The 60,762-nt window shown below is 37.6% G+C and overlaps 1 pseudogene; it reads right to left on the bottom strand.

The window, feature by feature from the left end:
• Positions 1–27,944: 27,944 nt before the first annotated feature.
• Positions 27,945–47,985, bottom strand: LOC114084185 (C-type lectin domain family 4 member A-like; annotated as a pseudogene).
• Positions 47,986–60,762: the final 12,777 nt, after the last annotated feature.

Here is a 60,762-nt window from a genome sequence, read left to right on the forward strand (position 1 = left end):
TTTAAGTACACTTTTTGGGGAGGGCGGGACTTTACATACATCACAGTCTCCTTTAACAAATCATCATACACCGCGGGAAAGTCAAACAACAATTCTTAGACTTGATTAGTGCTGGGAGCCATTAGCCAAGTAGGTATGACAATTTCCTTGCCAGCGTACCCCATGTTGCTGACATGTTGCATCGACATTGAATGTAGGTGACCTTGCTCAAGGACCAAGGCAGATGAGGGTGTTCCCGGTTTTAAGATAATCGTGTTTAGGGCGTTCCCAGTTTAGGTTCCAGGTTTAAGGTTTAAGATTATTCCTCCTGGGAATAGGGCGTATCCTGCTGCCTGAGTTCCCCTTGAGTTCTCACGGGATTCAGAGTATTTTTTGGGAGATAGAAGCCCAGTGGAGGTGGATTTGGATTTGGGCAGAGAACGGGGATTTTGGGCAGAGAACGTGGATTTCCCCAGAACGTGATTGTAGACGGCTGGTGTGAGTTCGGGAATAAAGAGTTGCTGTTTGAATCTACAAGCTGTGTGGTGGCTCGTGATTGTGTGCCCAGCCAGACTGTGGCAGATTAGTACATACATTGGCAGGAACAGGTCGGGCAGGGGTGATAGGTCAGTTCTAAAGCGGGGTACACATTTAAACTGATTGTTTTAGGCCCTGCGATGCCTATGTGCAAGACCACACAGAGCCCTTAAGTTATTAAACAACCAGGAGGTCAGGGGAAATATTTACTGGGCGGTTCCAAGCATTGTCTTAATAGCTACAGGAATTTCAGGTTTTGCATGTAGCATAGGAACTTAACAATACCTAGTCCTTTACATTTTAACTCAGGCCTTGCAGCTTAGAAACTTTACAATGCCCGGTCTTTTACACTTTAACTTTTACACTTAACTTCAATTTCTTTTACCCTTACAATACAAGATTCTACAAAATATTTTTAAATGTTGTGCTAGAAATAAAAACTAGGAAAAACTCAAGAAATGTTGTACTAAGTCACTAAAACACCAAAAATGTCATGAGCAAGAAGGCTGTCCTTTACTATGAGCCTGTTGAATATAGGGCTCAAGAACCCCAACATTCCCAGGGAAGCTTTCAGTCCCTGAGTCATGGCAGAAGGAGAAACACAGCAGATGGAGCAGACCAGAATGGAAATCACACTGCAAACCCAATAGAAGATAATTATCCTGCCCTTGAGGTCAAGGTTTCTGAATAACAACAACCATTCTGTCCCCAATAGCTACAAGCAGGCCAATTCTGCAGTATCACCAGAGCTCAGTTAGCCCCAGAATCCTGTGTCAGCTCCCTGGAGCATAATCTGGTCTTTTTTATATGGTCTTGGAAACTTGATTGAGCCTGGGGCTTCTCAAGGGAATTTGCAGAGAATTTACACAGACTAAATGACCTTCAAAGCTATTCCTAATCCGTTCATCAGCTTGATTTAAATCACAAGCAAGGATAACTGTAGAGTGTGCCTCAACATAAGATATGTACAATTTATTAATGCATAGTTTAACAAAAAGATAAAGAAACCTATTTGGATTACCTCAAAGTCACAAATATTCAAAACACCCAATTGTAGAGCTGTCAGTGTTAAACCACAATGCAAAGAAAAGACTACCGACTCCAATTTAAATCAAATTAAAGCAAGCTTGTAATTCAGACCGGCTGGGGCTGTCTCCCAAAACCCATGGGAATAGAAGACAGCACCACAGATCTCTAGGAGTGCAGCTTTATTGCACATAAAGTTGCAAAAAAGGGGGGGGTGTCTTGAGAACTTACAGATAACAGGATGGATTTTTACAAGCATAACACAAAGAAAGGTAGTATGTTAATGGTCCAGCACTTAGGGAGTAAATTTAGGTCCAAACATCAGAATTTATGAGACACCATTAGAGTTTCAGAGAGGGTCCTCATCTGACCAGGAAAAGCCAGAATTTATGAGGTGCCACCAAAGTTTCAGAGAGGGCTGTTATCTGGTCAAGGAGACTCAAGCATGGGTGAGTTCAAGGCAAGGGCAGGCATTCCAAGCAGTTTAGAAATCACAGTAATTTATAGTAAAGCCAAAATTAACTTTTCATGCCTTGTCGTGGCTCCCAATCTTTAGAAGGAATTAGGCTAGGTTTATCAGTCAGATCTTGGAATATCTGACAAAATTTCTCTCTGCTTCACCTCAGCTGAACTGACATTGAGTTCCCAGTGGTATCTGGTCCCTCAAGTTCTGCAGATGACATCACTGTTGCTTTCTGGAAATCCACTTCAAATAATCACAAATGGCTATCTTAATTTTGAGTGGGCATATTTTCTGACCAAATTCTTTTCCAAAGCAATGTTACTACTGTTTACCAGTGATGAGTCTTTGATTCCCCAAATACTGAAGTATAACACCAGAGAAGAATGCTCAGGCAAATATAGAGTGGAAAGTAGAAGCTTTATTAAAGGACAGGAGAAAGACTTCTCCCCAGAGGAAGAAGAGGACCCAAAAGGTGGAATACGTGGAAGGGGGAGGTCTTAACTATTTTATAGCTAAAGGTCTTCTTTCAGCTTTCCCACTTTCATGTCCTTTGTTTCCATTTATCTTGCAATGATAGAATGCAGGTGGGAAGGCCAAAAGGTGAAAGATAGGTGGACTGAAGGAGTAATCTGGGAAGGAAGGTCCTGGGTGGTTTTTGATTATAACTTTCCTGTTTGCTGGGAGCTGTTTCATTAACTGTTCCTTAGGATAAGTTCTGGGCCTTGGGGACATTAACATTTCAATGCTGCTCTGGTTTCCTGGACTCCATTCTCAATAATGGCCTCCATTTCCTTAATCATACTCAATATTAGACCGGATTTATCCAACTACACAACAAATCTTGTTGAAGAAATTACAAAGAATTGTAATTACAAAAATCAAAGAATTGTTAAAACTTATAATTTGGCCACAAAAGTGCATGGAAAACTGAAAGAAAAAAATCTTGTTGAAGAAATTACAGCCCCTAAAGAAATTCTAATTACTTTACTAATTACTGGCTTCAGCTACATCTTCATGCTGGATATATGGTATTTTTCTCTCAACCAGAGTATTCAACTAACCAAAAGTCCCCATTTCTACATGTAACATAACAAAGTTTAGTACTTCAAATCAAAGAAAAATAAATTTGTTCTGAGTCAAAATTTCAATTTCATTCCCAATAATCAGATTTGCTGTTCACTAAATCATGAAGTGGATGAATGGGGGCAATCTCTGAAAGGGTGCTTTCTTCCTATGACTCCTCCCCCATCTCCCACTCTCTCTGTTCCTTGACCCTGCCAGGAGTTAAGCAACTTTCCTCTACTATGACCTTTGCTCATTTCTGCCTCACCTTAGGCCTGGAGGTATAGAGTAGGCCACCTGAGACCTTTGAAACCTAGAGCCCCAAACAACTCTAGGCTGTTCTTTTCAGATATTTTGGTCTCAGTTACACAAACTCCCAATGGTAACTAGAAGTGGGTTTGCTGCTGTGACTAATTTGACCATGTGATTCAAAAGTTTGGGAGCTGATTTGTGGAAGAAATTTTGAAAAGTATAGATATGTGAACTGGAAAAACTTTAGAATATTGTAGGCAGAACTTAATGTGCAATTCTGGTGAGACCTCAGAAGACCAGAATGCCAGTAAAAATGTGGACTGCACTCATGAGTTTTCAGAGAAAAATGAGATTATATTTGGAATTGGACTAGAGGCCACTCTTGTTATATTCTGGCAAAGAACCTGACTACATTTTGCCAGTATCCTGAGATTCTGTGTGAAGCTGAATTTTAATGATAGACTGATTAATCTGGCAGAGTAAATTTCAAGGGAGCATACATTCAGTCAGTGGCATGGATATTGCTGGTGGCTTTTAGGTTTACCATGAGAATAGGAAACAAAAATCAAGGAATTGTTAAAACTTATAGTTTGGCCACAAAAGTGCTTGGAAAACTGAAAGAAAAAAAATCTTGTTGAAGGAATTACAGCCCCTAAAGAAATTCTAATTACTTTACATAGAGACACCAGGAAAGATGCCTTGAGGCATCTCAGGAATTTTTAAGACCATACCCACTGGTTGCAGAATGTAGTAGGAAAAAATCATTTGAGATGAGATTATGTGAGTATCCCTTTCATTTGGGGTGGCCTAGGGAATTGTTTCACCATGCTGAGCTGTGCAGGCTCTCAGAGGCCATTGCAGCCATGATTCCAGGTGTTGGTAAAGATGGCGCCCAGAGTGCTTCTCTTCCAGAAGCTCAAGAGTGTTGGTAAATATGGAACCCAGAGTGCTTCTCTTCCCAGAGCTCAGGTCCATGATGCACTGAATGGTGTGTGAACCATCACGTCCAATCCCTGTGAATGGTGCGAACTTTGAATGGCGCACCTACAATCCCTGAAGTGGTGTGAACTATCGGCCAATGAAGAAGTAACAGCCCACTCGCCCTGCTCCTCCTCATCCTGTGTTAAACCCATAAATATCAGCGTCCTGTTTGTGCTCTCTCTCTCAGTCTCCCCCTCTCCTCCCTCTCTTTCCCCTCTCCTCTCTCTCTTTCCCCTCTCCTCTCTCTCTTTCCCCTCTCCTCTCTCTTCTCTCTCTTACTTTACCTCTCTTACTCTCCCCCTCTTTTCCTCTCTCTTTCCTTCTCTCTCTCTCTCTCTCTCTCTCTCTCTCTCTCTCTCCCCTGCTTCTCTTCTGTGACTGGCCGCTATGGTCCTGCTAATAAAATCTCAGATAGGTAAACGGTTGTTTTGCCTTGTTGAGTTTATGGAGCTTTTCCACCGTTCTTTACATTGGTGCCAAAACCAGGACAAGGATCCCTGTCACTCAAGGCAGAACCCCGTTCCCAAACTCCAAGCCCAACCATGCCTGTCATAGTCAACTCCTTTGTTCGCCTGCCTGACATCCACCACCACTGAAGATTGGTGAGTTCCCCCATCCCATGAGCTTCTGAACCCTAACTCACCAGAATGAGGGAATTGGCCGTAGAGTGTCCGGCAATCCCTCTTGGTATTTTAGGGGGGGAATGCACCCCGACCCAGACCCATCAGGGTCGCAATGGACCGTGGGCGCTCTGCTAGGACACCCCTGGGAATCAAACACCTGGGACGTAGGATTAATTCTCTCTTTCTAACTCCTCCATCTGCCTTCACTCTTATCTCCTGTGGATAGGTTAGTGTAATTGCTACAGCCCGTCTCACCCGAGTCTGGAACTCCATTCCTCCTGGAACTCCGTTCCTCCAGGAACTCCGGAACTCTGTTCCTGACTCTTTCGTTCCAGTCGAAAAACTTTCCTGATGTCAGGGTGCCATGGCCCCGGCCCTATTTGGGTCTTACAGATTGCACTTCTCTGGTGATGACTGGGTAATGCCCTCTGTATTTCCTCGCAGTGGTCAGTCATTTTGGGGACATCCACTTGATCCTCTGTTTGCCCCATCACGGGTTTTCTCTCTGTCTCTCCCTCTCTCTTACTCTTTCTCTGACTCCCATCTTGCCCTTCCAGCATGGGAAATTCCTTGTCCCTCCTGGCCGATTCTCCCTTGCAGTACCTCTTAGATAATTTGAAAACCCTGAGCCTGGCCCCTGATATTAAACCGAAAAGGCTCATGAAATTCTGTACCCAGGACTGGCCTACATACCCCTTAGACAACCAAAAGCTTTTGCCCACGTGTGGGTCTCTGGATCCTAATTTACTCTGGGATCTTTTAATTACTGTGAGCAATCAAAGAAGTGGAACTAGATTCCCTATGTGGAGGCTTTTTCCTTGCTTCAATCTCATCCAAATCTCTGCACCCAATGCAAGCCTCAACAGCTACTCCTTCCTCTCAAACCTCCTTCCACCTCTTCTCCACTCTCTGCCTCCACACCTTCTCCTCCTCCTTCCTCTTCTTTGCTCTCCGCCTCCACTTTTGATCCAGCTGATGAACTGCCTCCATACCACTCTCCCCTGCCCTCAGCCCCGCTTTCCCCACTTTCACCTCCTCCCACTTCCCCATCTTCTACAACTGTGGCTTCTTCTTTGGACACTTCTCCTCCTCTTCCTCCCGACACTTCTTCACAAATTCCTCCCACTTCCGTTCCTTCCACCCAGGTCCCTCCACCTCAATTTAGTCCAACCGCCACCTGTTCAGCCACCCGTTCATGCACTAATACAGCACCTAACTCACAAATCACCACATCTCATCACCTGACTCAAACTTCACATGTTGTGGCCCCGCTTTGGGAGGTCACCAGGCCGGATGGGATTTTAAGGGTTTATGTTTCTTTTTCTATGCTTGAACTTTCTCAAGTAGAAAAAAAAATGGAATCTTAAACTGCAAACCCTGTCTCTTATATTAAAGAGTTTCAATACTTAACTCAAGCCTATAACCTCACCTTTCATGATCTCTAAATGATTCTGTCCAATACTCTCCTCCCTGAGGAGAGGAGAAGGGTCTTGGACTAGGCTAGGGCCTATGCAGACCAGGTTCATCAGACTAATGCACACCATCCCTTAGGGGCCCAGGTGGTTCCAGATAAGACAGCCATTGAAATTATAATGACCCCCAAGACCTGGGATGTAGGGACCACCTTATTACCTCTCTGATAGCTGGCCTAAAGGCAGCAGCAAAAAAGGACATTAACTTTGATAAACTCTAGGAAGTCATCCAGGAGAAAAATGAAAACCCCTCAGCCTTCCTAGACTGACTAACAAAGGCTCACTTTCAGTACACTAACTTGGGCCCTGAATCCCCAGATGAGAGGCAACTTCTTATGACCTATTTTTCTCACAAAGCTACTCCAACATCCAGGCAAAGCTAAAAAATTAGAGAGGGGATTCTTGACTCCTCAGACTGAGGTGTTGGCCATAGCCTTCAAGGTCTACCATAACAGAGATGAAAGAGCAAAACGCCAAAAATGCCAGATGTTGGCCCAGGTGTTACAGGGCCAACCTATGGAAAGGAGGAGACAACAACCCCCACAATGAGGACCCCCTGGGCCCTGCTTTAAGTGTGGTGATGAAGGACATTAGGCTAGGGCTTGCCCTAACCCCAGGGCACCACCCAGACTGTGCCCTATATGCCAATGTCCTGGCCACTGGGGATTGGACTGCCCCAGTTCCTGGAGGGTAGCTGAGGTCAGTCACCCCTCTAGTGACTTGCTGGGCCTAGCAGCTGAGGATTCACTAGGCCCTGGGTCTTCTGTCCTGACCTATTCAATCTCCGAGCAGGAACCCAGGGTGATTATCTGAGTGGATGGGTGTCCCATAAACTTTTTGGTAGACACCGGGGCCACATTCTCAGTTCTGAGAGAGTTTTGGGGAACTACCTTTCCCTCTGAATTTCCTATTGTCAGGGTAGAAGGTCAAACCATCATCCCACACAGAACTCCTCCCCTCACTTGCTCCTTATCTGAGTTTTCCTTTTCACACCATTTTTTTTGGTTATGCCTCAGTGTCCAGTCCCCTTGCTGGGAAGGGATATATTATCCATCTTGAAGGCCTCCATAAGCCTTGGCCCTTCCCCAACCAATATGCTCTTCCCCTCCCTCTTCCTTATACACTCTGAGCTATGGAAGCAACAAGATTTTTTGCTTCCGGATCCAGAGAATTCAGCTGCCTCCTTTCGGCTCAAACTAGGAGAATGGGTCTACTTTTCTTCCCCAGGGGAAAGATTCCTCCCAACCCCAAAATGGGAAGGGCCATTACAGGTAGTCCTGTGCACACCCAATGCTGCAAAACTCCAACAGGAAGGAAAGAAACTAACCCCCTGGATTCATATTTCTAGGTTAAAACCAGCAGCAAGCCCTCCAGAGGACAATACCACCACAGCTCTCAACCTTGCAGGACCTCCACAATCACCCAGATTTACTTGTGAGATATCCCCAGATAACCTTCTCAGGCTCCATTTTTCACAGTCATGCACCACCCTTCATCCCATTCCAGAGAAAAACATACATAAGAATGGGCCTCCTGATAGGATCTAGGAACCCACAGCAACACAGTACACCCACTCTCTTTTTAGAAAGCAGCAATTGGCACAACAATCCTATTGGGACCTCTTCACAAACCCCATCAGCCTCTGGATTCTCTCAATACTGGCATCTCTATTTGGGGTCTTTTTATTCTGTGCCTTCCTTTCTTGCATTTTAAAAATTCCTTCAAGGACAAATTAACAAAAATCTCTAACCAAACTTTTAATCAGCTCCTCTTCAGGGATTACCAGCAGCTTGCCAATAAACCGGACAACATGCACGTCCAGTCATCCCAAGAAACCTCCACCAAGTGCTGAAAGATGAAGATACTGAATGACAACTCCATCAAAGGGCCATCTCTACCCCACCATGTCAAAAAGAAATCTCTTGGTTTTCAGCTTTATATGTTCTAATCTGCCTTCTCCTAGGCATAGGCTTTTTCTACCAGCCCTACAGACTGGATGACATGCCAGAAATTAATGCTGTTTCTTTTCATAGTTGCAGGGCACATTCATGGACTTCACCCCGGAGGAAATCCATGCCTTCAGTGCATGGATATGGGGCTTCCTGGCCCTTCTTCTCCAACCAACTTACCTCCCTCCCTCCCTTTAAATGATTCCCCTACTTAGCAGGAAGTAGCCAGATCGAGTATGAAGCCCCCAAACCAAAACAAAAAAGGGAGGAATGTTAGTAAAGATGGTGACCAGAGTGCCTCTCTTCCAGGAGCTCAAGAGCGTTGGTAAAGATGGCACCCGGAGCACTTCTCTTCCAGGAGCTTAGGTCCATGATGCACTGAATGATGTGCGAACCATCACCTCCAATCCCTGTGAATGGCGCGAACTTTGAGTGGCGCACCTCCAATCCCTGAAGTGGTGTGAACTATTGGCCAATGAAGAAGTAACAGCCCATTCGCCTTGCTCCTCCTCATCCTGTGTTAAGCCCATAAATATCAACACCCTGTTCCTGCTCGCTCTCTTACTCTACCCTTCTTACTCTCGCTCCCTCTCCCCCCTCTCACTCTCCCCCTCTCCTCTCTCTCTTTCCCCTCTCTCTCTCCCCTCTCTCCTCTCTCTCCCCGGTCTCCTCTCTCCTCTCTCTCTCTCTATTACTTTACCTCTCTTACTCTCCCCCTCTCTTACTCTCTCTCTCTCTCCCTCTCTTATCTCTCTCTCTCTCTCTCTCTCTCTCTCTCTCTCTCCCCCCCCCCTTTCTCTTCTGTGACTGGCTACTATAATCCTGCTAATAAAATCTCAGACAGGTAAATGGTTATTTTGGCTTGTTGAGTTTATGTAGCTTTTCCACCACTCTTTACACCAGGGGACCCAGGTATTATGCAAGCTTGCTAGAACTTGGGAGCCACCCACATGTTGCTGCTTCTGCAAGAAGGCAGGGTGTTAAAGTTAAGGAGTCAAGAAGGCTTCCACTAAGATTTCAAAGGAAGGCCTGGGTGGCCATCCACAGTGTAGCAAGGTTGAAATATCTGTGGGCTGCCCCTGAGTGGGTGATAAATACAGCTATAAAGATGAACCCAAAGGGGAAATAGAGACTTTGGCCTTAAGTTATGCCTGTAGGACTCCTGACTGAGGAACACTGCTGGCTGTGGAGAAAGCAAGGTTAACAAAGATGCCATAATCCCTGCAACCAGAAAGACTCTAGGAATGAGGTTACTTTTGGTGGTCACATCTCACCAACATGTACCCCAGATGCTTCTCAATGTATCCTGCACAGTGAGGTATCAGGAAACTGAAGGGTGAACCAGCTGAGAAATTAAAAATCTGAAATAATAAGAAATAAAAGCAAAAGAAGCAGAAAAATAGTTTCAAAGGTGAAAGGGCTTATGGGTGGATCAGACCTGATGGGTCAGATCCCTAACAAAGGAAAAAATTTCAGGAATCCTTTATTAAATGGAAGCATATCAAAGAGATTTATTCTCCTGAAGTGTTCTTCAAGGTAAACAGAGTCAACAGGAACAGGCTAATTGAAACATCTATTTGCATGATATCTTCTTCTTGCTTGGGTAAGCTGCTGCCTTTAGGCTGTTTCCTTCACCCCAGGGCAGCAGGCATCTGAATTCAAAGCTATTGAATCCATAAATCCCACACGAGGCATGGAATCTGCCTCATTAATGGTGGCCACTGGCAAATGGGTGTGTCTTTCAGCACTTTTGTACTAAAAAAGCCCACAAGGGCAGTCTATCTGTCCAAGGCTATAGAGTTCAGAGTGGGAATTCATTTGTCACTCTTGACACATGCTGAAGATGAAGCCACAGGAAAGTTTTCCCAGGCTGGGTTTTGCTCTTTTTATTGTCCCATCTTTTCTGTCTATTCCCCTATCCCTCCCTAATGGAATGAGAATGTTTATTTTTTGCCATTGTATGCATATGTGTCTTACTTTTGATCATTAAAGGGACTCACAGCCAAAAGTTAGCCATGAGTCTCAGATAAGATTTTGTTCTTGGACTTTTAGGCAATGCTGGAACTATTAAGACTATAGGAACTCTTGAATACACATTACATGTGTTTTGCATTGTGAGATGGACATGACCTTTTGAGGGCCAGGAGTAGAATGTTATATTTTGGATATAATGTGTTGCACAAAAGGTCATGTGAGACAATGCAGAAATGTTCACAGGTGAAATTATTGAATTATGAGAGATTTAACATTATCAATGAATTTATTTGGTAGTGTTATGCTTGAATTCTGGACCCCCCCCCCCCCAAAGACCACCAGAGACCAAGATCCATGTAAGCAGAAAAGAGGTGTTTATTGCAAGCTAACTCAGTCCTCCACATGCACAGTGCAACTGATGACACTGAGAGACCCCGAGCCCAGGGTTGGCAGCAGTTTTATACACTCTTTGGGGAAGGTGGGGACTTCACACACATCATAGCATCTCTTAGCAAATCATCACACACCACAGGAAAATCATAAAAAAAAGTCTAAAACATGATTAGCACATTCACTGGTGGGAACAAGTTGGGTAAGGGTGATTGGTTAGTACAAGAGGGGGATTTGTTTTGAAAGACCCTCCGACTCCCTGTCCAAGGAAAAGCACACGAGACACTGGCTGCAAAGGCAAGAGGCGATTTATTGCTACACAGGCGCCTGCGGGTGCTCAGCGAAACCTCAGCCGGAGCTTCGGTGAACTGGCACACCGGGCTTTGGGGCACAGATCTTTTATAGGGAATAAGTGGGTTAGTTCTTAGCACAGCGACAGTCTTCCTGTTGGACCTTCTGAATCCAGTCAGTCGGGTCACCTAGGGGGTAAACTTGTTTTTCAACTTATTTTTCTCGGGAAAACCATAGAATTGCATCCTGTCTTTTTTAAACCTGCATCCTGTCTTTCTGGTTCCTGCTTTTAAACCTGCATCCTGTCTTTCTGGTTCCTGTTTTTAAACCTGCATCCTATCCTTTTAGTTCCTGTTTTTAAACCTGCATCCTATCCTTTTAGTTCCTGTTTTTAAACCTGCATCCTCAAGTTTGACCGTTAGGGTTATCTATATGGAACATCTTGTGGTAGCATTGTGCAGGACTTGAAATGCTACGTGCTGCTGGAGGGGTCTTGACATGGGGGTTGTGTAAGGGAGCATCTTGCAGCTTCAGGGCCCAGGGGTTAGATCTCCTAATGTTGGGCCTGGGGCCTTGAGGTCCTTCAGTTTGAACTGATTGGTTTAAGCCATAAGGGGAGTACTTGCTGAAATACATGGTTTCCCAACAAGTTATCAACCACCATAAAGTACTGGAAGAGTCAGCTGCCATCCCAGGTATTTTCCCTGTCTCATGCTGAATGGTGGTTGCTAGGGGGTTGCTATGGGTTCCAACCTAGCCTGACTGAGTCAGGGACACCTGACTGAGCAGATATCTTCTGTTATTTGTAGATAAACAAATCAGCAGGATGGGTATGTGCCTAGGAGTGCTCTGTGGGTCTTTTCAAGGACAAGGGTCAAGCCCCCTTCCTTGGACAGGCTTTGCTCTGAGGTAGAGGCTAGTTTTTCAGTAAATTAATAATTTGAAAGAACTACTGTGCTGGATGTGACTGTGAGCAGGCTCAGCATGGCTGGTGGAGGTAGGTTATTGGGGATGTGCCCTTGGGGGTTGTAGCTTGTCCCCCTGCTGTTTTTCTCTTTCTGTCCTTACATCCTGGCTGTCAAGGGGTGGGAAACTTCCCTCCTCTGCAGCTCTTTTGCAATGGTGTTCTACCTCATCTTGATTCCAAAGCAATGGAGTCAGGCAACCATGAACTGAACCTCTGAAACTTATGAGTGAAAATGAACTTTTATCCACAGAGTTGTTTTTGTCAGTTATTTTCATAAATGTGTCAAAAAGTTGATATTTAAAAAAGAAAAAAACCTGTTTATTGATTAGAACTCAGCTGGATAATTTTTCATTTTATATCACCTTTAAACTCAAATCTTCCATAAACCCTGCTACACACACATTATTTTAAAGATGTTGTTGAGAAAACTAAAGGAAAAGGTCCTGAAATGCACACAATGCAAGGTAGATGGAAGAAGAGAGTCCCAGAACTGATGTTATGGTTTAGATATGATGTCCCCCAAAAGCGCACTTGTGAGACAATGAAAGAAGTGTGGAAGAGAAATGACTAGGTATTAGCCTTAGCCTAATCAATGAATTAATCCCTGGTGGAATTAACTGAGTGCCAACTGAAGGCAGATGGGATGTGGCAGGAGGAAGTGGTTCATTGGGAATGTGACTATGGGTATATATTTTGTACCTGGAGAGTGGACTCTCTTTCTCACTTTCTCTCTCTCTCTCTCTCTCTCTCTCTCTCTCTCTCTCTCTCTCTCTCTCTCCCTCCCTCTCCCTCTCCCTCTCCCTCTCCCTCTCCCTCTCTCTCTTTGCTTTATGATCACCATGTGAGCTGCCTAGACCTCTTGAAATCATGAGCCTTCAAATGAACTTTTTCTCCTCTACAATTGTTCTGGTTGGATCCTTTAGTCAGAGTGGTGAAAAAGCTGACTGAAACAACTGGCTAATCACATGATGAAATGTTTCACTTCTGAGCAAGTACACTCTTTATTGTGGCATTCCACATCATTTTTAGTAAAATATACATTTTTAAATTTCTTCATTTTTTGTTGAACCATGGCACAGAAAAAAGACCACCAACTACAATTTTAAATCAAATTAAAGCAAGCTTGCACTGTGTACACAAGGAAAACTGGCCACCAGCAACTGTCTCTCCCAAAACCAGACTAGAGATCATCCCAGCTCTCAGGGAAGAAAAGGTTTATATAGCACAAAAAGTTACAAACTCGGGTGTCTTGGGAACTTACAGCTAACAGGGTTCTGGTAAATGTAATACAAGGGCAGATAGCAGATTAATGATCTACATGGGATGATATTTCAAGGTAGGGGGGTAAATTCAGATCCCAACATCAGAATTTATGAGGTGCAACTGAGGTTTCAGAGAGGGTTATTATCTGGTCATGGGGCACCAGGATTTATGAGGCACCACTAAGGTTTTAGAGACGGTTGTTATCTAGTCAATGAGACCCAGGCATTGAGTTCAGAACATGGACAGGAATTTCAAATAGGTTTAGAAATATCAGTAATTTATAGTAAAACAGAAATTAACTTTTAATGACTTTGTGAAAAGATGGATCCTGATCTTAAAATGGAATTAGTCTGGGTTGATCAATTTTCATCCCTATTGCACAAATACAATGTAGTGAGCTCAATTACATGAAGTAAAAGTTCCCCCAGAATACAGTATAAGGTGCTCTTTGGAAAATAAACTAGTAAATTCTATATACAACATTAAAAATAATCAAACTTAAACCCCCATAAAAAATGTGTGAATTTGACCATAGTCAGAAAATTAGTAGCAAATGGAAAGACTCAATTGCAAAATCCCTGAAAATCATACTGAGATGTCCACATGCACAGGTTATCATTATTCATAAAATGATCATACCGGGTCAATGAATTACAGATTTCATTATAAGTATGATATATTTAGTATTATTTTACAAAGAAAATGTAAGAATTTTAGTAAAGAAGAGAATATAAACATTCCAGGGGTCATTTTGACTGACAACCTGTAGACAGAAATTATAAAACTGATGTTTTAGTCAGATTTTTCACTGCTATGACTAAAGGACCCAACCAGAACAATTATAGAGCAGGAAAACTTTATTTGAGGGCTCATAGTTTCAAAGGTCTTAATCCATAGAAGGTCATTTCCATCACTCAGGGCTCAAGGTGAGGTTGAACATCATGACTAGAGAGTGTGGCAGAGGGCCCCCCACCACACCACAATACAGATTTCTGGAGAGATTCCCAACCCACGCCCACCCCGAGAGTTACCCCCATGATGGGGTTACTTATTCACCAAAGCATGGCTCCATAGCTTGACATTAGGGTACATATAGGCTTGAGGCTGCCACACCATGAAACTGGGATATTGCCACTTCTATCAAGGGACAACAATAATGACCTGGTAAGACATCACCAAGGTCCCTGTGGGCATGGCTGCACCAGAGGTTTCTCTATTAGGGGTGCTAACAGTTATCCTATTGCTGCAATAACAGGAAGTCTTGCATGGGGTTTGCCTATCTCTTGTTTCTCCTACTAACAGCCAACTTCTTCTGATTACCCTCACAATATCATATAATCAAATACCTCCGTATTCTCACATCCTGCATCATAAACATTTCAGCCAACCCCCCAGTTCCCCTTTCTACCATCAGAAACTGTAAACCATTATGCAAACCTATTGAGTATATGGTAGAAGATAACCAAACTCATCATTTCTGAATACAGTGACAAAACTGTAAATGTAAAAATAGAAGATAACTGATATATGGCTGCATTTGGGTACATTCAGTGCTTTAATATTGATCTCTCCCTTAAAAGTGAAATATTGGTAGGCTATAGGGACACTATAAGACAATAGGACAGAAACTATAATACCTTGAATCTACACTGCAAGAGAGGACAATACATAGACATCATGAAAAAGAAGGGAAAAAGGTGCCCCAAACAAACCAAGATACTACAACAATAGAATGCATAGGTAGCTCAATAGGCAAAATGTCATAGAAGGAGTTTAGAATATACATAACTAAAATGATTTGAGAATTAAAGAATGACCTAAGTGAGCAGGTACATGCAAAAATCAATCACTCCAACAAAGAGATAAGAGAACAAATACAGTTTACCATAGATCACACCAACAGAGAGATAAGAGCAAATACAGGTTGCAAGATATTACTTCAAGAAAGAAATAGAGATACTGGGGGGAAAAACAGAAATACTTGAAATTAATGAAGCAATAAGCCAATTAAAAAACTCTATAGATAGCATCACCAACAGGCTAGATCACTTGGAAGACAGGACCTCAGACAATGAAGACAAAATATGCAATCTTGAAAATAAAGTTGACCTCACAGTGAAGATGGTAAGAAACCATGAACAGAATATCCAAGAATTATAGGATACCATCAACAGACCAAATTTAAGATTTATGGGGATAGAGGAAGGCTCAAAGATTCAAACCAAAGGAATGCACAATCTTTTCATTCAAATAATATCAGAAAACTTCCCAAGAATGAAGAATGAATTGGAAAATCAAATACAAGAAGCCTATAGGACACCAAATGCACAAAATTACAAGAGATCTACACCAAGACACATTATAATAAAAATGCCTAGCATACAGAATAAGGATAGAATTTCAAAGGCCACAAGAGAGAAAAATGAGATTACCTGAAAGAGAAGACCAATTTGGATCTCAGCAGATTTTTTAACTCAACCAGTTTATTAACGTTTAACCCAGACACTCACAGCTAGGAGATCCTGGATCAACATATACCAGGTTCTAAAATATAATGGATACCAACCAACAATCTTATATCCAGAAAAATTAAGCTTTAAATTTGATGATGAAATAAAAATTTTCATGATAAACAAAAGCTAAAAGAATTTACAGCAAGAAACCCTGCACTACAGAACATGCTTGGCAAAATATTCCATGAGGAGGAAAATAAAAACAACAATGAAAATGTGCAAAGAGAAGAATTACAATAAGGAAAAGCCAACCAAATGAGAAACCAAGTCAAGTTAAATACCAAAAATAAACAAAAATGACAGGTAATTCAAATTATGTCTCAATAATAACCCTAAATATTAATGACCTAAACTCATCAGTCAAAATACATAGGCTGGTATATTGGATTTTTTTAAAAAGACCCAACAATATGTTCCCTCAAGAGACTTGTCTCATAGGAAAAGACACCCATATACTGAAAGTGAAAGCTTGAGATAAAATACACCATTCACATGGTCTACATAAACAAGCAGGGATTTTCATCCTCATATCAAATAAAATAGAATTCAAGCTAAAGTTAATTAAAAGGGATAAAGATGAACATTTCATACTTCTTTCAACAAGACATACAGTTATAAATATATATGCCCCCCAAAATGGAGCCTCTATGTTCATTAATCAAACTCTTCTCAACTCAACTTCAAGAGTCAAATAGCCCACACAACAAAATAATTCTGAGTAACTTTGACACACCATGTTCACCAGTGGATATCTTCCAAACAAAAAAGCAAAAAAAAAAAAAAAACAATAAAACTCAATAATACAATCAATAACTTAGACTTAACTGACATATATAGAGTATATTATCTACCAATAAGGGAATACACATTCTTCTCAGCAGCACATGTATCCTTCTCTAAAATAGACCATATAGTATGACACAAAGTAAATCTTAGTAAATATAAAAAAGTAGACATACTACCTTGCATTCTATCAGACCAAAATGGAATAAAATTATAAACCAATGATAAAATAAAAGTTACTCCAACACCTGGAGATTAATAACATGCAATTGAAAGAACAATGGTTGCAAAGATATCAAGGAGGAGATTTAAAAATTCTGAAAGGTAAATGAAAACAAAAATGCAACATATCAGACGGAAGAAGATGGCGGCGAGGGGAGTGCATTGCCCCATGTGCCGTGTCACTGTGTGGGAGAATGACGAGTCAGGACGGATAAAGGCTATCTTGTTAGGAATTTCCAGCAATAGTGGGGTGCTCCGGAACCTGGAGGAAGGATTTCCATCGCACGAGGATCGGCTACGGGGACTCAAACGCGAGAGATTTGTCGCACGGAGGGTAACACTGCTTATTCAGCAAATCGCCCTGCGGCTAGAGTCTGCAGCGAGCGCTGGGAAATGAGGAGATAGCGACGCAGGGATATAGCGCTGCAGTTTCTGCCAGCTGTGCAAGCACCGTACTCAGTGCTGAATTCTGGGTTCGAGACGGGGGAAGGAAGCGGTCCAATTCGGTTCCCCACACCGGTCAGACCACAGAGGAGGCCAGCGGCCACCATCTTGGAGAGCTGACGTCACCATCCCTGTTTTCTACTGATCGCAGCTCATTCAGCCATAGAACAGGTAATTTCAGGCTGCCATTCGCCTGCGGCTTGCAGATAGATTACTCAGGCTCAGTGCTAAATAACCCACGGAAACTGCTTCTTGGACCCTGCTCTTATCAGAGCATACACTGAGCACGGAGTGGCCGAGTTCCGGCTCCCAGAACTGCTCTGGCCCAGGGCTAAGGAGCCCGCGGAAACTGCTTCTCAGACCGGGTCCTGCTGAGTACTGTGGAGGTAAATACCAACCGAGCCTTCGTGGCCAGTGGCAACAGGACTGAGACGGGGCCTGTGAGGGCTGGTCAGGACTCACCCGTTGCTTCGGTCACCCGGCAAAGGGAACGAAATGCTGCCATTCGCATAGGATACCAACATGGCAGAGATCTGATGTCATCAGAAAGTGGCAGAGGAGAGAACTTCATCAATACCAGCGGCGACAGAAACAGTTGGTCTCCTGGTAGGGAGGGTGAGTCACAGACACCCGAGTCTCTCTCGCTTTGTCATCGAGCCAGAGGGGAGGAGCCGGGCCACCGCCCGCACCCGGAGCAGGCCCAGCAGCTCGCTGGCATGGTGGTCGCGTGACCCCAATTGGAGAGGGGGCGGAGCGGAGCCGCCACCCGCGCCCGCAAGGTGGGCAGACCTGCGACCCAGTGGTACGCGGGCGTGGTAGGAAGGGCAGGGCAGAGCCGCCGCCCGCGCCTGCAAGGTAAGCAGACCTTCAACAGACTGGCGGGTCAGGCCCAGCGGGCTGCCAGCATGGTACACACGAAATCCTAACTGGAGTAGGGGCAGAGCAGAGCCTTCGCCCGCGCCCGGATCAGGCCCCGCCGGTGTGGTGATCACATGATCCCAATTGGAGTGGGGGCGGAGTGGAACCGCCACCAATGCCCACAGGGTGGGCAGACCTGAGACCAACCTGCAGATCAGGACCAGCGGTCCACGGGCGTGGTAGGAGGGGCAGGGCAGAGCCGTGGCCTGCGCCTGCAAGGTAGGCAGACCTGCTACAGACCGGCGGATCAGGCCCAGCGGCCTGCCAGCGTGGTACACACGTCACCCCAATTAGAGTAGGGGCAGAGCAGAGTCACCACCCGTGCCAGGAACAGGCCCAGCGACCTGCCAGCGTGGTAGTCACGACACCCCAATTGGAGTAGGGGCAGAGCAGAGCCGCCACCCGTGCCTGAAAGGTGGGCAGACATGCGACCAACCAGCGGGACAGGCCCAGGGGTCCGCGGACATAGTAGACACCTCACACCAATTGGAGGAGGGGCAGAGCAGAGCCGCCGCCCGCGCCTGCAAGGTAGGCAGACCGCCGTCCGATCCTGCAAGGGAGACTTTTCAACTATACAAGAGCAATATAAATATATAGGGGGAAAAACATTTCAAAAACACAATAGTTTCACCAACCAGAAAGAAACGCAAGCAGTATGAAAAGACAAGGAAAGAAAGGACCACAAGCAATGCAGGTCAACTCAAATTTAGAAGAGGTAACAGCTGCAGCAGATGGAATGTCAGATAAACAATTCAGGATATACATGCTTCAGATGATCTGGAGTATCAAGGAAGACATTAGACAGCAAAATCAGACATGAAAGATCACTCTGACAATGAATTACACAAACAAATCCAGGAAGCAAAGGATCAACTATACAGGGAGATAGAGGTTACAAAAAACAAACAAACAGAAATCCTAGAAATGCAGGAAGCAATAAACCAACTTAAAAACTCAATTGAGAATACTACCAGCAGAGTAGAACACTTAGAAGATAGAACATCAGACAATGAAGACAAAGTATTTCAACTGGAAAAGAACATAGACAGCTCAGCAAGACTGTTAAGAAACCATGAGCAGAACATCCAAGAAATATGGGATAACATTAAGAGACCAAATTTAAGAGTCATTGGGATACAGGAAGGGACAGAGTTTCAAACCAAAGGAATGAACAATCTATTCAATGAAATAATACGAGAAAACTTCCCAGACTTGAAGAATGAGACAGAATCCCAAATCCTAGAAGCCTACAGGAAGCCAAATGTGCAAAATCATAAGAGATCCACAACTAGACACATTATAATGAAGATGCCCAACATACAGAATAAGGACAGAATTTTAAAAGCTACAAGAGAAAGGAAGCAGATTACATTTAGGGGTAAGCCAATCAGGATAAGAGCTGATCTTTCAATACAGACTCTGAAAGCTAGAAGATCCTAGAATAACATATTTCAAACACTGAAAGAAAATGGGTTCCAACCAAGAATTGTGTATCCAGCGAAATTAAGCTTCAGGATGGAAGATGAAATTAAAACCTTCCACGATAAACAAAAGTTAAAAGAATTTGCAGCTAGAAAACCATCTCTTCAAAACATCCTTGGCAAAACATTACAGGAAGAGGAAATGGAAAATAACAATGAAAACCAACAGTGGGAGGTAGGACAATAAAAGAGGAGAAAATAATCAAAGAGGAAAACAAACCATGTTTAGTAACAGAAATAAACAAATATGGCTGGAAAAACAACCCATATCTCAATAATAACCCTAAATGTTAATGGCTTAAACTCACCAATTAAGAGACACAGGCTAGTAGAATGGATCACAAAACAAGACCCAACAATATGCTGCCTACAGGAGACGCATTTGATAGGAAAAGACATACATAGGCTGAAGGTGAAAGGTTGGGAAAAATCATATCACTCATATGGACTTTGGAAACAAGCAGGAGTGTCCATACTCATATCAAATAAAACAGATTTCAAGCCAAAGTTAATCAAAAGGGATAAAGAGGGACACTACATACTGCTTAAGGGAACCATACACCAACAAGACATAACAATCATAAATATATATGCCCCAAACAATGGTGCAGCTATGTTCATCAAACAAATTCTTCTCAAGTTCAAGAGTCTAATAGACCCCCATACAATAATCATGGGAGACTTCAACACACCTCTCTCGCCACTGGACAGATCTTCCAAACAAAAGTTGAATAAGGAAACTACAGAACTCAATAACACAATTAATAACCTAGACTTAATTGACATATATAGAATATACCACCCAACGTCAAGCAGTTACACTTTTTTTCTCAGCAGTACATGGATCCTTCTCAAAAATAGATCATATATTATGTCACAGGGCAACTCTCAGACAATATAAAGGAGTAGAGATAATACCATGCATCTTATCTGATCATAATGGAATGAAACTGAAAATCAACGATAAAAGAAGGAAGGAAAAATCATGCATCACTTGGATAATGAACAATAGGTTACTGAATGATCAATGGGTTATAGAAGACATCAAGGAGGAAATTAAAAAATTCTTAGAGATAAATGAAAACACAGACACAACATATCGGAATCTATGGGACACATTTAAAGCAGTTCTAAGAGGAAAATTCATTGCTTGGAGTTCATTCCTTAAAAAAAGAAAAAAACAACAAATAAATGATCTCATACTTCATCACAAAATCCTAGAAAAAGAAGAGCAAAACATCAGCAAAAGAAGTAGAAGGCAAGAAATAATTAAAATCAGAGCTGAAATTAATGAAATCAAAACAAAAGAAACAATTGAAAAAATTGACAAAACTAAAAGTTGGTTCTTTGAAAAAATAAACAAAATCGACAGACCCTTAGCCATGCTAGCGAAGAGAAGAAGAGAGAGAACTCAAATTACCAGCATACGGGATGAAAAAGGCAATATCACAACAGACACTTCAGAAATACAGAAGATAATCAGAAATTATTTTGAATCCTTATACTCCAATAAAATAGAAGATAGTGAAGGCATCGATAAATTTCTTAAGTCATATGATCTGCCCAGATTGAGTCAGGAGGATATAGACAACCTAAACAGACCAGTATCAATTGAGGAAATAGAAGAAACCATCCAAAGACTACCAACTAAGAAAAGCCCAGGACCAGATGGGTATACAGCAGAGTTTTACAAAACCTTTAAAGAGGAACTAATACCAATACTTTTCAAGCTACTTCAGGAAATAGAAAAAGAGGGAGAACTTCCAAATTCATTCTACGAGGCCAACATCACCCTGATACCTAAACCAGACAAAGACACTTCAAAGAAAGAAAACTACAGACCAATATCTCTAATGAACCTAGATGCAAAAATCCTCAATAAAATTCTGGCCAATCGGATACAAAAACATATCAAAAAAATTGTGCACCATGATCAAGTAGGATTCATCCCTGGGATGCAAGGCTGGTTCAATATACGGAAATCAATAAATGTTATTCACCACATCAATAGACTTAAATATAAGAACCATATGATCATCTCGATAGATGCGGAAAAAGCATTTGACAAAGTATAGCATCCCTTTATGTTCAAAACTCTAGAAAAACTAGGGATAACAGGAACATACCTCAATATTGTAAAAGCAATCTATGCTAAGCCTCAGGCTAGCATCATTCTGAATGGAGAAAAATTGAAGGCATTCCCTCTAAAATCTGGAACAAGACAGGGATGACCTCTCTAACCACTTCTGTTCAACATAGTTCTCGAAACACTTGCCAGAGCAATTAGACGAAAGAAATTAAAGGTATAAAAATAGGAAAAGAAGAACTTAAATTATCACTATTTGCAGATGACATGATTCTATACCTAGCAGACACAAAAGGGTCTACAAAGAAACTATTAGAGCTAATAAATGAATTCAGCAAAGTGGCAGGATATAAAATCAACACGCATAAATCAAAGGCATTCCTGTATATCAGCGACAAATCTTCTGAAATGGAAATGAGGACAACCACTCCATTCACAATATCTTCAAAAAAATAAAATACTTGGGAATCAACATAACAAAAGAGGTGAAAGACTTATACAATGAAAACTACAGAACCCTAAAGAGAGAAATAGAAGATCTTAGAAGATGGAAAAATATACCCTGTTCATGGATAGGCAGAACTAACATCATCAAAATGGCGATATTACCAAAAGTTCTCTATAGGTTTAATGCAATCCCAATCAAAATCCCAACGGCATTTCTTGTAGAAATAGAGAAAGCAATCATGAAATTCATATGGAAAAATAAAAGACCCAGAATAGCAAAAACAACGCTAAGCAGGAAGTGTGAATCAGGCGGTATAGCGATACCAGACTTCAAACTATACTACAGAGCAATAGTAACAAAAACTGCATGGTACTGGTACCAAAACAGGCGGGTGGACCAATGGTACAGAATAGAGGACACAGAAACCAATCCACAAAACTACAACTATCTTATATTTGATAAAGGGGCTAAAAGCATGCAATGGAAGAAGGATAGCATCTTCAACAAATGGTGCTGGGAAAACTGGAAATCCATATGCAACAAAATGAAACTGAATCCCTTTCTCTCGCCATGCACAAAAGTTAATTCAAAATGGATCAAGGAGCTTGATATCAAATCAGAGACACGCCGTCTGATAGAAGAAAAAGTTGGCTACGATCTACATTCGGTGGGGTCGGGCTCCAAATTCCTCAATAGGACACCCATAGCACAAAAGTTAATAACTAGAATCAACAAATGGGACTTACTCAAACTAAAAAGTTTTTTCTCAGCAAAAGAAACAATAAGAGAGGTAAATAGGGAGCCTACATCCTGGGAACAAATCTTTACTCCTCACACTTCAGATAGAGCCCTAATATCCAGAGTATACAAAGAACTCAAAAAATTAGACAATAAGATAACAAACCACCCAATCAACAAATGGGCCAAGGACCTGAACAGACACTTCTCAGAGGAGGACATACAGTCAATCAACAAGTACATGAAAAAATGCTCACCATCTCTAGCAGTCAGAGAAATGCAAATCAAAACCACCCTAAGATACCATCTCACTCCAGTAACATTGGCAGCCATTAGGAAGTCAAACAACAACAAGTGCTGGCGAGGAAATGGGGAAAAGGGTACACTTGTACATTGCTGGTGGGACTGCAAATTGGTGCAGCCAATTTGGAAAGCAGTATGGAGATTTCTTGGAAAGCTGGGAATGGAACCACCATTTGACCCAGTTATCCCCCTTCTCGGTCTATTCCCTAAAGCCCTAAAAAGAGCATGCTACAGGGACACTGCTACATCAATGTTCATAGCAGCACAATTCACAATAGCAAGACTGTGGAACCAACCTAGATGCCCTTCAATAGACGAATGGATAAAAAAAAAATGTGGCATTTATACACAATGGAGTATTACTCTGCATTAAAAAATGACAAAATCATAGAATTTGCAGGGAAATGGATGACATTAGAGCAGATTATGCTAAGTGAAGCTTGCCAATCCCTAAAAAAACAAGTGCCAAATGTCTTCTTTGATATAAGGAGAGTAACTAAGAACAGAGTAGGGACGAAGAGCAGGAGAAGAAGATTAACATTAAACAGGGATGAGAGGTGGGAGGGAAAGGGAGAGAGAAGGGAAATTGCATGGAAATGGAAGGAGACCCTCAGGGTTATACAAAAGTACATACAAGAGGAAGTGAGGGGAAAGGGAAAAATAATACAAGGGGGAGAAATTAATGACAGTAGAGGGGGTAGAGAGAGAAGAGGGGAGGAGAGGGGAGGGGAGGGGGGATAGTAGAGGATAGGAAGAGGATAGAACACAACAGACACTAGTATGGCAATATGTAAATCAATGGATGTGTAACTGATGTGATTCTGAAATCTGTATATATGTAAAAATGGGAGTGCATAACCCACTTGAATCAAAGTGTGAAATATGATATATCAAGAAATATGTAATGTTTTGAACAACCAACAATAAAAAAATTAAAAAAAATGCAACATATCAAAATCTCTGGAACACTACGAAGGCAGATATAAGAGAAACATTCATTGCATGGAGTTTATTCCTTAAAAGAAGAAAAAGTCAACAAATAAATGACCTAACATTACACCTCAAAATCCTAGAAAAAGAAGAACAATTCAACCCCCAAAATCAGTAAAAGATAAGAAATAATTAAAATCAGAGATGAAATCAATGAAACTGAAACAAAAGAAACAATTGAAAAAATTGACAAAAAAAAGTTGGTTCTTGGAAAAAATAAATAAAATTGATAAGCCATTAGCGATGCTAATGAAGAGAAGGAGAGAAAACACTAAAATTAATAACATCCATGATGAAAAAGGAAATATTATGATGGACACTAAAGAAATACAGCAGGTAATTATAAATAATTTCAAAACTGTGTACTCCAATAAAATAGAAAATACCAAAGGGATTAACAAATTTCTAGAGGCATATGATATGCCCAAACTAAAACCGGGTGATATACACAATTTAAACAAATCAATTTAAAGCAAGAAAATATAGGACACCATCTGAAGACTACCTACCAAGAAAATCCCAGGACCATATGGACACAAAGCTGAGTTATATAAGACCTTTAAAGAAGAACTAATACCAATAATTTTCAAACTATTCCCTGAAATAGAAAAAGACGGAACACTTCCAAACACATCCTATGAAGCCAGTATCACCCTGATTCCAAAACCAGACAAAGGCACATCAAAGAAAGAAAACTTCAGACCAATATCTCTAATGAATATATATGCAAAAAATCTCAATAAAATTCTGGAAAATCGAATACAAAAACATCAAAAAATTAGTGCACCATGATCAAGTAGGGGTCATCCAAGGGATGTAAGGTTGGTTCAACATGCAGAAATCAATAAATGTAATTCATTACATCAATAGACTGAAAGATAAAAATCACATGATCATCTCAATAGATGCAGAAAAAACATTTGATAAAATACAGCATCCTTTCATGTTCAAAACCCTAGAAAAACTAGGGATAACAGGAACATTCCTCAACAATTCCTCAATTGTAAAGGCAATCCATGCTAAGCCCCAGGCCAACATCATTCTAAATGAAAAAAAAAAAAAAAAAAAAAAAAACTGAAAGCATTCCCTCTAAAAACTATAACAAGACAGGGATGCCCTCTATCACTACTTCTATTTAACATAGTTCTTGAAACTCTAGCCAGAGCAATCAGATAAATGAAAGAAATTAAAGGGATATGGATAGGAAAAGAAGAACTCAGATTATCACTATTTGCAGACAAGATGATCCTATACTTGGAAAACCCAAAAAGTTCCACCAGAAAACATCTAGAACTAATAAATAAATTCAGCATAGTAGCTGGATATAAAAGCAGCACCCATAAATAAAAGGTATTTCTGTACATCAGTGACAAATCCTCAGAAAGAGAAACTAGGAAAACCACCCCATTTACAGTAGCCTACAATAAAATAAAATAAAATATTTGGGAATAAACTTAAGAGCTGAAAGACCTCTACAATGAAAACTACAATATGCTAAAGAAAGAAATTAAAGAAGACCTTAGAAGATGAAAAGCTCCACCTTGCTCTTGAATAGGCAGAATTAATATTGTCAAAATGACCATATTACCAAAAGCACTATACAGATTCAATGCAAGACCAGTCAAAATCCCAATGACTTTTCTCATAGAAATAGAAAAATCAATCATGAAATTCATATTGAAAAATAAGAGACCCAGAATAGCAAAAGCAATCCTTAGCAAGAAGAGTAAAGCTGGCGGCATTATTATTCCAGACCTAAAACTATACTACAAAGTAATAGTAACAAAACAGCATGATATTGGCACCAAAATAGACCTGTAGACCAATGGTACAGAATAGAGGTCACAGAGTCTAACCACATTACTGCAGTTATTGTATATTAGACAAAAACATATTGTTTGGCATATATTGTATACGTGCCCAAAACATACATTGGAGAAAAGATACTCTCTTCAACAAGTGGTGCTGGGAAAAGTGGAATCCACATGTAACAAAATGAAATTAAATCTCTACCTCTCACCATGCACAAAACTCAATTTAAAGTGGATCAAGGACCTAGGAATTAAACCAGAGACCTTGTGCCTAATGGAAGAAAAACTAGGCCCAAATCTCCATCATGTTGGAATAGACCCCAATTTCCTTAATAAGACTCCTATACCACAAGAATTAAAACCAAGAATCAATAAATAGGATGGATTCAAACTAGAAAGCTTTTACTTAGCAAAAGAAACATTCAGCAAGGTGAATAGAGAGCCTACAGATTGGGAGCAAATTTTTACCACAAGCACTACAAAATAGGGCTAAGTGGTTGAGTGTCATTGAGTTCAGTCCCAAGTACCCCCCTCAATATATATATATATATATTATATATCTTGAGAAAAAATTTAAAAACACAGCAAAGCAAAACTTATAGGATATGTCAAGGGAAGTCACAAAAGAACATTTAGAACTAAAAATACCTATATTAAGGGGGAAAAAACTCAAATTAACAACTTTATAACTTAAAGAACTGGAAAAGAATAGATGAACTCTAGATAGGGCAGAAGGGTGGGAGGGAAAGAGAGGGGGTAGGGGGTTAGCAATGATGGTGGAATGTGATGGACATCATTATCCAAAGTACATGTATGAAGATATGAATTGGTGTGAACATACTTTATATCCAAACAAAGATATGAAAAATTGAGCTCTATATGTGTAAAAAGAATTGTAATGTATTCCACTGTCATATATTTAAAAATAAAATCAATTAAATATTTTTTAAAAAGAACTGGAAAAGAACAGACTAAATTCAAAAGTAGCAGGAGGAATAAAACAAATATAGAGTAGAATACATGAAAGCCTAGAAAAACAATTAAACAGATAAACAAAAATGACTTGGTTTTCTTACAGAATTTTTAAAACATTGATAAGCCTTCAACAAATCTATAAAAGAAAAAAGAGAAAGGACTCAATTAAAATTGTAAATGAAATTATAAATTTGCAATTTGCAACAACATGGATGAATCTGGAGGGCATTAATCTAAGTGAAAATATCAGGCAAAGAATGGTAAATACTGTACGAAACCAATTCTGTATACAATCTAAAAAAGTGAGCATCAAGAAAAGGAGAGCAGAATGGCAGTTGATAGGGGTTGAGAAGTGCAGGGAAAGGGAATAAGTTGGCCAAAGGGTATAAAATTTCAGTTAAAATATAAATAAGTTCTGGACACCATGGTGACTACAGTTAACAATATTACATTTCATAGCTGAATTTTGCTTTTTTTATAATTTTTATTGGTGTATTATAAGCATACATAATAGTGGAATTCATTGTGATATGTTCATAAATGCACATAGCATAAATTTGTCTCCTTCAGAAAGATCTTAAGTGTTCTTACTAAACACAAAATAATGTAAACTATGTTAAGTAATGGAAGGTTAGATAACTTGATTTTAATAATCATTTCACAGTATATATGAATATCAAATCATTACTTTGTAACCTAAATATATAAAATTTGTATTTCCAAATTATGCATCAATAAAGCCAAGAGGGGAGAAGGGAAAACAGATAAGTGGACAAACCACATCATATAATTTATGTCCATAAATATACCCTTAGCATTCAGACAGAGATTAAGGAACAGGCTCAAGTGTATTCTATGTATGCACAAAATAGGTCTCCAGTGTACTCTTTGTCATATAGAAAATGTCATTTTATGAATAAGCAAATGAATGAATAAACAAATAAATATGTAAACAGTTTTCTCAAAAAGTAAAATAACAACATACTTAAAAGTCTATGGAATTTCTTTCACATAAAGAGGAACTTAATAGTTATCTCTAGAATAATGGACATGAATCCAATAACATGTCCATGAAAAAAGGTGTTTGATTCATAAGTAGATCTTCATCATTTCACAAATTGTGCTTTGAACATGAGCACAAAAAATATCATTCCAGCCCCATTGTTTACGATAATTTAACACAACACAATGCTCTTGGACCCTGTTGGGCTCACCTAGATGCCAGAACCTGAAACAGAGAAAAAGCATGAGGTTATTCTTCCAGAACTGCTTTTAAAGGGGTTAGAGACAGTTATGGGGCCATAGGCTGGGGTGGAACTTTGTGGAAGTCAGGGTCAAATATGCCCAGACCAACACTTCCCCACTTCTCATGCAGTTTTTCCTCCATCAAAACCTTTCATATTTCCCTCGAAAACTGTGCCCACATCACTTAACATTTTCTCATACCTTATTGCAGCAAACATTTCACCTAAAGACATCCCAGAGATTGTTTTCTATTTGTGCATCCATAGTCCTATGCCAGGGACTGTCAATCACGTGGCTTTGTTATATAATGAAGAGATATCAATCTGGTCTCATTATCAATATAGTTCTTTTTCCCCCTTTTTACAGGAATTATTTTGGAGTCAAAAGGCAAGCAAAATCTCTAGAGAGCCTACTTATTCTTGTTTTTTTTGACAAATAATTTCATTTCTTTGATTCTCAGTTTGCCCATCTAAAAATTGAACCAGAGTAACAGCACTATATATTTCACAAAGAAGATATGAGGATCAGAGGTAGAAGTATACTAAAATATTTTTAAAGATAATATAAATGTGGGTCTGGGATGTGGCTCAGTGGTAGAGCGTTCACCTCACACGTGCAGGTGAGTTTGATCCTCAGCATCACATAAAAATAAATAAAGAAAATAAAGAAATTGTATCCAACTATAACTAAAAAAATAAATATTTATAAAAAAAAGATAATATAAATGTTGGATATTGTAATGGTATCAGAAGTTAGGATTTCTGCTTTATGAGAAATATTAAATCATAATTTTAAAATAATCTGTAATGATCTTAATAAGCATGTACTTATATTAAGGAGATATAAATAGGTTAAAAGCAAAGTACAATATACGTGAATTTGGAAACCATTATTGGATTACCTTAGCTAAATTATCTGTACTCTCCACACTCCACTTTCTCATTTCTATAAAAATGATGTGTATTATATAAGATTTTCCTGATGATTAAATGAGATAATAAAATAATTTAACCAAGTGCCCAAGAGAACAAAAATGAGGTATTTGAATTTCATATCTTAGAGCTGGGCACCCTAGATTTTAGACATGATATATGACCCAGGATTCCTTTATCTAATTCTGTACTCACGTGGTATTTTCGTTGTATGGTGTCTGATCAATCCATTGCCAATGTCTCTGACCCTCTGGATCTGACAACCCCACAAAATAAGCATGCGATTTATTCAAATTCCAGGTGATAAAATCCTTAAAGAAAAGAAAAAAAGAAATCATATCTGTAGAATACTCAACCACAACTGGGGTGTTTTGGGGGGTTTGTTGTTGTTTATTTCATTTATTGTTAAATTAAGCTATATACACTATAAATATATCACAAGTAACTTTATGAACAAATATATTCACAAATAAATTATTTTTAGATTGGTAAATTTTAACTATTCTTTTAATTGTATAAATTTATGGGGTAGAGTGTCATAATTTGATTCATACATACTGTGTGTAATAATCAAATCTGGGTAGTTAATATTTCCATCTTCTTTATATTTTTTAAAACTTCTTATAAAAAATAAATAGATTTCCTATACAAAAAACAATGAATTTTCTGAAAAAGAAATGAAGAAAATTATTCCAATCACAAAAGCCTCAAAAAAAAATACCAAGGAATAAATCTAACCAAGGAGGTAAAAGACATCTATAATGAAAACTATAGAACATTGCAGAAATTGAAGAAGAACTCAGAAGATGGAAATATATAAGATGTTTCTGGACAAGCTGAACAAATATTGTCAAAATGGCCATGCTACCAATAGCAAAATACAAATTCAATGCAATCCTCATCAAAATACTAGTGACATATTTCGCAGAACTAGAAAAAAGAAAAAAACAGTCCTAGAATTCATTCAGAAGAATGAAAGACCCAGAGAAGCTAAAACAATTCTAAGCCAAAAAAAGCAATGCTGAAGGAATCACTCACTATACCTGACTTCAAACTATACTACACAGCTATATTAACAAAAACTGCATAGTACTGACATAAAACATAGACCAATGGTACAGAATAGAAGACAAAGAGACAAAACCACACATGTACAGTCATCTGATCCTTGACAAAGTGCCAAAAACATACACTGAAAAAACAACAGCCTTTGTAACAAATGGTGCCGGGACAACCGGTTATCCATATGTAGAAAAATAAAATTAGACCCTTATCTCTTACCCTGAACAAAAATCAACTCAAAATATATCAAAGACCTAGAAAGTAGAACAAAACCTTGCAACTCCTTAAAGAAAGCATAGGCTCAATACTACACCATATAGGCACAGGCAGCAAGTTTCACAATAGGATGGTATCAAATTAAAAAGCTTCTGTATAGCAAGAAAACAATTAGGAATGTGAAGAAAGAGCCTAAAGAATGGAAGAAAATCTTTGCTGGTTTCTCTTCTGACATAGGATTAATATCTAGAATATACAAAAAGCTTGAAAAACTTTACCAAAAAAATCAAATAATTAATAGATGGGCAAATGAATTAAACAGACTCTTCTCAAAAGAAGAAATACAAGTGCCCAACAAATATACGGGGAAAAAAGTTCCACATCATTATCAGTTAGGGAACTAAAAATCAAAACTACACTGAGATTTTCATCTCACACCAGTCAGAATGGCAGTTACCAGGAATACAAATAATAAATACTGAAGAGGATGTGGAGAAAAAAGAATGGTGTTACAGTGTTGGTGGGATTGTAAATTCATATAACCATTATGGAAATCATTTTGAAGGCTCCTCAAAAGATTAGGCTTTAAACCACCATATGAACCAGTTATAGCCCTTCTGCATATTTATCCTAAAGAATTAAATTCATCATACTACAGGGATACATGGATACTCATGTTTATAGCAGCACAATTCACAATAGCCAAACTCTGAATCCAATGTCGGTGTCCATCAATAGATGAAAGGATAAAGAAAAGTGTGGTATATATAAACAATGGAGTTCAGCCATAAATAGAAGTGAAATTATGTCATTTTCAGGCAAATGGATTAAACTAAGACCATTATGTTAAGCAAAATAAGTCAAACCCAGAAGGTCAGGGCCCACATGTTTTCTTTCTTATGTACAAGCTAGAGAGAACAAAGCAAAAAAAAAAAAAAAAAAAAAAAAAAAACGTGGGGGTGGATCTCATAAAAATCAAAGGGAGATCAGTAGAGGAAAGAAAGAAGGGATGGGAAGTGGGGAGGGAGAGAAGTGCTAGGGAAAGATATTGACCAAATTGTATTGTTACATTCTGTGTATATACAAATATGTAACAACAAATCCCATCATTTCTCCAAAGAACGTTTTTGGTACTTTTGTCTAATATAAACTAACTGTAGTTATGTGGGTTAGACTCTGTGTCCTCTATTATGTACCATTGTTCTATTGGTCTATTTTGGTACCAATACCATGCTGTTTTTGCTACTATTGTTCTGCAGTAGTTTTAGGTCTGGTATAGTAATGCCACCAGTTTCTCTCTTCTTGCTAAGGACTGCTTTGGCTATTCTGGGTCTCTTATTTCTCCATATGAATTTCATGATTGCTTTTTCTATTTCTATGAGGAATGTCATTGGGATTTGTATTGGGATTGCATTGAGTCTATATAGTACTTTTGGTAGTATGGTCATTTTGACAATATTAATTCTGCCTATCCAAGAGCAAGGTGGAGCTTTCCATCTTCTAAGTCTTCTTTAATTTCTTTCTTTAGCATGATGTAGTTTTTATTGTAGAGGTCTTTCAACACTTTCTTTAAGTTTATTCTCAAGTTTTCTTTTTGAGGCTATGGTAAATGGAGTGGTTTTCCTAGTTTCTCATTCTGAGGATTTGTCACTGATATACAGAAATACCTTTGTTTTATGGGTGTTGCTTTTATACCCAGATACTTTTCTGAATTCATTTATTAGTTCTAGAAGATTTCTGGTGGAATGTTTTGGGTCTTCTAGGTATAGAATCATATTGTCTGCAAATAGTGATAATCTGAGTTCTTTTTCTATCTGTATCCCTTTAGTTTCTTTCATCTATCTGATTGCTCTGGCAAGAGTTTCAAGAACTATGTTAAATAGAAGTGGTGAAAAAGGTCATCCCTCTTCAACACACCTCTCTCGCCACTGGACAGATCTTCCAAACAAAAGTTGAATAAGGAAACTATAGAACTCAATAACACAATTAATAACCTAGACTTAATTGACATATATAAAATATACCACCCAACGTCAAGCAGTTACACTTTTTTCTCAGCAGCACATGGATCCTTATCAAAAAAAGATCATATATTATGTCACAGGGCAACTCTTAGACAATATAAAGGAGTAGAGATAATACCATGCATCTTATCTGATCATAATGGAATGAAACTGAAAATCAACGATAAAAGAAGGAAGGAAAAATCATGCATCACTTGGATAATGAACAATAGGTTACTGAATGATCAATGGGTTATAGAAGACATCAAGGAGGAAATTAAAAAATTCTTAGAGATAAATGAAAACACAGACACAACATATCGGAATCTATGGGACACATTGAAAGCAGCTCTAAGAGGAAAATTCATTGCTTGGAGTTCATTCCTTAAAAAAAGAAAAAAACAACAAATAAATGATCTCATACTTCATCACAAAATCCTAGAAAAAGAAGAGCAAAACATCAGCAAAAGAAGTAGAAGGCAAGAAATAATTAAAATCAGAGCTGAAATTAATGAAATCAAAACAAAAGAAACAATTGAAAAAATTGACAAAACTAAAAGTTGGTTCTTTGAAAAAATAAACAAAATCGACAGACCCTTAGCCATGCTAGCGAAGAGAAGAAGAGAGAGAACTCAAATTACCAGCATACGGGATGAAAAAGGCAATATCACAACAGACACTTCGGAAATACAGAAGATAATCAGAAATTATTTTGAATCCTTATACTCCAATAAAATAGAAGATAGTGAAGGCATCGATAAATTTCTTAAGTCATATGATCTGCCCAGATTGAGTCAGGAGGATATAGACAACCTAAACAGACCAATATCAATTGAGGAAATAGAAGAAACCATCCAAAGACTACCAACTAAGAAAAGCCCAGGACCGGATGGGTATACAGCAGAGTTTTACAAAACCTTTAAAGAGGAACTAATACCAATACTTTTCAAGCTACTTCAGGAAATAGAAAAAGAGGGAGAACTTCCAAATTCATTCTACGAGGCCAACTTCACCCTGATACCTAAACCAGACAAAGACACTTCAAAGAAAGAAAACTACAGACCAATATTTCTAATGAACCTAGATGCAAAAATCCTCAATAAAATTCTGGCGAATCGGATACAAAAACATATCAAAAAAATTGTGCACCATGATCAAGTAGGATTCATCCCTAGGATGCAAGGCTGGTTCAATATACGGAAATCAACAAATGTTATTCACCACATCAATAGACTTAAATATAAGAACCATATGATCATCTCGATAGATGCGGAAAAAGCATTCGACAAAGTACAGCATCCCTTTATGTTCAAAACTCTAGAAAAACTAGGGATAACAGGAACATACCTCAATATTGTAAAAGCAATCTATGCTAAGCCTCAGGCTAGCATCATTCTGAATGGAGAAAAATTGAAGGCATTCCCTCTAAAATATGGAACAAGACAGGGATGCCCTCTCTCACCACTTCTGTTCAACATAGTTCTCGAAACACTGGCCAGAGAAATTAGACGAAAGAAATTAAAGGCATAAAAATAGGGAAAGAAGAACTTAAATTATCACTATTTGCAGATGACATGATTCTATACCTAGCAGACACAAAAGGGTCTACAAAGAAACTATTAGAGCTAATAAATGAATTCAGCAAAGTGGCAGGATATAAAATCAACACGCATAAATCAAAGGCATTCCTGTATATCAGTGACAAATCCTCTGAAATGGAAATGAGGACAACCACTCCATTCACAATATCCTCAAAAAAAAAATCAACCTAACAAAAGAGGTGAAAGACTTATACAATGAAAACTACAGAACCCTAAAGAGAGACATAGAAGAAGATCTTAGAAGATGGAAAAATATACCCTGTTCATGGATAGGCAGAACCAACATCATCAAAATGGAAATATTACCAAAAGTTCTCTATAGGTTTAATGCAATCCCAATCAAAATCCCAACAGCATTTCTTGTAGAAATAGAGAAAGCAATCATGAAATTCATATGGAAAAATAAAAGACCCAGAATAGCAAAAACAATGCTAAGCAGGAAGTGTGAATCAGGCGGTATAGCGATATCAGACTTCAAACTATACTACAGAGCAATAGTAACAAAAACAGCATGGTACTGGTACCAAAACAGGCGGGTGGACCAATGGTACAGAATAGAGGACACAGAAACCAATCCACAAAACTACAACTATCTTATATTTGATAAAGGGGCTAAAAGCATGCAATGGAAGAAGGATAGCATCTTCAACAAATGGTGCTGGGAAAACTAGAAATCCATATGCAACAAAATGAAACTGAATCCCTTTCTCTTGCCATGCACAAAAGTTAATTCAAAATGGATCAAGGAGCTTGATATCAAATCAGAGACACGCCGTCTGATAGAAGAAAAAGTTGGCTACAATCTACATACGGTGGGGTCGGGCTCCAAATTCCTCAATAGGACACCCATAGCACAAAAGTTAATAACTAGAATCAACAAATGGGACTTACTCAAACTAAAAAGTTTTTTCTCAGCAAAAGAAACAATAAGAGAGGTAAATAGGGAGCCTACATCCTGGGAACAAATCTTTACTCCTCACACTTCAGATAGAGCCCTAATATCCAGAGTATACAAAGAACTCAAAAAATTAGACAATAAAATAACAAACCACCCAATCAACAAATGGGCCAAGGACCTGAACAGACACTTCTCAGAGGAGGACATACAGTCAATCAACAAGTACATGAAAAAATGCTCACCATCTCTAGCAGTCAGAGAAATGCAAATCAAAACCACCCTAAGATACCATCTCACTCCAGTAACATTGGCAGCCATTAGGAAGTCAAACAACAACAAGTGCTGGCGAGGAAATGGGGAAAAGGGTACACTTGTACATTGCTGGTGGGACTGCAAATTGGTGCAGCCAATTTGGAAAGCAGTATGGAGATTTCTTGGAAAGCTGGGAATGGAGCCACCATTTGACCCAGTTATTCCCCTTCTCGGTCTATTCCCTAAAGCCCTAAAAAGAGCATGCTACAGGGACACTGCTACATCGATGTTCATAGCAGCACAATTCACAATAGCAAGACTGTGGAACCAACCTAGATGCCCTTCAATAGACGAATGGATAAAAAAAATGTGGCATTTATACACAATGGAGTATTACTCTGCATTAAAAAATGACAAAATCATAGAATTTGCAGGGAAATGGATGGCATTAGAGCAGATTATGCTAAGTGAAGCTTGCCAATCCCTAAAAAACAAGTGCCAAATGTCTTCTTTGATATAAGGAGAGTAACTAAGAACAGAGTAGGGACGAAGAGCAGGAGAAGAAGATTAACATTAAACAGGGATGAGAGGTGGGAGGGAAAGGGAGAGAGAAGGGAAATTGCATGGAAATGGAAGGAGACCCTCAGGGTTATACAAAAGTACATACAAGAGGAAGTGGGGGGAAAGGGAAAAATAATACAAGGGGGATAAATGAATGACAGTAGAGTGGGTAGAAAGAGAAGAGGGGAGGGGAGGGGAGGGGGGATAGTAGAGGATAGGAAAGGCAGTAGAATACAACAGACACTAGTATGGCAATATGTAAATCAATGGATGTGTAACTGATGTGATTCTGCAATCTGTATACGGGGTAAAAATGGGAGTTCATAACCCACTTGAATCAAAGTGTGAAATATGATATATCAAGAACTATGTAATGTTTTGAACAACCAACAATAAAAAATTAAAATAAATAAAAATAAAAAAATAAATAAAATTTTTTTAAAAAGAAAAAGGTCATCCCTGCCTTGTTCCAGATTTCAGAGGGAATGCTTTCAATTTTTTTTTTAATTTAGAATGATGTTGTCCTGTGGCTTAACATAAATAGCCTTTGCAATGTTGAGGAATGGTCCTCTTAGCCCTAGTTTTTCTAGGGTTTTGAACATGAAACGATGCTCTATTTTATCAAATTCTTTCTCTGCATATATTGAGAAGATCATATGATTTTTAACTTTGAATCTATTGATGTGATGAATTACATTTATCGATTTCCGAATGTTGAACCAACCTTACATCCCTGGGATGACCCCTACTCGATCATGGTGCACAAATCTTTTGATATGTTTTGTATCTGATTTTTCAGAATTTTATTGAGGATTTTTACATATATACTCATTAGAGATATTGGTCTGAAGTATTCTTTCTTTGATGTGTCTTTGTCTGCTTTTGGAATCAGGGTGATATTGGCCTCATATGATGTGTTTGGAAGTGTTCTTTCTTTTTCTATTTCATAAAATAGTTTGAGAAGTATTGGTGTTAGTTCTCCTTTCTCTCACAACACACAAACCACAACTCAAAATAGATCAAGGACCTAGGAATTAAACCAGAGACCTTGTGCGTGGAAGAAAAGTAGGCCCAAACCTCCATAATGGCAGATTAGGCCCCAACTTCCTTAATAAGACTTCTATAGACCAAGAATTAAAACCTAGAATCAATAAATAGGATGGATTAAAACTAGAAAGCTTCTTCTTAGCAAAAGAAACATTCAGTGAGGTGAATAGAGAGAAAACAGAATGGGAGCAAATTTTTACTATAAGCATTTCAGGTAGATCACAAATATCTAGGGTACATAAAGAACTCAAAAAGCTGAACACCAAAAAAAAAAAAAAAACAAATAACCCAATCAGTAAAGGGACCAAGGAAATGAACAGTCACTTCTCAAAGAGGATACATAATCAATCAACAAACATATGAAAAAAATGCTCAACATCTCTAGCAATTAGAGAAAGGCAAATCAAAACTAAGATTTTATCTCACTCCAGTCCGAATGGCAGCTATCAAGAATACAAACAACAACATTGTTGGCGAGGATGTGGGTGAAAAAGGCAGACTTATACATTGCTGGTGGGACTGCAAATTGGTGCAGTCAATCTGTAAAGCAGTATGGAGATTCCTTGAGAAATTGAGAATGGAACTACCATTTAACCCAGCTATCCCACTCCTCGGTTTATACCCAAAGGACTTAAAAACACTATACTACAGGGACACAGCCATATCAATGTTTATAGCAGCACAATTCACAATAGCTGAACTGTGAAACCAACCCAGATGCCCTTCAGTAGATAACGTATATGCATACACAATGGAACATTATTCAGCATTAAAAGAAAATAAAATCATGGCATTTGCAGGTAAATGGATGGAGTTGGAGAATATCATGCTCAGTGAAGTAAACCAATCCCTAAAAACCAAAGGCCGAGTGTTTTCTTTAATATGAGAATGCTGACTTATAATGGCAATGGTGGGGGGGTGGAGTAACTTTAGAGAGGGAAAAGGGGAAGGAGGAAAAGGGACCATGAAAGGGGGTAGAAATGACGGTGTAATGAGTTAGACATTATTACCCTAAGTACATGTATGAAGACACGAATGGTGTAGAAATACTTTGTGTACAACCAGTGGCTTGAAAATTTGTGTTCTATATGTGTAATATAAAATGAATTGCATTCTGCCATCATGTATAACTAATTAGAATAAATAAATAAATTAGTAAAGAAAAAATCCCATCAATGTGTACAAATGTAATGGACCAATTTTTTAAAATGTAGCAAAAGTCTTTTGATTAACACATAACTATTATACATATTAAAGGTTATAGTGTGATGTTTCCACAGAGATCTTTATATAGAAATGAGGGGGGAAAGAAGGAATAGCCAGATGGGGTTCCCAGAAATACAGGTTTTCTCAGCTAAGCAGAGAAGTATCATATTTTCATTAACTATGGAAGCAATTCCTATCCATAATCATAATGAATTCCTATCTCAGACTCATTTCCCCACTTTTGTTACTAAAGGAGCATTCTTCAAATATGTGCACAATTAAATTCTTACAAATTTAATTATTTTTCACTGATTCTTAAATTTCATTCCTGATTGCTGTGACTCTTGATTTCACTTTATTTCCCTATTCAACTTAATACCCCTCTCTGTTAAACAGTTAATAATTTATAAAACATATACATATTGAAAGAACAAGCTGCTATTTTCATCCTTTCACTAAAGCCCCAGGTATTATTTTTAATTCCACAATTTCTTTCAAGTTAGGTTAGTTACATTGAAGAAGGTACAAGGTGTGGAATGTGAAGGCTGAGGAAGCCTCTCCTATCTGTCTTATGGAAAGTCATCTGTCACAGCACCAATATTCCTTCTTAGCAAGGATATGTACAAAAATCAGACAGGCTCATGACTCCATTGTCTCTTAGAAAGTACCTGCTCTTCCTTGCTGTTGATCACCACCAGATGAGCCTCCATTGTAGAGCAGTTCTCCTGACTCTCCTTCCAAGATCTTTGTTTAGAAGAAATAAAGTAGCAACTGGAACTAAATGACTTCCAATTCTTTGGTCAACAGCTCCAGACTTTTCCTTTATCGGGAAGAAGGAAATATAAGTGCAACATACAAAAATCTATTTTTAAAGTGCGTTTATTATTAAAATTAAGGACCAAAGGAGACCACATGAGCACCGTTATCCTATCTTCATCCAGTTGTAACAAAGAGCCAAGTCTGCCTTCATCAGGTATTCATGTATCAGGGAACATTTCTCCTGCTGAAGTGGTATCAGGAAAAGCCAGCAAAAACATAATAATATTTTAAATAAGACCCCACCTCTGAAAACTCAATACAAAAATGTCCAAGGTTCAGCAAAAGATAGCTCTTTACACCAAAAACCAGGAAGTTCTCAAATGTAATAAAAACTGATAATCGACTGATGTAAAAAATCATGAAAACAAAAATGTTAGAATTATGTAACAAAGATTTTTAAAGCAGCCATAATAAAGATGCTCTAATAAGAAGGAGCAAACATTCTTCAAGCAAAGTTTTAAAACAGCAGACTCAACAAAGAAACAGAGATATAAAAAAACTACAGAAATTTTATCATTGAAAAATATAATCACATTTTAAGATGTCAGTATAGGACTTAACATCAGAATGGAGGTAACAGAGAAATAAGTGAATTGGGAGGGACAAACAACCAGAATTTTCCAACCAAACACCAGAAACATAATAAAAACAATAAACAGAACTTCATTTATCATGATTTCAAATGTGAATATACCAAACAACAGGTTTGCAAAATATATGAAGTAAGAATTCACACAATTGGAAAGAAAAGTTGAAAATAGATTAATAAAATTAAAGAAATCCAGGCAGAAAATTAGAAAACCGTTGAAGAACAAAAACTTTATCAACCTACAGAATCCAATCAACATTCTTAGAAGAGTCTACTCACCAACAGACTACCCATTCTTTACAAGTGCCTATGGAGCCTATGACAAGATAGACCACATACTGAGATACAGAACATACTTCAAGAAATTTAAAATCATTAAAATCATATAGTGTAATTCAACAACAATGAAAGCAAACTAGAAATCAATGAAAGAAAGAAAACAGAAAATCTCCAAACACTTGAAACTAAATAATACATATAAATAACCCATGAGTTAAAGATGTGTCAAAGATAACTTTAAAAAATACATTGAATGAATGAAAATAAAAATACAACATATCAAAATTTCTAGGATATTATTCTTCAATAAAAGGAATCAGGGCTCTTCATAGAAATGGTTAATTCTAGATAGGGACAGAAAACAGACAACATGAGTCTAGAGCATTTTGTAGTTACAGAAAGTAAAATACAAAAACAAACAAAAAACATATTGATGGCAAATGACAAAGGCCACAAGAGCCAACAGAAAGACCACCCAGTAGTCAAAGTTAGAATAACAAGATAAATGAAGTGGCAATGGATTACAATCTGAAATATAAAGTAAATAGACATGAGTGCATGCAGATATAAATGATAGAGTAAATTAATAAATGGAATAGAAAAGACAAACCTCAAATGCCTAAGAATTCCAAATAAATTATATAGATACTTCTTGATGGCTAATTTTATATACTAGTTTTATCAAGCATTCTGGTTATTGCTTCAAGGATATTTTTGAATGAGAATCACATTTTAATTTGTGAAATTTTAGTAAAGAAGTTTGCCTTCCAAATGTGAGTAGATCTCATCCCATCAGTTGAAGATCTTAATGGAACAAAAGAATGCCCCCCACAGGCAAGAGAGAATTTTCCAGCAAACTTGCCTTTAGATTTCATCTGCAACATTTGCTCTTCCTGGTCCTGCAGCAGATTGTCATTGTTCTCAAACTGCTACTTTTCCTGAGTCTCCACCCTGCTGTTTACCCAGATCAAATTTTAGACTTTTCAAGCCTCCATAATTGCAAAAGCCAAATCCTTAAACTAAATTGTCATATACATATTGCATCTGTTCCTCCAGACAACCCTACGTACTCCATCCTAATGGTCAAGAATAACTCCTCAATCTTAAAGTGTGAGCTATGCATAGTAACTTCTTTACAAACAGTACAGTGTGGAAATGGAAGACGGAAAAGTAGCTTTAAGTTCAGCATCAATTATTAAAAATTGTTTTGATAATATATACTCTTGAAATAATGTGATGAAAATAGCATTTAACATCTATGACCTTCCTCCCAAAAAACAAATAATCCCAATCTAACCATTAGAAAACTTCAACTTTTAATAGAGAGACAGCCTACAATATATAGAACAGTATTCCCCAAAATTGTCAGTGTCATCATAAACATGGAAGGTCTGAAAAACTATCACAGCAAATAAGAGACATGACAATTAAATGTAATTTCACAGGCTGCATGGGACTTTAGTACAGAAAAAAGAACAATAGTTGAAAACTTATGAAAAAAATCAAGAACTGTGGGATATGAAGGTGGCTCAGTGATAGACTTGTCTAGCATGTGTGAAACCCTGTGTTTAATTCCCAGTACCAAAAATATTGTAAATTTAATTAGTGATAATATGTTAATATTGATTCATTATTTGTAGCAAATACTCTTAATTACACAGTGGTCACTGTGTGCAGGATGGAATTAAAACTGGATCTTTCAATATCATATGCTTATGTTTTTGTAAATGGAAATAAGGTCTTTAAATAACATATATAAATATAAATAATTCAATCTCACAATAATATAGCCATTATCATTATTGTCATCAATTTTTTTAACTGACATGTGAGAAAAGGAGCTGCACTGCACAGAAACTTCAGAAAAAAACAGGCTGAATAAATGCAACACCAGTATATCATGTTTCACAATTAAGCTTCACATGAACAACTTTGAATTCACAAACAAGAATTTTAGACCCTATGAATTATATAATACATTTGTAGCTTAGAACAATCATGAGATTCCACTTCTTATTGTGATCTCCCTGGTAATCATAAATTCTGATTTGGGATCATTACCTACTACAGTAATTGAATTCTATGCACATTAAGTTTTACCTTTCATGGTTGAATTGATTTTTACACACTCCAAATTTGTATGAATCATTTCTTTTGTAGAACTTTCATAGTTTTTTTCTTTGAGCAGCTGAGAATTTTTTAGAAAGAAAGCTGTAAAATAGAATATAAATCAATCATTTTGCCAGTAGCATTAGGTTACTGCTCCATACCTTACTTTCTTGCATTCTACACAGAAACAAAATCCACAAATGTCTGATTACCTGATAGGACAGAGCATGACAGGAAAAGTTTCCCCTTGACCCCACAGTCAATGGAATAATGATCCTACTACTTTTAAATGATTAGGTATCTCTCAGGAAGAGCTAAAAGATGAAGAGTTGAAAGAGGACATGACAGTTCCATCATAATGGGACCTAAAGGATCTTGTCCACAGTGTTCTTCAATACTTAACCTAAGATGCCAACAAAAGCTAAATATTGTAGGAAGGAAGTGGAAGTTATTTAAGGAAGTACACCACCTGGGACTTTGGGGGAAGGAAGAATTTGCTAATTTTAAGCAACTCTGGTTTATCTTAAAGAACAGAAAAAAAAATGTTTTTCAAAAACCCCAAGACTGATCAAGAGAAAATTGTGCTTCATCTCTTTTGTCTTTTAACTCTCTTCATCACAATTGATTCTAACTCCTCAGTGCACCAGGTCTCTCCCATTTGAGAACTAATTCACACCTCCCCCTAGAAATTGAATTTTCTGAGTTACAGTGGTATCTCAGTATTACAGCACTTGCCTAGCATATGCAAGACCCTGGGAGAAATTACTGCAAGAAATTAAATTTCCTCTTTCCTTCTAACCTCCTATTTGTTCCTTGACCCACTATATTCTGGCTTTGGCTTTCATCAATTTATTAAAACAATCCTTGAAATGGATCATCAGTAATTTTCTAGGAGCACTTATTAGTCGTCTTCTAATGACCTTCTTGCTATCATTCACCCTGGGTTTTCCTCTGTAGCTCTTGGTGCAGTGCTCTACCTGTTCCCACCTCCGCTTTCTTGCTGCTGCTTCTTATCCTCTTCCATCAGCTCTCTTCCTCCATTCAACTTTTTAAAAAATGTAGCATTTCCAAGAGTTCTATCCTAATCCCTACTTCTTGCTTAATGTGCTCTTCTGGAGTGATAGCATATATTCCCATGCTGGGACTTGCTGTCATTATGTGAAGGACTTCCAAAATGCCAGACCTCTTTTCTAAAATCCAAGCAAATATGCCTGCCACTGGACATGTACATTTGTGGTTTGACACATTTTCCCCAAAATGTAAATAATCATCTTTCTAAAAAAACCTGCTATGCATCCTATATTGCCTACCTCTTTGAATAATTCTTCACTGCTGAGTTTACAAGATCAAAATATATATTCACACTTAACTTCTCTGGGTCCTTTAATCCCCAGTATCATCAAGCTTTGGCCTCCTTCATTATATCTTCTTTACCATTCAAAGCTACCTTTCTTCTATTTCTTCAATAGCACCACCCTCCTTAAATGATGCTCTCAATGTTTCAAATGGGATTATGAATTAGCATCTGTTTGGTGCATTATAATTATACATAATAATAGGATGCACTGTTACATAATCACATGTGCTCATAATATTATTTGGTCAATTTCATTCCTAGTACTTCCAATTTCTCTCCTCTCTTCCCTCACCCTGTCCCCTTCCTCTACTACTCTTTCTTCAATTTTCATGAGTGCTCACCCCTTTTTCTCTTTTTGCTCCCAAATTATCATATATGAGAAAAGACATACAACCAGTGATTTTCTGACTCTGGTTTATCTCACTTAACGCAATGCTGTCTACATCAATCCATTTTCCAGGAAATAACACCTCTCCTTACCTTCACTCTTGTCCTCATAAATCCATTTTCACACCTCAGTAAAAGCATATCCCCAAAGTTAAATTTGACTATGTCAATTCCTTCCCCAGAATTCCACAATGGCTGGCCAGGACTGACTCACTGCAAGATGGGCATCAATATTCCATCCGCCCTATACTCACACCCCTTCCCAATGTGACTTTTCATGTTCTACAATCAACAAGTGGGGTCTGTTTCTTCACCACTAGAATATAAGCTGACTTTAAGATTCCATTTGGCCAAAAGAACATGCAAAAGTAACCATGCTAAATCGAAATTGAAACTTCATTGTGCTTGGTTTTCTTTTTCCCTCTTTCTTGGAAATCTGCCAGTGGCCATGTGAACAAACCCAGGCTATCCTGATGAGTAATGAGAGAAATGTGGTTATTGCCCCTTTCATTCCAGCTGACATGCTCTTCCTCAAAAGCCACGTTGCCTGTGATTGGTTCCTAACAGCATATGCATGACTGAGTTCAGTCAGGACCAATGGAAACTCCCAATAAGACCAGTCTAAATTGCCAAGCCACAGATGCATGAGCTAAATAAATAGCTGTTTCAAGCCACTGTTTTAGACTTCTTTATTAAGGAGCAAAGGATATTTTATAAAATATCAAAATTTTTTTATAATGGTACATGACATTCTTCATGATCTGAGTTCTGTTTATGACTGCCACAACCAGCTTCATTTCATAGTTTTTCACATAGTACTATATGCCATGTTTATATTTCCCCCAAATCTTTGATACTATAATATGTCTATGTTATTTTTGATACACACAGTCATAGATGTCTCCTCCTTCAGCAAACCTATCTCAGCCTCCTGTGCTTATTTCTTACCTGAACAACACTTCCCATCTACTGTTGTAATCACTGGTTATTTTGACTATTCTATTAATGTCTTGACACCAGTGGCTGTGGCTATTTCTGGATTCTCTAACAAGGCACCTAGCAAACAATATGTATGGCCATTGTTACTTATCAAATTACCAAATTAATGAATAAAACATGTATCTTAATATATGCTGACATTTATGACTTTTGAAAACTTGATAAACTCTGAAATACAAGATATGCATAAATCTACTTATTTGTTAAATTAGTTATCACAGTATTGACCAAGACAGAAATTATTAGAAGGAAATTCACTGGAGAACTCTTCCTGGAACATTTCTTGACATCTTCTGCATGTTCACCTGCTCATCCCAAAATATAAATGTCTGTGAAGTCAAATAAGGCTAGCCTTATAAATACAATTAAGGAATTATAGATGTGTCCATACAAAGAATCTAATATAGAACTGATGGCTCATAGATTTCATTCTATAAACCAACACATACACATATATCTACTTTTCAAATTCTCTCAATGAAGATGAATCCCATTGTTTTTCCAAAAGCAAAATTCCCAGTGAATTCTCAGGAACTCTATCCACCCACTCAACCCCCCAAAAATTTATTTTTCAAAGGTCTGGATCATTGTGAAATGTCAATTTCTAATGAATAGCTTCTATTCATGAAAAGCAGGCATTGCTGACTGACTTAGTTGGCATACTTACTGATAAAAGAGACAGACAATAAGATTTCCTTCAGCAGGAAAAGTATCAGCAACAAGGCAAGAAGAAGCTTGGAAAAACCAAAATTACTCTGGAGAGGAATGGTGTTTTCCCTGGGATCTGAAGACAAATCAAATTAATTCATCAGTAATAAATTCTATCCTCATCAGTAATAAGTTCTATCCTTATTTCCAGTTCCTCCTCTATGTGAGTTGGTTTTTGTCACTGTGATCAAAATATCTTACCAGAACAACTTATAGTAGAAAAATTTTATTTTGGGTTTGTGGTTTCAGAGGTGTCAGTCCATGGTCCATCTTCTCCATTACTCTGGGCCTGAAGTGAGGCAGAACATCATGGAAGAAGAGTGTAGTGGAGGAATGCTGTTCAGCTCAAGATAGCCAGGAAGCAGAAAGAACAACCAAGGAGCCAGGGAAAAAATATAATCCCTTGAGGAATGATGTTGATCAAATTATATTGTTATATCATGTACATGTATGAATATGTAACAGTGAATCCCACTGTTGTGTAGAATTATAATTAATCCATAAAAATATTGAAATAAAAAGTATATAATCAAAAGGCATGCCCCTGTTACCGAATTTCTTCAGCCATACCCCACCTAATTACCAACCAGCAATCCATTCTAATTATTAATCCATCAAATACATTAATCCACCAGCTAGGTTATGGGTCTCATAACTGTTTTATCTCTTTAACATTTATGAATTGCCACATAAACTTTTTGGAGCACATCTCATAATCAAGCCATAACATTTTACTCCTGGCCCTCAAAACATCACATCCATCTCACACAAAAAAAATGAAAAATACATTTAGTCCATCTCCAAGAGTCCCCATAATTTTCAAAGTTCCAGTACACATCCAAAGTCTCCTCTGTGACTCAAGACAAACACTGTGTTTTGAGCCTCTGTAAAAATCAAAAGTTATATACTTCCAATATACAATGACATAAAGTAAATTTTCCCATTCCAAAAAGGAGGAATAATGATATAGAGGAAGGGATGGAACCAAAGCAAGTGAAACTCAGTCACGCAGATATTAGTTTCTGTAACTCCATGTCCAGAATCTGGGGAATATTGTGGTGAGATGTAATCTTCAAAGGGCTTCTACAGCACCACCTAAATTTCCTTGCTGGTTGTAATTCACATGGTCGCTTTCTTAGGCTGACTCCCTCTACAGCCAACAGCTTTCCTCAGCAGACATTCCACATTACTGGCATATCTTAATCCCTGAGATCTCCATTCCAGCTTCAGCTTCCCCTTCACAGCTTCATGTGTCCCCTCTCAAGGGAATCCTGAAGGGATTCCAACACAGCTTCACTTTGTCTGAACACTCAAGTCTTCCTTTGAAATCTCAGTGGAAACCTCCATGATCCTCTGGCTGCCATCAGCTGAACAACTCTACTCTGCCATGCCCTTCCACCATGATGTACTGCCTCACTTTAGAGCCAGAGTGATGGAGCTGACTCACCAAAGACTGACCTCTGAAATGTTGATCCCAAATAAAGCTTTCTTCTGTAAGTTGTTCTTATCAGGTATTTTGGTCACAGTGAAAAAAAAAGGAAACTTTCTCCTCTTATTACTTTAAATTTTCTTCTATAAACCACAATCACTAATACTGTGAATATTTGAAATAACATGAAAATGGAAATTTAAAAAATAAATGTTTATTACAAAAACATTATAAAATACCCAAAAACAAAAATTTCTATCATTGAAAATAACTATTGTTAATTTTTTGGCACATGTCTCTTCAGCAATTTTTGAAGTGTTTACAACATATATGTGCATTTTTCCATTTCATTGACACATATTTACTGATTTCTGATTCATTATTTTCTTTTATACTGTATCATGAACATTTTTTCACCATAATTTCTTTATTAATATTTTAATTATGGTTGCTTATTATTTATTACATATTAAATAATATTTCAGATTGCATCCATTTATAAGTAAACTATAAAAGATAAATCTTTCTAACCAAGTTTAATATTTTTAGAATAAAGTCAACCTCTTTAGCCACTATTTCATGGTTAAAAACCATTTTCTGGACACGGGGCATACCTTCAAGCTTTTGCTTAGGATACATAAAACCTAAAATTGGTCACCACCAAAGATGAGGGGGTCAGTGGGGACACATTCCATTCAGATAAAAGCACTAAATAGGAGAAACACTTTCCTTAAAATTATGTATATTGTCTTAATTTATTCATTTATTTATTTTTATTTATGTATGACGACAGAATGCATTACAATTCTTATTACATGGCCTCTGGAACAGGAATCCCCTGTGTTTCTCCTTTGCTAGCAAAGTAATAAGCTTTTTTTTCTTTTTCTCAAAAAATAATTATGTATATTGTCAATGATGAGGAGGAAAAATTCAGTATTATATTCTTTCAGTTCTGGAAATATAGGTACACACATTTCTATATATTCATATCTTAAAGGATATACAATAGAATTCAATGTCTGTTAATAGTAAATGATAATAGTAAAGAAAATATTATGGACGTTTTCTTTCCCATTTGCAACTTTACAACACCTTAATTCCTATCTACAGGCAGCACAATCCTAGAGATTCCTGGGTGTCCCAGACATGATCACTCAGATATAACAGCAACTAACATTACCTCTGGCCTGCTTATTAACTGTCTCTTCATCTTTCACCTCATAATTAACTTTGACCACTGGAAAATGATTTTTACCTGCAGGAGAATTTGAGTTGGTGCCTGAGGACTTCAATTCATTTTTGAAATTCACTTCAGCATAATATGTTCCCAAAGCCATCTTGAGAAGAAACCTTCTGCTTTTTTTTCAGAAATCCCATGCAATATTTTTCTTAAAACATATTACAAATGAGAATCCAGCCTGAGAGTAAATTGTTCTACCACTTAACTAGATGAAAGCAGAAGTAATAAATATACACATACCCCTAAGATTGAAAACATGTGAAACCACTGGGCCACAGAGGTCCAATCTTCCTGACAACCAGATGAGAATTTCAGCTGTCATAGTAAATATAGCTAAAAAATATAACAAAAGTGGTTACTCAAAAGAAATAGGAAGGAAAGGAAAAGAGGAATCAAGCAATTAAAGAAATCTTTTCTGAGAACTTCATTCTATAAATTCAACAGCAAAACTGATGTTTTGCATGGTGAGGAAGATGTTCACACATACAGTGTCCCTCATGCAAGTGTACATGCAAGTGTAACCTCTTATTAGCCAACCACCTGAGCAACACTTGTTCACATTGTGTTCATATCATCATGTTTGACTGATAAGGCAGCTTTTTGTACTACATTCTAAGGTTATCATTGATACAAATCTCCTGAATACAGCCTGCCCATGTTCAGAGCCACCTTCCTTTAGCATTTTGGGAAGCAAAAGTTTAAAATTTATTTTCAGATAGTGCTCCTCTGTGATCTCTGTATTCCCCTGCTGTTCATAATCAGTTCCATCATGAATCTCTATTCATTTTGCTACTGGTTACCTTGAGAACTCCTGAAAGCCATAATAAAAGAGGAGGGCATCTTTCATTTCATACTTATCTCTACCTTTACTCCCCACATCACATTAACAACCAGCTCTGGAAGGTACATATGATTATACTTAACAGTTAGGAAAATTGAATGGAATCACATATAGAAGAGAAAGAACTTGAGTGCAAAATCTGAATTTTTTTTTGTCCAAAGGATAAGATGTAAGCAGTCCAAAAACTAAATCTTTCATGGAGGACCAGTCCAGAGGGTTACTTTGAATTCATGCCCAGGTTCTTTACCCTCAGATCTCCCAAAATGATTCCCCTTCTTGTAATCACCCCTAACTCTTTTTTTTTTCCTATTATATCTGTCTCCCTCCCTCCACATCTCTCCTTCTTTCTCATCTCTATATTTGTTTCCATTGCATTTCTACATTTGTGTGTGTGTGTGTGTGTGTTGCTGGCGATTGAACCCAGGGCCTTGTACATGCAAAGTAAGCACTCTACCAATTGAGCTATGCCCCCTACCCTTACATTTATTTTTGTATCAACATATACTGAAAACCCTAAATTCACAGTAATACTTCTAATTCAATGGCTCAGATTTCATTTTCATTTTCTCAATTTTCACATTTCTTTCTGTCACACTTCTATCACATCAGTGACAGAAAGAAATTTGTATTCATTATCTTTACACTTATTCACTTATTTTTAACTTATTTGATTTTACTCTGGATGTTACCAATCTCTCATCTTTTGTACCATCTTTCCCTAGACATTCTTTTCTCCATGATATATCTTTTACTCCCTAGGCCAACCACTGTCCCCTGCACAATAGCCCTCCTCACTCTAATTGAGTGTTCCCACAATGGCCAGCTAACCACACCTCATCTAATAGACATTCTCCTCACTTTGTTGAGGTTCTGACACCTCGTGCTAAGCCACCCTCAAATTTACAACATACATGAAAAAAAGTCAGTGTCCTACAAGATAGTATTTACCTGAATATTTCAGTCGAGGAACATTCATACTGTTCCCTTAATTTGAGTGGTTTCTTGGAAACAGAAAGGGGTGTTTCAGGGTCATGCTATATTACTGTTCTACTTTTCTTTAAGGGTGACACAGATCAGATTCTTAAAGCATATCTCTCACCACCACATGGTCTCCCTGAGCTCTAACAGACCACACAAGGCTACTCCCACTGATAAAAGTTCTTACCATATAAGGACCAGACTCCCCTTTGGGCCTATGCCATCATGTGGAGAGCTTCCTTACCCAGCTCAGTCTCTGAAACCCACACCATGACTATCTTCTGCACAGACATTTCCTTCATCCTGTTTGGGCTTTGACATTCCATGCCAGGTCCTCCACTGCCAGCAAGAATTTCTTCTGTCCCTTGCTTACGTGGTGAATTTCAACAATGGACTCTACACATAGATACCCCCTTTACCCTGACTGGTCTCTGAAACCCACACAGGTTTCCCTCTCCAAGGATGCCCTCCTCACCCCACTTAGGCACTGAATCCCAAACAACGTTGGAAACAACACTGTTGAGGGGTGTCTACTCACCGCTCCCAGATGCTGAGATTCCATGCCAGGCAGCCCCTCTCTAAGGACTCATTCCTCACCCAAAAGGGAGCTCTGACTTCTCACAAAAACTGACTTCATGCATGGATGACTTCTCAATCCTGCTTAAGTTACATTCCCCATATCTCACCACACCACCACATAGATGGCCTCTTCTCACAGACTGACATCTCACACCAGCCTTCCCCTATGGGGACACCTCCTCAATTCTCCTGTCCTCTGCTACTCTGCTCTGGGCCACTGCCACTTGTGGACAGCCTCCTCACCATGCTCAGGCTCTAAGTATACACACCAGAAGACACTCCACCACCATGATGAGGTTTTTATTCACTTTTCATGGGCTCCAATACCACTGTCACACCAAACCCCTTCATTGTCACCTTTCCTTGCTTGAGCCTAAGGCCCAGTGCTACATTTATCCCACCTGCTCACCCCATCCTACAGCAAACACCTATTTTGCCCTGTCCCATATAGTGCTTAATTTAGGACCAAATAATTAGTAGGGAAATGTACAAAGTGCTACAATGTACAAAGGCATTTTATGTTCTCTGCAATTAATTTTGGAACTTAACAAAATACAAGCATTTAGATAGTTGTGCATACACACACCCTCCTTCTAGTAATAATAACTGATTCTAAGAAGCTTTCTCATTCAAGTTCCTTAAACATAATAGGTTTCTAGGTTTCTAAAGTTAGTCTCTCTTCCTAGAATAACTCACATTGCAAATGGACTACATTGTGTCCAAAACAACCCCAAAGCTTTGTAACATTTATTTCCCACACACAGAACATGTGGACTTAAAGATCTACTTAAAGTTGACTATAACTTGACTTGGATCCTTTCTGAATGTTTTCTCATTCTGGAACCCATATGGGAGGCATGGTGAGGAAGATGTTCACACATACAATGTCCCTCAGCACAGTACCAGGGTATAAGAGGATGGAGAAGGTATCCACAATCATTGAGTGGCTCCTTGTAAGCTGAACTGTGCAGCAGAATCCTCAATTCGGGTCAAGTGCATGTTATATTCACTCTGATCTGTTGACCAATGGATGTTACCTAGATAAACATGTGAATAGGCAGAACAAGACACTCCACCCATAGGAAGACATGTCAATAGCATCAAAGCTTAATCCTTTCTCAGAGAATGATATAAACACTTGGGAATGGTGATGGACTCTACACCCAAACCCTTTAAATTATAGAGTCAATGGATCTCTTAGAGAGTGATCTTCAAAATGGAGCACCTTGGTTGATAAAAAAAAGTAGAAACACTAGAGCATATAGACAAAATACTGAAACTTCTATTTACATTTCCTTATGATTTTGTGAAAAATAAACTTTAATAATATTTTATGGATTTACTATTGGATGCTTGTCATATAAGTTACATGATCTATCATGAAAGCATGGAAGCTCATAAGAAATTGATGGTGTACCTTATTTGTTATTTGCTACATGTTGCCTCATGACCATTTTGCAAATAACAGTGTGCTATATAGATTTTGCTCCTTTTTGAGTACTGTGAATAGTTTTCCAATGGTATGTTAATTAGCACATATTTAGTTAAGCACACAAGCAATGTACACACAACTCATGCTCTCTGAGCAAAGAAAATGTTCTAAAAATAAATGAGAAGGCAACTACATTATAAAAGAAACAAATACTATGCAGGGACAAATCAGAAAACTGATAACAGGAAGAAATGTTATTGCCACATTGTGATTTTTCTTTTGCCAAAAAAGAAGTAAGAATATGGTTTATCTACCTGCTTTTTTTGAAAGGCTAAAAATGAAGGGTTTTATTTAAGTACTGTCTCAAAGCTACTGCATAGCATAGGAAACAATCAACAGAATAAAGATACAACCTACAGAATTGGAGGAAATATTTTCCAATTATTTCTCTAAAAAGAAATTACTATCAGAATACATAAGGAATTAAAAAACACAACAAAAATACAAATTATCTAATATAAAAATGAGCAATCTGAATACATATTTCTTAAAAGAAGAAATACAAATTATCCCATACATATAAGAAAAAAAATTCAATGTCATTAACCATCAGCAAAATGCAAATTAAAACCACAATGAAAAATCACCTCACCCTAGTCAAAATGTTTATTATTAATAAAGCAAAAAATAAAAAAAATCACAGTGAGGATATGTAGAAATTATATACTGCTTATACACTGCTGGTGGGAATGTAAATTAGTACAACCATTATGGAAAAAGTATAAAATGTCCTCAAAAAACTAAAAATAAATTCATAAATATGATCCAACTATCCCACTTCTAGGTATATGTTTTAAAATGTGCAATTGTCATACCAAAGAAATAAACTTCACTCTTACGTGCACTACTCACAGTAGTCAGAATACAAAATCAGATAAGGTGTCCATCAACAGATAAATGGATAAAGAAATTTTAGCATATATACATAATTGAATATTATTCACTAATGAAAAATGAGATTTTGTCACATTGTAGCAATGTGAATGAAACTGAAAAACATTAAGTGAAATAAGTCAGGTACAGAAAGACAAATACTGCATATTCTCCATACATAGCTAAAAATTGATTTTATAGAAGTAAATAATATAGTAGTTACAAAAGTCTAGGAAGGAGGTTCTGAAAGCACACAGTTTATGGGTACAGAGGACCTATAGTACAGTGGGATCACTACAGTTAACAGTAATGAACTGAGTATTTTCAAATAGATGGTAGAGAGTATTTTGAATATTTCCAACACAAAATGATGTTTGAGATGATGCATATGCTAATTATTCCAGTGTGATCTTTGCACACAATATACATGTATTGAAGTATCTCACTTTGCCCCATAAAAATCTGTTGATATTAAATAAAAAACAAATATTTAGCTCGGCATGGTGGCACATACCTGGTATCACAGCTACTCAGGAGGATGAGTCAGAAAGATCACAAGTTCAATGCCAATATGAAAAAAATTAGTAACATACTGTCTCAAAAAAATAAAAAGTTCTGAATAAGTCACTCATATATAGAGAACTTGCCTAAAAATGTGCAAGACCCTGGGTTCCATCCTTCCTACCAAAATAACATTTTTAAATCAGCAAGTAGAACTTTATGAGATCCCTATTGTACAGAACAGCTATAATGAGCATATTGAGAATAATTGAGGTAATTCGAATATAATATAATGTACAATATTAGAAAATCACTTGTTAAGTTTTCAAAGAGTGTTAATGGTATTATAATTTTGTAGAGGAATAAAAATTTTAAAAGATGTATAGTGAAGTATTTGGGAGTAAGGTGTCATATATAAAACATATTTTCAGATGGTACAACAAATACTATTCATTTAATTGGCCAAAACATTAACAATTCTTAGATATAGATGTTGGTTATGTGGAAATTAATTATTCCATTCATTCAACTGCTGTTTGAAACTATTCATGATAAAAAGTTGAGGGTTAAAAACCCAGGCATCTGTTGACACAGGCTTGAATGGAGTTAAAATTTCTATGACTTATGATGGGAAAAAAGACTACTAGTCAATAATTTAATTTAAAATTCATCTAAAGATAATGACCTTGAAAGTTTGAGAAAGGGAAATGCAAAACCACTTCAAAGTATTACTTCCAAAATCCAACTAGATTGAGATTTCCCAGGAGGAAAACACCCTCTAAAAACATACTTATGAATAAAAAAAAAAATGTACTAAAAGAAACTTTACTCCCAACAGAAAATCCACAGGCACGTTAGAAAAAGCAAAAATATATGAAAATGACAGAAAGATTAATAATGTTAAATTATTTGAGATAAGAAAAGAAGATAGCAGAGCAGACCAAGGCAGCAACCAGCAACTCCTCTGCAAAAGAAATGAAAGAACAATTGACCATAGAGGTGGGTGGCAGAGAAAACCCTTTAAAACTCAACATTGGATAACTTAATATTTGGGCAACTTGGAATTAGATTATTGGATCAAAGAATAAGGAATTATTTCATTTATCCAGAAGCTGACTATGGTAGGGCCAGGGGAAGGAGTAACAAAGGGAGAAAGACACAGGCAAACTCACAAGCCTACTTCCTTAGCAACAGTTACAAAGAAAGGTGCACAGAGTTAAAAAGTGGTAGAACCATCAAGGCAGTCAAGGACATTGCACAATTCAACTTAACTTGCTGGCAGAAAATAGTGCTGGGAAGGAAAGCCATTTTGTGGAGAACACACCTAGACTTAGAAATAATTTATAGAGCATATCCCCATCTACAATTAAAAATAAAAACATAGGCAATACCTCAGAAGTGGGTTATCCCAGTAATCCACATATAAGTGGATCACAGTTGGCAGGGGGTTACCAAAACTCCTTCCCCTCACCACAGTCCAGGGGCATGAGGTGGAGACCTCTGAAACTATGAGCCCTGAATAAACTTTTTCACCTTGTTGGTCTTTTGGTCATGGCAGTGAAAAAGCTGACTAAAATAGACATTGTTCATAAATTTTTTCTCCATAGCTATTTTCATAAAATATTTATAACATTAAAATTAGATATAAAGAGCTATATGTATAGATATAAATATATAATTACCTTCAAAAATATTGAAATACCATAAATGAAGCTTATCACAATTATCCCCCCATATAAGGTTTAACTATTAAAACTTGTTTGTAATACCAGTATACCTATGCTTATTTTTTATCCCTCACTGCCTTTTATTTATGTTTATCATGTACCAAATAATACTGGGAATCAAGAGGAAGAAAGAAATACAATTCCTGTACTAAAGAGATGAGGTATAATACAGATGCATGTGAATAAATAATTTCAGTACAATGGGAGAGGTGCAATATCATACTACATTCTATGCAGTTGTGGCGAGAGAGAGAGAGAGAGAGAGAGAGAGAGAGAGAGAGAGAGACAGAGAAGGAAGAGACTATTTCCACTTGAGCTTATCCAGGAAAAGGAAGAAGGACTTGTGACAAAATTCTAGAGCACAGAAAGGAGATTTTCTGCAGCACTGACAAGCATATGAGGAATACTTAAGTCATTAGTCATTTGAGGCAGAAAGACCAGAAGGTGCAAAGGCACTGAAATAATGCAGCATATGATTGCTTCTGAAAGTCTAAAATATTAAGATGAACATGGAAAGTCCAATTTTTGTAATGAAGGCACACAGGTAGGCCACAATCAGTTCATTATGCATTATCTTTTATACTAACATAGTGACATTTTAGATACAGTAGGATGTTTTATTTACCCTTCCTATGTCTGTGTTCCTCATCTATAAGACACACAAAACCACATTACTTCCCTTGAAGGGTTGTGAGAAGATTAAATGAAACAATTCATACAAAGCACTTAACTAGTGTCTAACAAATAACCACTGCTCAAAAAAATATAGGATGAGGAGGCAGTTGGTTTTTTGTTTCATTTTGTGTTTGTTTGTCAAGGATTTGTTGTTAGTTTTGTTTTGTTTCTAAATTTTTAAAACTTTTCCCACATTTTTTATTAGTGTATTACAATGGTACATAATGGTGGGATCTGAGAACAAATTCTGTTCCAAAACTTTTAGAAACAGGTACAGTCTCAGACTCCATAGACAAAATACCTACAGAGTCTTATTTGTTTTTCCCTTTAAACACTTCCATTCTTCAGGAAGTTTAAACAAGAGTTCCCACAGTTGCTGCTAGAGGGAGCATGTCCTCTAGTGGTCACATGCAATCATGCAGCCAGATGCAATAGCCATAGAGAGTGCTCAAATAACATTTCTTTCCAACTATAGATGCAGAGGCAAAACATACCTAAGTACAAGGAAAATAATGAACAGCAAACAAAAGCATCAATAGTAGATCTATAGTGCACTATTTTGTTTAATTGATAACATGATACTATCACTAGGTTAACAGGACAAAATATGAGATCCCATTGGACCATTATTTTACTGCAGGCAATACATGTATATTACACCTCTGTAAAAAAAAAAAAAAAAAAAAAATACATGTTCCCTCTACATCCTGTGTTCTTCACAGGTAATAAAATGATAATTTTTGAAATAAAACTAAGACCACAAAATCACTGTGAAAACCATCATAAGCCTACACATCCCTAGGCTTACGGACCTATGAGTATATATAATTCTCATTTAGTATTTCTTTCTCAAAATAACATATGATTGATGGGAAACTCCTGGGTTCAAGCTCATACCTATATATTTTCTTCTAGAACAATTAAGAAGCAATAAAAGAGATAGTTTTCATAAGTCTACCAAAAAAATCATGAGCATAGTATGACGCAGTAAGCCAGTAATAGTTCAAATGAGACTGTAAGATATCAAATTTACCACAAGTAAATTACATCATACCTAATGTTCCTTCCCCAGACCCAACAGTCAATGTGTCCAAATAAATCTTTTTTTATCCTGGTTACCTGGCCTGCTTATTTATACTGGCTCAGGAGCACTGCAATGAGATTTTCTGCACTATGACAAAAGCATTAGTTTTTTTTTTTTTTTTTTCCCAAACTTTTCTGAGAATAATGACCTAATAATGTGTTTTTAGATATAAGACATAGAAAATGTAATTCATGATCATCTGATAAGACTTATGAAAAATGTTGTATAAACATTCCTCAGAAATTGAGAAAACAAATAACTTCTGATGAGAAAATGCAAATCATCCCAGGTTTTAGTCTTTTCATTGAACAATATCACAGAATGTCTACTATTATTTAGATCTAGTGAATGTCCCACAAAATGCTCATGTTAGGTGATGTAACAATGTTCAAATTAATTCATTTCATGAATTAATCATTTGAATAGACTACTAGGTGGTAACTAAGCAGATAGGGTGTGGCTAGAGGAAGTTGGTCACTGGGGCATGGCCTTGGGGATTATATCTTGTCCCAGGTTCCCAAAGCTGAGATCTTTCCTCCACCATGCCCTTCTGCCATAATATTCTGACTCCTCTCAAGCTCAGAGCATTGGAGTCCATGAATTTAGCCCTCTGAAACTACTACCCCAAAATGAAAATTTCTATTTCTTAGTTGTTCTTGTCAGATACTTCAATCATATCAATGAATATCTAGCATAATAACAATTAAATTTTCATTTGGCAGACAATGACAAATAACTTTCATAATAATTTACTATGTGATCATGAATAGATAACTAAATATTTAAAAATTGGGTGACATTCAGACAAAGTTTATTCCATTTTTATCTACTACATTAAGAGAGCAAAACTTGGGATTGTGGCTCAGTGGCAGAGCACTTGCCTAGCATTTGTGAGGCACTGGGTTTGGTTCTCAGCACTGCATATCAATAAATAAAATAAAGGTTCATTGACAACTAAAAACATAATAATATTTTATTTAAAAAGAGACCAAAATTTATCAGTCTGTGTTATCAGTTTGAAAATTAGGACTAGAATTGATGAAGTCTATCTCATTCTAACAATATTATTTGATTATGGGTACATCAGATTGCATTTTTTTAAATCCCCATTCATCTTGCTAAGAGATTTCAAATAGAATTTCATTTTATTGGTAGTGTTTTATCAAAATTTGTAGTAAATTTTGATGTGTTCAATACTGTATCCTGATAATACTTGTAACAATAAGCCAATCTAACAGAAATTTTATAAACCTAAAGCCTAATGCCCACAGGAAATGAAAATTTTAAACATGCACTTATGTATATATTTAGTGGATAAGTGAAGTTTGACATAAATATTAGCCCAAGGGGTAAAAGAATGTAAAACATCTAACCACTAAACAAAACACATTTTTTTTTTTTTTTCCAGAGGGAAAACCCTTTATCGCCCACAGAATGAGCAGGAACCAGAAAAACAGCATTTTCACTATTCTTCTTTTAATGAATCATGGGAGTTAACACTCTGTTATGATTTCTAGACACTGGGAGATAACCATTTTAAATGTCAGTATTTATACTGTTCAAGAAGTTGGAATCTTTACTTCTATAACATGATGAAATATTTTAGATATAAAATTTCATAAGAGGCTACATGTTTTTTAAAATTCTTTTTAGGGGTTGACAAGCAAAAAACTTTCTGGGACCAGTGGTCCAGGCAGAATACCTACTGAAGGTGCTTTAACCCACACATTCAAATATCTCAACACTCTCACCAAGACTAAGTAGGAAACAGAACAAAATACAATGAGGATTTCAATTTTTTTGGAGGTGGGGAGGGGGTACCAGGGATTGAACTCAGGGACACTCATCCACTGAGCCACATCGCCAACCCTATTTTGTATTTTATTTAGAGACAGGGTCTCACTGAGTTGCTTAGAGCCTCCCAGTTGGTGAGGCCATTTTTGAACTCACAATTCTCCTGTCTCTGCCTCCCAAGACGCTGGAATTACAGGCATGCACCAATGTGCCTGGCTCATTGTTTGTTAATTTGGGTCAAAATGGAAATGTTTATGTTTGAAATTTTGCTCTTTTCATTAGAACAAATTGAAAAGTGTTGTTAAAATCTGAGCACTTTCCATTGCCAGTCTAATATGGTACAGCAATTTTATTTTATGTTTATCTGGAATTTAAATTTTTATGTTGAGCAGATATATTTAGTAAATAGATTGACAGATGTGGAATTAGATCCAACTCTGTTCCATATCAGAGCAAAATTGTACCTTGCTGCTTTGCAGGGCAATAATATCTAAAGTTCTATTTGTTATACCAGCTGTGCCTACAAAATGTAAAGGGAAGATTAGCTTTGTAGAATCATGGTTTCATTACAAACAGTCAGTTACATAGTTTTTTGGCCAAAGAACCTTGATTTTCTGGTAAAACTATGGGTCCAGGAGAGCAGAGAAACCAACATTTGCATTTTCTTGCAACATATTCTCACCAAACCCGTATACACACACACACACACACAAAGAGGAAATTCCAACATCTCATAGAAACACAAAGAATCTTCTGTCTTCACTTCTCACAGTTATTTCCATAAAAGCAGAGTAGTGAATTAATTACTTCTTAAATAACAATAGTTTTGATATCTTTCTAGGTTACATTTCCTCACTTGGAAGAATAACAGTCATCAGACCACTATGTGCATTCACACGCTCTCCCTTGGACTTTTTGCCCTTCATAGAGTGTGAGGCAGACTATGATTCTGAATGCAATTTTCTCAACTTGACACAGATAAAGTTACCAGAAGTGTATTTTGGAGTAGAACAACCTCAACCTGATCAATTGGACTAATAATAAGGTTGGTATTTGTGTTGGAGATAGAAGTTATTAACTGGTGACCTTAAGCAAAAAAGAAAGGATTTCGTGCATTGAATAAAGAGTGGGAACAATATGAAAATTATGAGAATTGTTATAAATAATTTCCAGAGGTGACTTGAACAAAGTACATGTAGGTGCATGCTGACATTTATTGACATCAAGAAGTCTAGAGAAAAATTGTTTGGGGGACATATCTAAAGCCTGATATGAATAGGCAAGTTTATAAATATTTTGACAAAATCCAAGGAGAAATTTTATTTCACACACATTAGCCTTGAGCTCAACCCTGAGTTCTCTCTGAGAAAGGAAAATTGTAGGTAAGCATTGTAAACCTTTACCTATGCCCTTCACTGAAGCAGGTTAGAGTTGAATGATATATGTGAAATTCAGACAGTCTTTTGTCATATTTGTCACCTGCAAAATGGTAAGACACTATGAAGAAATAAAAAGGATGAGAATCCACCAGTTCTTTTTCTGTGGAGCCTCATGCCATCTATCTGAGCCACGCCAGCTTATCTCCCACACCACCACTCTACTTCCGTATGAAAGCCCATGAAGACTAAGCTGAATTATGCTAGTGCATATCAACTTATCTCATTTGATTGTTTGAATGCCCATTTACTTATGTCCCATTCCCCACTATAATTTAGCTCTATACTCTAGAGCAGAGTGTCTATTTTTTTACATAAATTCATTACAAACACATAGAAGAGTGACTGTCACAAAGTCATCAGTAGGTGTTTGTTGACTCTCTGGATGTCTGGCCTCCTTTATTTTGACAACCTTGAAAGCAAGCACACAGATTATTTTGAGTTTTTCTAAGTATTTCTGATTGCACCTCAGTATTTATGTATAAAAGTTAAAGTCAGCATACTTTAGTGATACATGCATACCCATGATTATAGCAACTCAATTCACAATAGATAAGTTAGGGAATCAGCCTAGATATCCATCAACAGATGAAAAGATGAAGAAAATGTGGTTTGTGGGGGGACTGGAGATTTAAATTTGGGGTGCTTTACCACTGAGCTACATACCCCCCTTTTTTGAGACAGTCTCACTAAGTTGCTCAGGTGGAACTTGAATTTGCAATCCTCCTGCCTCAGCCTCCCAAGTCACTGAGATTACAGACACATGTGCACCACCATACCCACTTCACAAGAGTTGTATTCAGTCATAAATAATAATGAAATATGGCATTTGCAGAAAAAAAATGGATAAAATGTAAAGCATTATGTTAAGTGAAGTAGTCAGTCTTAGGAAGTCAATAGTC

This window comes from Marmota flaviventris, chromosome 3 (genome assembly GCF_047511675.1).
Source record: "Marmota flaviventris isolate mMarFla1 chromosome 3, mMarFla1.hap1, whole genome shotgun sequence".
NCBI lineage: Eukaryota > Metazoa > Chordata > Mammalia > Rodentia > Sciuridae > Marmota > Marmota flaviventris.